The following is a 72,089-nucleotide window of genomic DNA, read 5'->3' as shown; positions in this document are numbered from 1 at the left end:
CCAGGTGTGGCGCCGGGCATCTTTGTACCCAGGTGTCGTTCTTTTAGCCGTGTATAACCGGCTAGGACCTGCCATCTTGGCTTTAGGCCCTGGTGGTATGACCGTTTCCATTCTTGTTCACCGCGCAGCGGGTGGATCAACCCCCTTCGCCGCGCGCGGTATTGTCGTAGGTCGTAGGATATGTGATTTGATAATATATTAATTTTAATTTATCAAACCACACATAGATGGCGCTTTTGTCATTATCTTGCAGTGTTGTACATAAAAATGTTAAAATATCTTGTACGATAGTACGGAAACATTCGTGTGCGAGTCCGACTCGCACTTAGCCGGTTTTTTTAGAAAGACGGATGTCTTTTAACATCGACTAACAGAATGCCTATTTGCAGATGATTGACGACCTCAGAAGACGTCTCCTAAATCGCCGCAGCTTCGTCACCCCCCTCGAAGGCACCGCCTTCGACTATGGCTTCAACCCGAACCAAGTAGACACCTGGGTGAACTATTGGGCGAACGAATACAACTTTGCAGAGAGAGAGGCTTTCATGAACCAGTTCCCGCAGTACAAGACGAATGTACAAGGCCTGGATATACACTTCATTAGGGTGAAACCTGAAGTAAGTTTTGCATTTCATGTGAATTTTAGGGTTCCGTAGTCAACAAGGAATCCTTACAGTTTCACCGGGTTCATCTGTCTGTCTGTCTGTCCGTCTGTCTGCGGCTCAGCTCAGATACTCTAAGTACCAGTGGTACTAGAAAGCTAATGTAATTTAGCATGGGTATGCTTAATATTATTTTCGCAAATAAGTGATAAAATAAAACCCTTATTTTTTTAGGGTAAGTACTTCCCTTACACATAAAGTGGGGCCAAATTATTTCCTCACCCCACATCAGGGATGTCATTAGAAAGGTCTTAAGCGATTCAGGGATAGTAAATCAATAGATTGCAAATGGTGTCTATGTCTAATTCATTTCATAGCCATTATGGGTAGAGTTTTTCGTACACGCTCCATCCTAAAATCTTTTCATATCTATTAAAAACCTCCAGTTTCTTGAACGTCATATTTCCAGGTGCCAGAAGGCATGACTTCCGTGCCTCTACTCCTGTTGCACGGCTGGCCAGGATCAGTGCGCGAGTTCTACGAAGCTATTCCTTTACTGACTACTCCGACTGATGGATATGATTTCGTTTTTGAGGTTTTCGTCCCAAGCTTGCCTGGATATGGATTTTCTGATGTAAGTGTTTGTATTGAAATCTTCTATAGCATAATAGTCTAAACTGTTGAAACAAACACACTTTCACATTTATAGGTAGTGATAATGAAATTGTACTGATTCGACTCGGAAGTGGAAAGGTCTGGGGGCCTGTCCAAATTGTCTCAACTCTTAAGAATAGCTATGTCATACTGTGCTTGAGATTTTTATTTACGCTAGGTAGACGACATCAGATATTGACATCTCTGGTTCAGTGGTGCAGACTCACCACTGCACCAGAGATGTCGCCAAAGTATGTACTTACCTAGTGCATGCAATTGGAGTCAATGCTGCATCGTAGGCGGGCATTGACCCGAGTTTTGCACGCCAAACATTGCGGGTTTGAAAATTACTAAATCAGTAAAACTACAAAATGGGCAAATGGTTATTGGTATTGGATTGTGTTTAGGTAGTATAACAGTAACGCTATGTTTTTGCTACCGTTCCAGTTACACTCTGTATCTCCCACGTAGTTAAATAATTTCTGTGGAGATTGACCGATAGCTGAAATTTCGTCGGGAGGATATTATTGTAATGTTCTAAAGCAAATTGGCAAACTGCAATCAATAATATGTATCCTAATAATTGCAACCAGCTACTGGTTTTCAGTGCTGAACAGCCAGGCTGATTCTGTGTTTACAAAAAGAGTTTTTCTTAGATAATATAAAAATTAATTTGTAAGGTTTTGTGATCAGGGAGCAGTTCGACCGGGCATGGGACCAGCACAAATAGCAGTCATCCTCAAGAACCTGATGAAGAAGCTCGGCCATAACAAGTTCTACATCGCGGGTGGTGACTGGGGCTCGGTCATCGGCCGGGCTATGGCCACTCTGTTCCAGGATGACGTGCTAGGCTACCACTCCACTGCACTGACTGTATTGGTAAGCATCTTGTACGGCTAGACATGGTACCAGCACAATAGCAGTCATCCTCAAGGACATCCAAATCCTTATCTTATCACTTAAGGATCAAATTAAGATACTTTAAAAAAAAGGGTAAAATACCCTATTCATTAGAGAGAAGTATAGAACGCTCCAGGTTTGCGAACTGGTTATATGGACAGTTTTTATTAAGGACGATTCTTACACTGTGCATGGGTTGAACCATACATGAGGCATAATCACAGAAGACGTTGGCATCCGATGTGGTTGATATCCAATCCACTCGCACGAAACGTTTTTAACGTTTCTAACGGAATGCCCTTCCAGTGTCCGTGTTTCCTAACACGTATAACCTAAATACCTTCAAAGCAAGAGTAAATAGACATCTTCTAGGCAAGCGCTCTCCAACCTAAACCGCATCATTGCATTTTTTATCATGATCATCGTCAAGCTCAAAGCCTATCATGCAATAAAAATGTCAAAAAAAGTTTGAAAATGTTAAAGAAGCACGAGATAATCGCCAGGTTTATACGAGAACAACAATCATCATAACGTTTTTTTAATACAGAACAGCTGCGCAGAGCTCAAAAACTTACTTGGAGGGTACATAGCCATGCTACAAGTGGAAATTCATCAATTCAACAGGACTGCCTTAACTAATATTGGAGAGGAAACTGGTTATGTACATCTGCAGGCTACTAAACCTGATTCTGTGGGTAAGTAGTAGGTAGGTAATAGTAGTTCAAGTCAATAAAGCTCTGAAGGCAGTGGAGAGGAAGTCTGCGCATACTTCTGTTCTTTCATGCCGCCCGGAAAAAGGTTGGCTGACGAACCGATAGTGGGGCAGACGCGACCGCACAGATAATTCAAAGGCGATAGAATTAGCGTGGATAGAATTGGTGGGGGACAGGGAAGAACGCTTTGTTGTGATTGGTAGATTACGTGACATTTCACGTAATCAAGATCTGTGCCCAATCTCAAAGATTGGGCACAGACTGAGAATGTACGGGTAAGGGCAGATAGGGACAGAAATATAAATATCACATACGAAAAATGCCGGGCTGATATCAGGTGAACGCTCTGAGGCGTCTACTAGATCATAGGTAGATTCTATATTTAAAATTTGCTAACCATGCCAACGGTTCAAAAAACTGCATTTAACATTATTTCTAATTCTTTAACAGGTATCAGTCTCTCAGATTCACCAGTTGGTCTTATGACCTGGATACTGGAGAAGTTCTCCACGTGGACTCGATCAGACAACCGCCTTCTGGCAGACGGTGGTCTCTTCAACACATTCACTCAAGACCAGCTGCTTGATAACATCATGGTGTACTGGACTACCAACTCTATGACGACTGCAATGAGACTGTATGCTGAGTACTTCAGTAATAAGCATCGAGCTTTGGATATAGACGAGTGCGTATTTTTTTAAATAGCTTTTTAGTGTTCCATACCTCAAAAAGAAAAAGGAACCCTTATAGAATTACTTTATTGTTTATCTGTTTGTCCGTCTGTCTGTTGTGTTGGTCAAGCAAATCTATAAGGTAATTACTTCCCGTTGACCTAGAGTCATGAAAGACAGGTAGGTAGGTCTTATAGCACAAGTAAAGGCAAAAATTCGGAAACCGTGAATTTGTGGTTACATCACAAAAAACGTTTAAATGTGTTCACATTTTTTTTTTACAAAATCACAGATAGACTGCGCAGTCCGTCATTAGCTTGCAGTATTCTGCATAAAAGTGCTAGGTAAGGTTAGTTATAACTTGTACGATGGTACGGAACCTTTCGTGTGCGAGTCCATTTAACATTTTTATGTGCAACACTGCGAAATAATGACAAAAGCGCCATCTATACGTGATTTGATAAATAAAAATTTATTTATCAAATCACATTTTAATTTTTATTTGTGTTGTAAGCACAAATTCACGGTTTCAGATTTATTCCTACCTATCTACCAAATTTCATGATTCTAGGCCAACGGGAAGTAACTACCCTATAGGTTGTCTTGACATAAACGGCGGACAGATGGACAGACAGACAAACAACAAAGTGATCCTATAAGGGTTCCTTTTTTCCTTTCGAGGTATGGAACCCTAAGAATGTAATCCGTTCAAACCGCGTGGAAGGATCACATATTGTTCACTCACAAATTTTCTTTGTCCAGATACCCCACCACAGTGCCAGTATGGAACGTCCAGGCGCCTTTCGACTTATTTCCTCAGCCTCTGAACAAGATGAAATTCCTCAACGTCCAAGGCATCACCGTGCTAACTGAGGGAGGACACTTCTTGGCCTTCGAGCTGCCAGAAGCTTACACCGCAGACGTCTACAAAGCTGTGGCAGCATTTAGAGATTTCCATGAAGCTAGAACGGATTTGTGATTTTGATTTGACATGGGCGGAAAAATACCTATAACTACCGACCCGCCCCGGCTTCGCATGGGTGCAATGTAGATACTAACTAATGTGGTGTCAATCCTATATTTTTCTTATAATATTTGTAATATTTCGATGGAAGCTTGATTTCTTCCGACATTTTGTTCAAATATCGTCATATTTCAACTAATTAACACAATCCAATATTAAACTATACCTATAAACCTTTCTCTTGAATCACTTTACCTATTGGTGAAAACCGCAATAAAATCTTTTCCGTATTTTAAAAGATCTACGTGTTCAAACATACAGACAGCGGGAAGCGACTTTATTTTATACTATGTAGAGAAAGATATTAAGGGTAGCAGGCATTACTTAGTAAAATGCCATGGATCTCACGGATCTCTGAATCAAAAAATAAAACCAAAAAATCCCGTGAAAATCGTTGTTTTTGATATTTTTGATATATCTATCCAACATCACACACCATGAAGTCGATAAAAATTCAGCCCCCTACAAAAACCCGATTTTTTTTTTTAATATTTATTTTATCACTTTGTCACCGTGAACCATGCCACGAGCGCCTTGTGAAATTATCAAATTAAGTAATTAATACTTTGGTATCTGTATCGGTCGGTATAGTAAGTACGTTTCCGCCTTAATGATTTTTTTTATTTCGTTAATAAAGAAAGCGCTTCTATACAATGTTATACTGTTTATTTCTCCCATTCGATTCCATGCCAGTGTGTAACCCCTCAACTTATATTTTCATCATCTTCGTGGATAAAAAAAAAAAATTAAGCCATATTGATATTGGAAAAAAACTATGCTAGCTAGAGCGTTGGTTTTATTTTTCCTGTAAAATATCCATAAACTTCTATTGACCCTAATTATTTCTGATTTTATTATTAAGTAGTTAACTTCGGAGATAATGGGTTGAGGGGTATTATTTTAGACATTTTGGATGATAAGTAAAAAAAAATATCATAATAATCTGTTTTAGAATGTGCAGGTAAGCCCTTTCATATGATATCCCACACGATATAGTTATCCTACTGTAATCAAACCCTCGAATTCCCCCCATTTTTAGTCGAACTAAAGTAATTTTCGATCTTTCCTAACCTAATGATGTTGGCCCACTATTTTATACAGTAACTTTAACAGTTACTGAAATAATCGACTGTAACAAACAGACAGACGGCTTCCATTTTGGTACGGAACCCTACTAAGCGTTATAGGGTTGCTTAAAGAAAAATCCAATAATAGAGAACATTTTTATTGAACTTTAAATTCACAATTCACATTTCATATTATTATGATACCCCATGAATGCCTTCACTGCCTTGAAGACATCTGCGGCAAAGACCTGGGGCAGCTGGAAGGCCACGAAGTGACCTCCTTCATCCAGCACCGTGGCTCCAATGATGTTGGGGAATTTGAGGTTATTCAACGGTTGTCTGAAAATCTCGTGCTTGGCATACAGAGCCCAGGTCGGTACAGGTGAGGAGGACCTGGGGAAAAACAAGGATTATGCGACTTCTATTCTTATATCAGTACCCTTATTTCATGGGATTTTTAGGGTTCCGTACCTCAAAAGGAAAAACGGAACCCTTATAGGATCACTTTGTTGTCTGTGTGTCGATCTGTCAAGAAACCTACAGGGTACTTCCCGTTGACTTAGAAGCATGAAATTTGGCAGGTAGGTGAGTTTCGTAGCTGGCATTATGGGAAAAATGTGAAAACCATGAATTTGTGGTTATATCACACAAAAAATTTAAATTGTGGTCATAAAATAATAATTAGTATTTTCAATTTTCGAAATAAGATAACTATATCAAGTGGGGTATCATATGAAAGGGCTTCACCTGTGCATTCTAAAACAGATTTTTATTTATTTTTATGCATCATAGTTTTTGAATGATCGTGTAAAATGTCGAAAAAATATGACTGTAGTACGGAATCCTCGTTGCGCGAGCCTGACTCGCACTTGGCCTAGTTGGCATCGGTTCCAAAAAATGTTATTATAGAACTACATTAACTCTTGTTTACATAATAAATTAAATTATTTTTTACTTTTTAGTGTTTGTGGTTTTTGAAGTCGGTTTTTTATTTTTATTTTTTTATTTAAAACCTAAATCCACATGGACGAAGTCGCGAGCATTAACTAGTAAATATTAAACAAGATAGCTTACTCGTCCATTTTTAGTCCTCTATATTTGTTGCTGAAACCTTCGGCGTACAGTCTCACAGAGCTGGTGATGGAGTTGGTGCTCCAGTACACCATGAGGTTGTCGATGAGCTGCTCCCGGGTGAAGTCCTCGTATAGACCTCCATCGGCTAGAGTCTTTTTATCGTAGCGGGTCATGACAGAGAACTTCTCCAGCATGTAGGCGAGGAAACTGACCGGCGACTCTGTGAGCATGAGACCTGCAAAAGAAACTCTTATCAAAACTTGCCTCAAATATCAAGATTCAGGAAGTGTTCATAGTGAATTGATATGGTAGATTGAATAGAGCAGCCGCCGAGTTTCTAGCTGTTTTTTCTCAGTAGGAATGGCATTCTGAGCCAGTGGTAAATTATTTTGACGGTTCAAAAGCACTTGTACAAGTTTACTTGAATTAAAAAAAAACTATTCTGTTGTATTCAACCTAAGAGTGGTAAAACAGTTTTGTGGACGATGTTACATGAATACGCAGGGAGCCGCTGGATTCAGGCGGCGCAAGATTGAGGCGGGTGAAAGTCAACAAGGACAAGAGACCTATGTTCAGCCGTGGACGTCTATCGGTTGATGATGATGATGTTACATGAATATGGCAGCTTACCAATAGTATCAGGTTTTGTAGCTTGCATGAAGAAAAATGCAGTCTCCTCTATAAGGGGCACTATGGGGTTGTTGCTGACAGCCCCCTGGGCGGCGGCGATCACTCCTGTGAGGGTTTTGACTTCTGTCCAAGTATTCTGTGGTTCAAATAATAATATATTTTTACGATATACCGGTTTGAGCAAATAAAGATTGATTTGATTTGATTTACGCGATATTGTACTTCATTGGCGGCAAGTCTTTGCCGGTAGTGGTTAGACCAGACCAGACCAGAGAAAATGTAGAAATTAATTGCTGTTGGTCAGGTCTGATATTAGGCTTCCCAGATTGTCTTTGCCGGGAATCGAATTCGCTATTACCCATTTATTAGAGCATATCTATAGGTATCTCAGCTGTGCTAGTGACGTCTAGCCCCCAAGAGGGAAGAGTGAGCATAAGGGACAAGGAGGAAACATAAATTAATATGTAGGGAGTCAATAAGGCGCTCCGGGAAAACGCCATGAGCAAGTATCGAACGGGTGTCCTCTCGCGATTCCGCCCGTATAACCGAGAGGTTGGTGGGGCCATGGAGATGGAAGGTTATCCCAGACCGTCAAAAATTTTTGTAATAATAATCTCGGCTACAAAAATACGATCAGCTTATAATACAGGGCAAGATAAAAGGCAGGCCGTAGACGAATATCCTGACTCAAGAACCTTCGCCAGTGGTTTAACATGAGTACAAGGTCACTGTTTAGGGCAGCAGTAAACAAGATCCAGTTAGCCTGCATGATTGCCAACCTCCGGTAGGAGATGGCACTTGAAGAAGAAGAAGAATCTCGGCTACGGCGGCCATGGAGATCCATGGAGAGTATCCAACTGCGCGGGAGATATGTATGTGCGCAAACACAGGAGCACTCTCTTCTTCACTCTCATAGCCCGATGGGACGGAAATCTGACACAACCGAAGAGAAATCAGGCACAGGACCGACGGCTTCATGTGTTTTCTGAAGCATGGGAGTGAAACACCGCCAACTCCGAGCTAGTAGGTATTGAGAATTTCTTAACAGAAAAATCCTATACCTAACATATTTTAAGAGCCGACCCGAGAATCGAACCCAGGACCTCATCATCTGCAGTCCATTAGTACCCATATTATTATAAATGTGAAAGTGTGTTTGTTTTGTTTGTTGGTTTGTCCTGCAATCACGTCGCAACAGAGCAACGGATTAATGTGATTTTTTGCATGGGTATAGTTAAAGACCTGGAGAGTGACATAGGCTACTTTTTATCCCGGGAAATCAAAGAGTTCCCACGGGATTTAAAAAAATCTAAATCCACGCGTACGAAGTCGCCGGCATCAGCTAGTAATGAATAAAAAAGACTAGACCAACGAAGCAGTTACATAAGTTGTTTGCAGTTCTTGCAAATTGGTACAATTTGCAAGATTCTTAGGGGTGTGATCGACTGCTCTGAACTACACAACAAGCTCTGCTGCGTTTATGCACCCTCTAATTACAGCTATCTCCGCCATCGCTCTAATTTTTTCGTGAGTCCGTTTAGTCGCACGGTAGCGCGCTCCGGTCAGTGGTCACCCATACCGCGCACTTTGGTTGCGCTTATAAGATAAATGGTTAGAGTTGCTATTTATTTCTTGAAATTGCTACTAAACTCTTTAGATTTTGCTTAAGAATTAATTCTAAACCATTGACATTTTATTTGTAAACAGAGGCACGTCAAAATGATAGACAAAATACTACAGACGTAACAGATAATATATAGCAGCTAATCCAAAGGTCTTACATGGTGAAATTGATTTTATTATATTTTAGAAGTAAAGTAATTGTAGATTTAAATAGAGTATAATGTGGAATTTTGAAGTGTATAAATTTAAAACTAAAGTTTAATCTCTATTGTCGACTCTATTGAATTTGAGTTTTATATGGTATCATTATATTTATGGAAAGGGTAGCCAAAGGGCTATAAATGGCTCTGCTTTGACGGTAGACATCATTAATTTTCCTATTTTTAATAAGAAGCTGTGAGATACCTACAGGTACGAATATTGTTGATTTTATATTTCTGTTGTTATACTATGTATGTTGTTTAATGTGTAATTTGTTATACATCTGGTATTCCTTTGTAATAGTTTATGCTTATACCCGATGTGGGTTGGATATGTTATGGTAATACCTACCATAGTTGTATCTATTTTTCAATAATTGTGAATAGACACCGCCGAGTTTTTTTCTTGCCAGTTCTTTCTCTCGGTAGATATGCTTTTTCGAACTGGCGGTAGATTTTTCTTAAAGAAAATAATAAATTATATAATGATAAAGCAATAATTAATGGTAAAGATAAACTTTGATTTGGAGGGACTTTTCCCTGAATAAAACAGTTTATTTCCTTATACAATCTTTTATTTTGTTTTCTACCTTCAACCACGCCCTAGCTTTTTGATAACGAACTAAGGTTTAGGCTCTCAGTAGGTGATTCCTGACTCTATTGTCTCTATACTTCTGAGGCTAATCTAGCATCAGAAGTGGGATACGATATGGCTGAATTGTGCCTTTTCTAATGCAGTTTGTACAAGTTTCAGAAATACCGGCCATTTCGGATGGCTTTGTGAAAAGCCATCAAAGATGTTCCAACAGGCGTTGTGATGACTGACGTCCACGAGAGGTACCACAATGGACATTGGATACCCTAAATCTGGAAATCTTAATATGAAAATATGGTATGAAAAAAAAAGTGAAAGTGAATTAAAACTTTTTTGCAAGACAATTTTTCAGGCAGGTAGGCCTTAGAAAGTTTTATTGCGTAATCATGGACCTATTAATACTCTGTGTAATGTAGTAATACAGTTTCATAGTACCTGTCGTCATTTTATTTGTTTTAAAACTAATTGTATTATAGAAATAAAGATGTAGGTACTAAATAAATAAAATTTTTGCGGGTAATTTTGTGTTCAGTATAGATGTTCTGTTTCAATGACTCAGATTAATGTTTGAAGGTGTTTAATCGCATGATGTCCCAGCTAGTAACACAAATCGATATTACGTAAATTAATGTTAAAAATTTGCAGGTAGTTAGTTGGTATGAAATTTTTATTAAATGATCATACGATAAAATGTGGTTAAATGTCAGACTGACCGAGCGGTGAAAAACTAAAGCAAGTTTGTCAGTAAATATTTACTGATGATTAATTTGTGTTCTATTTTAATTTACGTCTGACGTCTAGCCGTATATTCGTAATTTATATGATAGTGATGTTGACATTGAATCATTGAATATTGTTTTACGAGTGATGAGTCATCTTACTTTTTTTTTTTTAGTTATGTTCTTGAGGCATTTCCTATGTAAGTACTTCGAGAACGAAGTACTTTTCAGGTTGGCCGAATAGATGTATATAATTTATTTATGTGTTACATAATGACAGAGAGAAAAGAAGGAAAAAAAAGAACCAAAAAAAAAAAGAAAAAAAAATTTTTTTTTGTTGTATATTTGTTTCAAATTAAGAACAATACAGAAATACATATTGCATCATTCGTTAAATATTGATGATTCATTGATCAGAAACGCGATTAGCGTGGCCATTTTTGTAAATTTGCTATTGACTTTGCATCGGAGTTCTCACTCGCGAAACGTAGAGATGAAAGATTTGTGATACCTACCTACAATAATTAAGAAATTTTGTTGGAGTTTATTTTTGTAGTTTTTATATAAGGATAGGTTAGGCTGCTGATGTCTTATCCTGTTGCTATGCCGCTAAGTCTAGTAGCTACTGATTGTTTGATGTCATTGTTTTTTTATATATACCCACCGTTACGTAATGTGATGTAATGGAGCTGCCAATCCACACTTGGCCAGCGTGGTGGACTATCGTTAAACCTGAAACTTAAATTTAGAATATTGGAATTTAGAGATTATTGACTACCCACTTGTGTTTAATATTTTTTAATGCCGTATTTTGTTGTTTTGTTTGAATAATACTTTTGATTTTTTGACGTTTTTGATGTTTGAAGTGTTTAACTATTTTTGATATTGATTACTTCTTTGACGATCTTTTTAATGTAAATTATTTTTGTGGTATTTTTTGACATTTTAGTTTTTGATACCTACCTTTATGTTTTATTTACGATCTTTTTGGATTTTTATATTTTATTGTGGAAAAATGTTTTGGTATTTATTTAAAAAGGAAGGTTGTTGGCACATCATTGGATGTGGGAAGCAACAAATGTTTTTGTATAGTCCAAGGACTGATTGCAGATAGACAAAAAGAGATTGAATAGAAAATATTTTTGAAAGTAAATAACGATAATTAGATAAGTTTACTCTTTGATTATTTTTACTTCTTCTAACATAGTAGTTAGTTTTGTTTTGATATATCTTACATATAATTACTTTTTATATACCTACCCTTTGTTTTTGACTTTGGTACTTTAGGAGTAAGAGTCGATGGTATTTTATTATTTTTGCAAAATTATTAACTTGAAATTGAAAAAAAGTTCTTATGATTTAACTTATTTTGAAATATTAATATTTTTGTAACTTTTTCATTTTGATGGTTCTTTTTTATGAAACATATTATTTTAAATTCTGATAATTTACAATTTGTTCAGTTGCAATTTTTCTTTGTTTAATATTCATCTCTATATTTTATTGGAATTTATTTAAAACTTTGATCAAATGTTCGATCAATGGAAAAATTGTATAGTGATATATGGATCAAAACCAATGGTGTTAAGGGACAATTTTATGATGGTTTACGATGTTGCCTTAAAACCAATGGTGTTGAAGGATATTTTGTAGATGATACTTTAAAACGTTGGAACCAACGGTGCTGAAAACTATTTTTATAATATCGCTTTAATACCAGTGGTGTTAAAAATATTTTTTGATATTGGTTTAAAACCAATGGGGTTAAAGGATATCTTGTTTGGAAACATTTATGTGCTGTGGCGAGAAAAATATTTCTTGTATTTTTGAGAGTAAACTGTGTGGTAATTTTGTATGTCACACACATGTTTAAAATGTTTTTTTTAAATTTTGTTGGAAGCCACAGACATGTTGTTTGAAAAAAAAAAAAAAATGTTTTGATGTTGTTAAAAATTTACTTTACGAATTGTTTGTTTTTATTTTGTTGCTTCGAGAACGAAGCAATTGTCAGTTTGGCCGTATAAGATAAATGGTTAGAGTTGCTATTTATTTCTTGAAATTGCTACTAAACTCTTTAGATTTTGCTTAAGAATTAATTCTAAACCATTGACATTTTATTTGTAAACAGAGGCACGTCAAAATGATAGACAAAATACTACAGACGTAACAGATAATATATAGCAGCTAATCCAAAGGTCTTACATGGTGAAATTGATTTTATTATATTTTAGAAGTAAAGTAATTGTAGATTTAAATAGAGTATAATGTGGAATTTTGAAGTGTATAAATTTAAAACTAAAGTTTAATCTCTATTGTCGACTCTATTGAATTTGAGTTTTATATGGTATCATTATATTTATGGAAAGGGTAGCCAAAGGGCTATAAATGGCTCTGCTTTGACGGTAGACATCATTAATTTTCCTATTTTTAATAAGAAGCTGTGAGATACCTACAGGTACGAATATTGTTGATTTTATATTTCTGTTGTTATACTATGTATGTTGTTTAATGTGTAATTTGTTATACATCTGGTATTCCTTTGTAATAGTTTATGCTTATACCCGATGTGGGTTGGATATGTTATGGTAATACCTACCATAGTTGTATCTATTTTTCAATAATTGTGAATAGACACCGCCGAGTTTTTTTCTTGCCAGTTCTTTCTCTCGGTAGATATGCTTTTTCGAACTGGCGGTAGATTTTTCTTAAAGAAAATAATAAATTATATAATGATAAAGCAATAATTAATGGTAAAGATAAACTTTGATTTGGAGGGACTTTTCCCTGAATAAAACAGTTTATTTCCTTATACAATCTTTTATTTTGTTTTCTACCTTCAACCACGCCCTAGCTTTTTGATAACGAACTAAGGTTTAGGCTCTCAGTAGGTGATTCCTGACTCTATTGTCTCTATACTTCTGAGGCTAATCTAGCACGCTCAACGCGCTGCTGAAGGAGTCCCCTCGCTGTGACATATTTGCTGACAAATGGGCTGACCTCATGGGTCAGATCTTGCACTTTTGTGAAAATTTATAATTTTGCTTTTTAAAATTTATAATTTTAACAATTTTTGTAAGTATGTTTATGTTAGTTTGTACTCGTAGTTTAATTAGTGTAATTGGCTTTATGGCCGTTCTAATTAAATAATAAATAAATAATAATAATAATAATAAGAGTCTGCAGTTACATAAGAGGAAGAGAGGAAAGAAGAGAGGAAGGAAGAGAACTTAAGAGGTGTAATACATACCAAAGCAATCATCATGTTGGTGTGGTATCCCAACACTTCGTTCGGGAACATGGTAGCTATAGTATTAGCGGTGATGGCTCCCCAGTCGCCTCCCTGGAGGTAATACTTCTCATGGCCGAGCCTGTTCATCAGGTTTCTGAGAATGACTCCCATCTGTGCTGGCCCCATACCCGGACGTACTGCAGGCTGTTAACAATTTTTTTATTAATTTTTTTTTCAGAATGGGCTATACGGGCAGCGGCACGCGTGGCGCGCATAAGACTGCGCGCGCGCGACGCGTGCGCGAACTGACCCCCTTGATAAAGGACCCCGGATGATATCGAAACTAGTTGGGCTAACGTCGACTGCATACGTGAGTATACTCTGTAGAAATATATCATTTATATATTTTTTTAAATATACAGAGTGTAACCAAAACGCTAGCAAAAACTTAGCGTTATTGTTATACTACCTATACACAATCCAATACCAATAACCATTTGCTTCACTTTGTAGTTTTAGTGATTTAGTATTTTTCAAACCCGCAATGTATAGCGTGCAAAACTCGGGTCAACGCCCCACCTACAAACGTGGCAATGACTCCGAGTGACCTACGTACGGAACGTTCGTTGACCTCTAGCGTTCAGTCAGATGTTTTATTTGCAATACTAGCTTATGCTCGCGACTTCGTCCGCGTGGACTACAAAATTTCAAAACCCTATTTCACCCCCTTAGGAGTTGAATTTTCAAAAATCCTTTCTTAGCGGATGCCTACGTCATAATAGCTATCTGCATGCCAAATTTCAGCCCGATCCATCCAGTAGTTTGAGCAGTACGTTGATAGATCAGTCAGTCAGTCAGTCAGTCATTCAGTCAGTCAGTCAGTCAGTCACCTTTTCCTTTTATATATATATATAGAATAATTTAAACTGCACACTTTTGTATCCATCAAATGTACTTACATCATCATCATCATCAACATCATCATGATCAACCCGTCGTCAGCTCACTACAGAGCACGGGTCTACTCGCAGAGTAAGAAAGGTTTGGCCATAGTCTACCACGCTGGCCATGTGTTGATTGGTACTTACATCAGAGAATCCAAATCCAGGCAAGCTGGGGACAATGACTTCAAACACAAATCCATGTTCTTCAGATGGAGTGGTCAGTAACGGAATGACGTCATAGAACTCGCGGATGGAGCCTCCCCAGCCGTGCAAGAGGAGCAGAGGTACTCTTGTAACGCCAGCGGGCACCTGACAATGAAATGAAATGAAATTATTTATTTTCAAGAAACATCGTACATAAGATGTTAACATAATATTAATAATTATCCAATATGTCTCGAAAATTTTAAGATCTAAATCTAAATCTAAATCTATATATATAAAAGGAAAAGGTCACTGACTGACTGACTGACTGATCTATCAACGCACAGCTCAAACTACTGGACCGATCGGGCTGAAATTTGGCATGCAGATAGCTATTGTGACGTAGGCATCCGCTAAGAAAGGATTTTCGAAAATTCAACTCCTAAGGGGGTGAAGTAGGGGTTTGAAATTTGTGTAGTCCACGCGGACGAAGTCGCGAGCATAAGCTAGTTATTAGTAAAGTAATAACATTTTTAATAATTGTAATTTTAATTTAATTCAATTTTTTTTGTATGTTTATCATAATTAGTAATTTAATTAGTTTAATTTGGGCTATATTATGTCCGTTCTAATTAAATAATAAATAAATAAAATCACGGACTAAAAACATTTAATAATATTATACTGAACACTAGAATTTTCAAAAATCGACGAGTGAGTTGAATTTCTAAAAATCTTGAAATAAGTAAGTATACTATTTCATATTTGTCCGAAATTTCAAATACCAATTTTCATAGATATAACTTGAAAAGACGGACTTTAGAGCTCATTTCTGACTATGGGATATAAACTATAATAATTATATAGTCCGCTCAAAATATACCTACATTTAAGTTTACAATAATTCGCATAAAGCTAAAAACTGGTACGAATGTTGGGAACATTAATAATAATATATACCTCAATGAATTATGAAAAGTCCCCATCAATCCCACATTTCCAAATTTTTTCCAAAATTTCTTTCTTAGTGGGGTACCTACGTCATAAAATAACCCTACCTAGTGCCGAAATTTTAAGGTGACGCAGGACGCTCGACCAAAATTGGCAGCGCACGTGGGTAACATGTTTGCTTTTCACTTGACATTGTATGAGAAAGTTGAGAGGCACGATGATTTTCACTGAAATCAAGCGCGCGAAAAGGGTTTAGGAAAAGTATTTTTGAGAACAAACTGCTGAATTTATGTTTGCAAAGTAAAGTTATTTCAACTAATGAATAAATAAACAACGTCTAATGATAAATTGTTTTAGAATTTTCATATCCCTAATCTTATTTATTTACGCCCAAAGTTGTCATTAATTTAGTGTTAAAATAGGAATCTTTTGAGCCTCGTAACTTTTAAATCAATATTTTTTTCAATATTTTATATATCAATAAACCTAGATAATGACGAGATAAATCGATATAATTCTTAGTTTTGTGCGTACAATATCGAATATTGTTGTATTTTCCCTCCTACGTTTGTATGGAGAAAGCACCGAACTGAGCTGCCTTAAGTTTCTAACCACAGCAGCTGAGACTGTGCATAAATAGATCAGTCAGTCAGTCAGGTCAATTAAATTATCATCATGATGCGTTCATCGCTGGCTCACTACAGAGCACGGGTCTCCTCTCAGGGTGGGAAGGGTTTTGGCCATAGTCTACCACGCTGGCCACAGCTCAGGTATGCCGGTTTCCTCACGATGTTTCCCTTCACCGTTGAAGCAAGTGACATTTAATTACTTAGAACGCACCTAACTTCAAAAAGTTAAAGGTGCGTGTCCGGGATCGAACTCCTGACCTCCGAGAAGGCGGACGTCGTAACCACTAGGCTATCACAGCTTTTTAAATAATGTATTAGATTTATTATGTAAGCTGTAAATTTTGGTGCACTGACTTACATGTGGTTTCACTCTGATGAAGTGTATATCCAGACCCTGGATGTTCGTTTTGTAGTGGGGGAACTGGTTGAAGTAGTTTTCTCTTTCTTTGAAGTTGTATTCTTCGGCCCAGTACTTCGCCCAGGGGTCCACTTGGTTGGTGTTGAAGCCGTATTCGAAAGCAATTCCTTCCAGAGGCGGGGCGAATTTGCGATGATTTTTGAGACGAGATTTGAGGTCGTTGATCATCTGGAAATAATTATTAGTGATTTATGATAAAGATGATTTTTGTACTGCTCTCTTAGTATGAAAATTGCGTTATTACTTCGTCATAGCACGCGGCAGTACCGACCACAGTTCTTTTTTATTATCTTGATTTTATGGGACTTTTGTGCTACCACAGTTGTGGTTATTATAATAATATGGTGGGTACGCTGAGATATCATTACGTTAGTAAAGTCGTAAGTTAAAGTAAAACTTAGCGGCCTCAGGAAACTTTACACTTTAGATGTCAAATTACGGAGGTAATTTTTTGAACAAGATAGAATATGCTAATTTTTGAATAGTTTTTTTTTTTAATTTAAACCAAAAATGTACAAGGTAGTCAAAAATGGACGTGTCATGTATTTTCGATTAAAATCAAATAGAGAGAGAGCCAGTGGGTGCCAGACCTTCGTTATTTTATAAAAGCTGAAAGTTTATCTGCCTAGGTATAGGCACGCGCTGGCTCTTAGTCCAAAACAAAGTACAAGAAAGCCTCATTTGAGATTTTAAGGCACTATCACCAAGAATAGAATTAGCAATTTATAGAAATACTTAAATACTTATTTTTTTAAAAATATATAAAGGACCTACCGTAGAATGGAATCTAATTTTGAATTTCCTAATGGTAGAATTAGTTTTGCCCTGCGACTGTGCCGGGCCCCACCACTCGTCCAGGTCCAGTTGAGGCGGAGGCAACGCCTGTGTTCGAAGAAAGCATATTGCTGCGCCGATGAACAAAACCAAGCTCCCAGTGACGAACAACTTGACCATCTAAAAAAGGTTTAGTCAGTAAGTAATATACTTAATACTCATTCTGATCGCAACTAAATCTAAATATATAAAAGGAAAAGGTGACTGACTGACTGACTGACTGAGTGACAGACTGACTGACTGACTCACTGACTGACTGAGTGACTGATCTATCAACGCGCAGCTCAAACTACTAGACGGATCGGGCTGAAATCCGACATGCAGATAGCTATTATGACGTAGGCATCCGCTAAGAAAGGATTTTTGAAAATACAACCCCTAAGGGATATAAGGATAACAATGTAAACCAAACAAACCTAGCAATTTCTACGTTTTTAAATAGAAATTCGCAATAAAGGAATTTTACACTGTACCTATTATGTTATAGTCCAAAGCAGAAATGCTCTCAAATTCAAATATAAGCTACGTATATATATATATATATATATATATATATATATATATATATATATATATATATATATATATATAATATAAAGAATATAAGCTAAGTTGTACTAATTATTAAAAACAAAAAACTTACCTTGCGTTCGTGGATCAGACCAAACTGAATAGGAAATTGCGAGTGGAAACCATTTTAAATAGTAAGGTACCTACTTATAATTAGAAGTATTTGAACAGATGACTGAAGACAATAGATATATTAAGTAGTTCAAATAACCGGACAAGTGTAAATTGTTCTTTTACAAGCAGTGTTCCGTAATAAAAATCTTACGGTGAACCAAAATCTTATACTAAACAAGCAGAATGGTTGAACTACTACATTAACTAAAGATTTTGCAATTTAAACCAACTTATAACCGGATTATCTTGGTATTTCCACCGATCCCAGTACAATTAGGCTATCCTTGACAAAGACAGCCAAGGCTAAGAAAATAGGCCATTATCAAAATATTATAATTTACTTCATGGTTTATCACCGATCCAAGTGTCATCCGGCCATTATTGATCATTGAGCGACAAAAACTTGGATAAGGTCATCTGCGAGGCATCTTTTAAACAGTGAATTATTTTTACGTAAAAAAATATTAATTTGGCGTGGTACTTAAGTGTTTTGCCAATATTTGTTTGAAATGTTATTCGTTTAGCATCCTTGGATGTTTTCTATTTCTGTCGCATGTCAAAATTATTTTAGAATATGAACATGAAATCCCATCAGAAACATTTCATGTAAAGGTTGCCAAGACTCACAAGTTCATAATGCTTTCACTGTTAAAAAGTTTCGAGATCTCTAGTAAAGTCACGCCCCTACCTGCGCTTCGATTTGTGCTGCCCATGGGACCTATCCCAAGTCCAAAGTATATAGCTCTTAAGTACTCTCGATCGTATAACAATAAATAACAAATAGGTAACTTACAAACATCTTGGTAAAAAAAGTATGGCTTGGCCGTTTAATGTTCCTGAAATTTTTATCTAATATAAAGCCCATACAGAATAGTTTGTGCGGCAATCACGAAATGGTCCCACAATACAATTTAATGATTGTTGCACAAACTATTCCCTAATGACTTAAAATAATATGTTATGTCACGTAATAGACGGGCAAATGGACGAAACTGTGAGTGTTCATAATTGTTTTACTACGGAACCATGAAATATTTATTGTAAGTACATGGTCTCTATGTCACCTGTTGGGGATTAAACAATTTCAATTACACACTTGTTTCATTATCATCATCATTATCACCATCATCATCTCAACCCAACACTGACCCACTACAGAGCACGAGTCTCCACTCAAAATGAGGGCTTTAGCCATAGTCTATCACACTATTCTAGTACGGATTGGAGGACTTCACACACCTTTGAGAACATTATTGAGAACTCTCAGGCATGCAGGTTTCCACACGATGATTTCCTTCACCGTACACCGCATAATAACTCCGAAAAGTAAGGCTGAGATCTATAGAGCGCACTTTGACTTTGCTCAGACTTAAGATTGAGTTAAAACGAGACAGATTTATGTGAGATATATAGCTCTGTCTCGTTTTAACTCTGTCTTAAGTCTAAGCAAAGTCAGTGTGCGCTCTATTAGATTTCGCCCTAAGCTAAGACATAGGTGCGTGTCCGGGATCGTATCCTAGGTCCCCCGAATAGGCCGAGTAACGCACGTTTTTAATCACTAGGCTATCAGCGCTTACTAGACTTGTTTCATCTTCTAAATATATAAAAGGAAAAGGTGACTGACTGACTGATCTATTACCGCACAGCTCGAACTACTGGACGGATCGCGCTGAAATTTGATATGCAGATTATGACGTAGGCATCTGCTAAGAAAGAATATTTGAAAATTCAACCCCTAAGGGAAGTGAAATAGGGGTTTGAAATTTGTGTAGTCCACGCGGACGAAGTCGCTAGTGTATTAAATAAAACACTTTTCAATCTAGACTTCCGTATATTGAGGCAAATCAGCAGTACATTTACCATCTAGGAATATAATCGTTCAATCCATTCCGATATAGAAGAAGTTATTCAATTAATAGTGACAGCTAATTTAGATTATTGTCTGAAAACATTATGTTATTTTATTGTCATTATTATAATATATTTTGCATTCAAATATCATAAACTTGTGAAAATGAAAATTTGATCATTATAGTTCGAATATATAATATAGGTAACAAGTAGTTTTTAATAATTAAAATTGTACATATTAAAAATGGTAGGTATGTTTATTGCCTACCATAATACCTAACGGTTGACACAATTATATAATTAGGTATATTTAAATTTAAATATAAAATTTAAAAAAAAAATCAAGGCGTATACTTATAAATTAAATTAAGTTATTAATAAAGGTTCTATCAATGAGCCTATCAATGTGATTTTTTTTAAATGTCTCCAATTATTATCTAAGTATAGAAACAACAATTTTATTTATTATATTAATAATGACCAAATTCGCATTTTTACAGTTTGAATATTATAGATTTCATTCGCTAATAAGAAGAAAAATATTATCTATTTTAAAAAAATGGATACCATATTGACCTGAAGTCACTTATCATTTGTACAATCTAAAGTCTTTTAAGGAAACTCTAAGCTAGTTAAAGCCGTTACTATCTTAATTTTTACTTGCCTTATATTAAATTGTTCCTGATATTTTTATTACAATATTTCGTTACTTTCATAAAAAGATAACTAAGTACATAAATATAAAAAATTTCAAACAAAATATACTTTACAAATAAATAAAATTCAACTGAAGTTTTAGTAAGTACATAAATAATGTGTTATTAATATAATAATTGATAATAATAATGTGACAAATTCTATAAAATAAACTTAAATCTAAATAAAAAAGTAAATTAATATAACCAATAATAAAAAAACATAAAGTCCCATTTATTTTAATATGCTTGGACAGACTTCGGCAGTTTGCAGTTCTTTATTCATTTTAAAGTTCTGTCATATCTTAGGCTGAGATCCATAGGGCGCACTTTGACTTCGTCTCGTTTTAACTCAATCTAAGTCTCAGACTTAGATTGAGTTAAAACGAGACAGATTTATGTGAGTTATAGCTCTGTCTCGTTTTAACTCTGTCTTAAGTCTTTTTAATAAAAGTCAGAATGCGCTCTATAAATCTCGCCCTTACTACCACTACCGTCAACTTTATTGTTAGTAAATAAATAGGACTTAAGTTTAGAATCATAATATCAAAATTAATATTACCTAAATGAAAATACAGTAAGTATTAAATTATTAATTATTCAAATAACAATATTTTTTTTTGTAGAAGTAGCTATACTGTCATAAAAACAAAATGGCAGTACCATTCATAATATCCTGATTTATATTACAGTCACAATATCGTTCACAACTTATGCATAAGAATGTAAAATTTGTTCGTTTATTAGTACTAAAGCAAAGTACTTTCTAGATCTAAAAACTGGAATAAGATCTAAAACAGGCACGCTTCTAACACATTACGATGGCTAAAAGTCTAATGCCGAGGTCCATTAGAGCGAACTTTGATTTTGTTCAGACTTAGGTTTCAGTTCAGACTTAAGTGGTGAATGCTCGTGAGGCGTATAACATCTGACCCCAAAAACGTCACTTCGAGATGACCACGACCTCTCTGCCAAGAGTGTTACGTCGAAGAAGAAGAATTTTCAGTTAAAACAAGACAGATGTATGCCAGTGATATTGCGCTATCTCGTTTTAACAATCATTAAACTTAAGTCTGAGCAAAATCAAAGTACCCTCTATAAATCTCGAGCCCCGACCTAAGCGTTAGCGCTAATTTATCAATTAACAAGTAAAGCACTCCCGGGGAAATATGTATTATCCTATTTATTGTAATGAATTTTTCAGTAAAATTTGTTTGCATTGACACGTTTAGTGAATAACAAATAGTTGATAAAAATAAAAAGTTTTCTTAAAATTAATCACTAATTGAAAGAAAGTAGGTAGGAAAAAACTATTTTCACGTAAAAGTTTACATAAAAATATAACTCTTAATCGGCCGTTACGGGAATAAATGTCGAGAAATCACTTAAAAATTGACATAAAAATATAACTCTTAATCATCCCTTATAAAAATATAAATGATGACGACAAATATATTTAATTTATGGGGGTAAGTACTGAAAAAAATATTTTTCTTTTATTTCAAATCAGAATATAATTCAAATAATATGATTGCACCGATTTAACTAAAAATCTTTTGACCAACCAATAGGTATAAATATTGGTTTTTTTTACTTTGTGTTTATCAAGATTTTCAGAATTACAGTGAAATACAAAATACTCCTAATGGTACGGCTCCACTATCGGGATTCAGCAAATGATTCGAGTTCAGGCAAACACGATAGTTCGGCATTCAGCAAATCACCTGGCCACACTATTCGTCATACGGCGAATGCTTTGCGTTTGCCGAATTTTTAATTAAGTATGGCAAATCAGCCAGCTGGCAGGCATTACATTCTGTGACTGCAAATAGCTCTCTTTATAAGGAGTTCACGCGGGATTTACAAAAAAAATTATCTTACGAGTATATATTTGGGTTAGCGCGAATGTGCGGAACGATAGGATTGACGCCTGCCAAACAAATCAAGTGCCGAATCCCGATAGTGAAGCCGTACCATAAAGACTTGATTATAAAGCCTTACTGGCTAATAATAATAATATTTGGCTCTATGGATATTTCTATATTTGGAAAGGTAAATTTGGCGTTCGCTCTACGGAAAAAATGCAATGCGGACTAAGTATAACCTTAAATTCAGACCAGCCTTATTAATATTTTTAAGCAAACACAATGCTACGAAAAATCCTACTTATTAAGTTTTGTAATCAGTTGGAAAGGAACATAATAAAACAATCTTAGTTATTATAGTTTTTTTTGCATTTCACGAGGGCGAGTGGCTCATGCTTGTGTTAAGTCGTTTCGGTATAAGTAAGGTACACTGTACCCGTAGTACAAGATTTTACGTCTCGCCAAACCAAACCAAATTCGAGAGTCGAAATACTTCCGCGTTACAGTAAACTGGATCTTAAATACCTTGTTTTAAAGCTCAAGTTTGTCTACACTTCTACAGCCAGCGCTCCAAGCGGAAACATTGCGAAATTAAAATCAGTGGCATTGAATATTTGACTTCAATTCAAGGCTGTTTAGGTCCATTTTACTGTAACGCGAAAGTATTTCGACTCTCGAATTTGGTTTGGTTTGGTGAGACGTAATATCTTGTACTACGGGTACTGTACTTATGTGTGCGTTTGAGAGCGCTTGCTCGTGACTGATTGGTTCGTCATGCACGCACACTTACGCAATGCCCATGTAAACGACGTAACCGCAAGTAAAGTTCACTCGCTTTCGTGAATTGCAAGAACTGTACCTACTTTATGTTAGCAAATTGAACAAGGCTAAAAGATGTTCAAGCAAGTATTTTAATTTATCATACATTATTATTATATAAAAATCTAGAAAATGTATAAATTCACAACCTATTAATGTTTATATGTTACCGGTGATTGTGATTTTACTTGTCATACAAACATTTCTACTTTTTCTAATTTATTGTAAAAACTGCAGGGTTCTAGGCCTTCTTGATATATTTTCCTATTATTTACAATACAACCTAAATTACGTAATTTTTAATCTACGTTTTTCCATTTTTTCACACATCGTCCAAGCCCACACAATTAAAATTTGAAGTTCTGATTTTTTTTTCAAATATACTCTTAATATTAATTTTATAATATTATCATTGTTTTTAATAATATCAGTGTAATAATAGTGACAAAAAGTACAATAATTTTACATTTAAAAGTTAGAAATATCTGCAATTAATATCATAGGAATTATTATTAAACTGACAATGCAGATAAAAATTTAAATACATATAAAATCCTGCTAGTTCTGCAACTTTTAATATGTAAGTATTTAAATTTGTATCTGCATTGTCAGTTTTATAATAGTTCTTACAATAATAATTGCAGATTTTTTTGAACTTTTAAATGTAAAATTATTATGTATCTAAAATTATTTAGAAATTTTCTTGAAGTGTAGTAAAAAGTGTACCCTTATCATAAAAATTATAAATAATGTAGAGTAAAGCTTATAACTACAATTCTAAGACAAACCTAATCAGCATCGAATTTGTTTTTTTGTTTGATATGAAGATGTACTGTTCGACTTTTATTCGTGTTCTCTTCGTGGTTTTTCATTTCTTCTCGTTAACAATAGTTATTTACAATAACACATAATATTATACTTAATACAATTATAGGTCCGCAGTGGCAGGCGCAAGCTAATAAAGGCAACTTTCTAATTGGACATTTATAATTTGTAAGACGATTACATTAACACCACCACCATTTTGGTTATTGATAAATTACCTCTTACCTCCTTATTAATTTAGCTCCTCGTAAAAAATATTATTTTCAAAAGAAGTTATTTAGCATTCTATACCAGATTAGCTATAAATTATTATAAATCAAATATTAATTTCATTTATATCAGATTTTTGTACCAATATTCTACAAAACCTTTTATAATTTTATTTTTTGTACGCAAATCAATGTATTTTTGCTTTTGTCCCGACACAACCAATTTAACATATTGCATATATTTTATGCATTTGTTTAAATTATTTCATTTAAATTAATATTTATCTCATCTCCAGGACATAAAGTAATCATTCAATATAAAATTTGCCTAAAGTATTAATATAATCGTCTTATTTTTGAATAATATTCTAAACTTTTATATAGGTACATTTACACACACGACTCGATGTTAAAAATAGATAAAGTAATTAAAAATTACAGTTATAAAATAAAATTGATACCTTATTTCTATTACAAAGCATTTTAATAGAAATATAACATAGAAATATTGCAATACTCATATCTTAGCATTCAAAATTATTAAAACATAAAATATCAATCTACACGCAAAATTGATGAAATCGTTGTTTATGAATAGGATATTATAATATTTCAAAATTGTTCTTGAAACAATTGTTTGATACTCTCAATATATAAAAATAATGCATGAAATAATTTGTATCTTAGTAAAGTATTTAGTTTGGTTAAAATAAATATCATTATCATAATATAATATGTGAACACACCACGTTAGAAACACAGAATATAATATTAACGAAGAAAAACATAATATTTTTGATATAAATTTACCAAATACTAACAATAAAATTAGACTACATATTTTGATACAAGTATAACAGTTCATAGAAGGTAACATTATTCGTTTGATAACAGTTAACAGACTGTATAAATAAAGATGAAGACTTTTAGATATTAGCTAGAAGTGAATACATTTACATTTGAATCTTGTCTGCAATAAGAAGAATATTAAAGACTGTTCTTTCTCCAAAATGCATAATATAATTATTCATACATTCCGCATCTTTGGAAATATAAGTCGTTGTGGTAAACTTTAAGTCGTTGAAAGCAAATTAGAAAAGAAACCTCACAACAAAAAAGCACGAAGTCATTTGCCATGAAGATTCATTTCCACTTAATAAATGTATTAAGAATAATTATATTTTCTTAGATGTCATAAATCATAATAATAGTATTCGTAGGTAACAGAGTTGTAGGTTTAGTCAAAAATATTTTATACAAGGCTTTACAGGATCTTTACAAGCATTTAAGATTCAAATTTACAATGACTTATTTGAAGGCGCTTGAACTTTGGCCATTTTATCACGTCACGAATAAGGTTTATAGTAAATGTATGTATGTATAATGGCACTTTAAAAAAACTTAACGCTTACAAGATTCTAAATATTTCTTGGAAAAGTAGCATCAATCTAATCTAAATTAGAGTTATAGTAGAGTACAATATTAATTATTGTCTATGTGTCTATAATTTAGATTATTGTCTTAACATTATTGTCGTATAGTAAGTTATAGGTAGGAAAGCTCGTTAAAATGTTTTTTGCGACCGAATACTGAATATGCTAAAGAGCGTGTAGTTACGCGATAACAGCAGCAAAAGCTGTTGAAACTTTAGTGTAGTTGTATCGTTTTGATCGAAATCACGAACTTTGCACTCAATTTCAACACCGTTTTAGACCATTTTGTTTGGAAGTGAATTCACATTTAGTGTTCAGTGGTTGAAATTACGAACTTCGGACTCAATATTGGCACAATTATATGCCGTTATGCTTGGAAATGTATTCAAGTTTGTATTCACTGGGCAAAATCACGAAATCGGAACTTAATTAAGTACAAAAAAAGTGTTTTGATCAGAAGTGTAAGTAATTACAACGTTTTGTTAACCAGTTTTTCAGTTTTAAGAGTCTGATTTTTGAAATTTTATCCATACAAAATGTCAAAAAAAGTCGCGTAGTGAAGAGCGCTCTTAATTGTTTCAGTATTCGGTCATTAGTTAAATAAAACTTACACGGTAAAATTATCTGTCGAGTCATTCAATGACTTTCAAAATATATTATATTATGTTTTATTTGTAAACAATATTTTACTTATTTAATTAATTATTTTATATAAAATGTACTGTGTCGAGCTATATCAAATAAAGATTATACCTACACTTGAACAAATAAACATGAATGTTCACTATATTCATTTACTTTCTGACACCCTCTTATGGTGGGGCTTCTATACGTAGGTACTTGACAGGTCGAGATGGCACTCGGAGAGGGAACGCCCCGCACACCCACACAACCATTTTTTTAAATTCATTATAGACAAATGCTTGACCGCAATCACACCTGATGGAAAGTGATGATGAGGCCTGAGATGGGACGCGTTTACCTAGAAAATGCCTATTAACTCTTGTTTTAAAGATACCCGGGTTGTAATTATGTAGTAGGAAATACCTCCATGCTAACCCGGTGCGGGATAGCGCGGGTGACGTGCGGGTGTGCGGGGCGTCCCCCCACTTCATACCCCGATTGCCATCTCGACCTGTTCCGGACTATAGGAATATTTTGGAGCTTACTATGAATAAACCCACATACCATTTGGTTAACTCCTCGCTGAATAAACCCCTCTTGAAAATAATGCCAATGCTATGAATCATCTTCAGCTCTTATCAAAATACAGGGTGTAACCAAAACGCTGGCAAAAACGAAGACATAATATGATAGTAGGTACTGATGATTACTGATAAGTGATATGATACCACAAAAATAGACGAAAAAAATATCCTGTATTTAGTAAAAGTTCACGATATATTGCAAATAAAACATCTGACTGACGCTAGAGAACAACGAACGTTGCGTATGTAGGCCATTCCGAGTCGTAGGTGGGGCATTGACACCAGTTTTGAACGCTATACATTGCGGGATTGAAAAATCCTAAATCACTAAAACTATATTACAAAAAGAGGCAAATGGTTTTTGGTATTGGATTGTGTTCAGATAGTATAACAATAACACTAAGTTTTTGCTAGCGTTCTGGTTACACCCTGTATAATAATCTGAGAATATGAAGACTAGGCATAGGATAGGAATAGAAAAGAAAGCTACACCGACACTACCATCAGTATTTATCGTTTCTTTATTTCCATAGAAATCACAACCAAAAACATTAATTTTACCGTGATTAATTTCAGTTGTCATAATATTGTTACATTTTTGATTTCGAAAATAAGAAATTCTAATTTTACTAGTTATTAATATGAAGACTGAATTGAGGTAATGGGCCATAAATACGAGGAACCATGTCATTTGAGAATCGAAACACAATAACATCAAAGTAAAATGGACCTAAAGAGCCTTGAATTGAAGTCAAAAATTCAATGCCCCTGATTTTAATTTCGCAACGTTTCCGCTTGGAGCGCTGGCTGTAGATATGTAGACAAACTTGAGCTTTAAAACAAGGCATTTAAGATCCAGTTTATTATAACGCCGAAGTGTTTCGACTCTCGAATTCTAGCAACGTTTGGTGAGACGTAAAATCTTATACTACGGGTACTCGTCAGAATAAACTTGAAATTTTCCTTCTTTATTTTCGTTAATAATAAACAAGTTTTTAATTTTAATTTCTATTGAAATGGATTAATTAGAAGTCAGGAGATGGTCATAATGATTACGAAAATGTCAAAGTTCAGTGATAAAAATAATGATTCAAGATATGGTTTTTAGGATATGCAAAGAGGTATTATTTATTGATTATGATAGGTACTTAAACAACTAAGGTAAAGAGGGCCCACTTAATATTTGTGGTTATTTTTCGTCCGTTAAATTTAATAAGCACAGCCAATGTTTTACGGTGGATTCGATAGTACTTTGTTCCTCCCAACGCTTATATACGTTATGACGATGTTCTACTTGGAAATACAATATGAAACAATAAATATAGTAATCTATATAGGTACCTTAATGAAAGAAAATAATATAACACTATCAGTTTTGGGATTTGTATTCGATTTTTTATATCGGCATATTTTTTCTATTAGTTAAAATTGCCGACATATTTTTAAAAACATCGACACTTACCAGTACCCGTAGTACAAGATTTTACGTCTCACCAAACGAAACCAAATTCGAGAGTCGAAATACTTCCGCGTTACAGTAAAATGGACCTAAGCAGCCTTGAATTGAAGTCAAATATTCAATGCCACTGATTTTAATTTCGCAATGTTTCCGCTTGGAGCGCTGGCTGTAGAAGTGTAGACAAACTTGAGCTTTAAAACAAGGCATTTAAGATCCAGTTTACTGTAACGCGGAAGTATTTCGACTCTCGAATTTGGTTTGGTTTGGTGAGACGTAAAATCTTGTACTACGGGTACTGGTGTCTTGCGTGAGCGACGAATACTACGCGACGCGACGCGACACGACGACGCGACGTAATGCGTAGCACGGTATGCCGTTGAGTTGATCGCGTTCGTCGCGTTCGCAGCGTCGCGTCGCGTAGTATTTGTCACTCACGCAGGACACCGCGTTACGGCCGACCTCAGAGTCGCCTAATCGTTACTTAAGAGGGCTCAGGACGGAGCTTTCTTCATACAAACGTAGGAGGGTAATTACTACATTATTTGATATTGCACGCTCAAAACTAAGTATTAAGTCGATTTATCTCGTCATTATCTAGGTTTATTGATATATCAAACATTGAAAATAATATTGATTTTAAAGTTACGAGCCTCAAGAGATTCATATTTTAACACTAAATTTATGACAACTTTGGGCGTAAATAAGTAAGATTAGGAGTATGAAAATTCTAAAGAAATTTAACATTAGACATAGTTTATTTATTCATTAGTTGAAATAACTATACTTTGCAAACATAAACTCAGTAGTTTTTTCTCAAAAATACTTTTCTTAAACCCTTGATTTCGCTGAAAATCATCGTGCCTCTCACCTTTCTCATACAATGTCAAGTGAAAAGCAAATAGGTTTGGTCGAGCGTCCTGCGTCACCTTAAGGCATGAATTAGTATTAGTATGGATAAGGAATGCCTTAAGTAACGATTAAGCGACTCTGAGTGCGGCTGTAAATAATGTTATTTTTTAAAGGTTTTTTAAATGTATGGTAAATTTCCAAGTACATACAACGTCCGTCTAAATTGATTTACCTCTTGGGCGACAGACTTTGAACATAGTTTGGGTCCATTTCATCCAAATCCCTTCCTTTCGTCTCCGGGACACAACACACGACGAAACACAATCCCCCCACACTTATAGAAGCGTACAGCCAAAACGCTCCGTGCAACCCTAGCGCTTGTTGGAAATCCACAAATGTCTTGACACCTACAAACGCGCACAGGTAGCTAAAGGCAGTTGCCATTGCACTCCCAAACGCCCTGTACTCCAGTGGAAACAGTTCCCCAATAAGCAGCCAAGAAATCGGACTCATACCCAAAGAAAACGCAATCGTAAAAACTAGGACGCAGAGTAAAGGAATCCAGTCATTCTGTCCGACCGTTTGATGGAACATAACGTTTTGTATCCTCTGATTCCTATGCACTTCCTCGTAGTATGCGTAGCTTCCAAACCCAGCTAACGCCATCGACATCAGGACAGAGCTCACAATGAGCAATGGAAGACGACCGACCGTATCAATCAGCAAACCTGACAAACAGGATGCGAGCAATTGAACAAAAGACACAGCTATAGCTGCTCCGTGAGGATTCATTCCACCGAAAGTTTTCCTAAAAATTGGTACAGCGTAGAAGGAAAACGCGTGAGCACCTGAAAACCGCTGAAACATCATCAAACCACAAGTCACCAAAATCGGACCCAAAAGACGATTAGCCGTTCTCACATCAAACGAGTTTATAAGTTGACTGCTAGACATTTGACTCTGTCGTTGACTAAAGTTTTTGCTCGCTAAAACATTGGTTCTTATCGTAGCTAGTTCTTGAGCAACATCTGAGTTTGGTCCACGAAGCCAGAGGAGGCTTTTATACGCTTCTTCGTCTTTTCCTATCAGCACGAGATAGCTCGGCGTTTCTGGTATGTACAGGACTGTGCAGAAGAGAAGGAGAGGAGCGGCGGATATGCAGAGCGCTAGTTGCTGCCAGTCGAGGTAGGCGCCGATGGTGAAGCTGAACAGGACGCCGAGATGGCCCACGATCTTCAACACGGCACTCAGGCAGCCGCGGATGTCCGGCACTGAGATTTCGCTGATGTAAACCTGGAATTTAAAAACAATGTTGATGCTTGATATTATTATCATACAATTATTATGAACCTTGAATGGGAAGCTAGAAGAAATCTCTGTTTAGAGATAAGCATTTCCAATGTAACTTAATTTATTATTACTTTGTAAGTACAATTTTGGTACATGAAAAATAAAAATAAATAAATAAATAAATATTATTCTGTTTTCCTATATACTTACCTGTACAGTTTATGTGCATCATTGATCCATCAAAATCTATTTATTAAATGTGTAGACTGTGGAGGACTAACTGACTGTACCCGGTTTCGCTAAAGTGAAGTTTTCGAAAATTGGTATAGGGGTGGAATTTTGAAAAATCTTGAAATACGTATTTCTTCATTTTAACCGAAAACCTAAATAAAATATTAATTTTCCTGAATAAGTATATTGTTACAAATACCAAGTCGAAGCTTCAAGTACCTACGTGCTTGGGTTCTTTGAGACAAATATCTACCTTCGAGTACATTCATTTATTTCTGCACATTAAATTAAAAATTTAACAGTTACAGTTTTATTGTAAGTAGGTATAGACAAAATTTTATAAATATTATAATATGAGACTTATATATGCAGTATTTCTATATTTTTTTAACATTTCAGCTCCTATCCACGGTACTCTGCTTATCAAACTTTTAGAGCCTCAATAGCTCAACCGGTAAAGGAGTGGACTGAAAACCGAAAGGTCGACGGTTCAAACCCCGCCCATTGCACTATTGTCGTACCTACTCCTAGCACAAGCTTGACGCTTAGTTGGAGAGGAAAGGGGAATATTAGTCATTTAACATGGCTAATATTCTTTATTAAAAAAAATAAAAACTACTTAATAAAGCCAACTTCATACCTAATATTACGTGCCTACCAAACTTTCTCATTTTCGCCTCTAAAAGTTTATTATCACGGAAGGTAGACAAAGTAGGTATAACTTCCTCTAATCAGATTAGCAACTTTGTGCCGAGGCCTGAGCGCAACACAAGAAAACTCATCAGACTCAACAAGCCTCTTAAATTACTTTGAACCAGTGAGGCTGCCTTGCCTGTATACAATAAATAATCTTTGGATTACCATAAAAAGTTTTTACTGGCAATTAATATTTTAGGCAAATCCATTGACTAATATATTAGTTCGTATAGACAGGGCCATTGAACAAACAAAATGGCACCGACTCATTGGTGCTTTAGCACTCAATGCAACCTCAGTGACGTCTGGATTTCAAACGGCGCCGATTTATTTGGTTCCAAAACCGTGAAAAATTTTGTTCGCTTGGGCATATCTTGTCATTTATATCGATGGTTGCCACGGAAATTTTTAAAAACCTAAATCCATGCGGACGTATTCGCGGGCATTAGCTAGTAGGTGTATAAATGAGGCAGAGATGAAACTCTGAAAAAACTATGAGTGAATTCTGTATTTTACGGCCGAGCACAATAAGCCGTGTGGAACAAGGGCCTTTATTCGCTCCGAGCTGTCCACTAACAGCTTTTTAGAACATTCCACTGAATTCTAGGGAATATAAAATAAAATGCATTGTGTGATGTAGGGATACTGAAAACATTGTTAGGGGTACATAACTACGGCGAAATTCTAAATTCGAGTTAATTTTTTCTTGGTTACGATACCGAGTAATAAAGAGAGAGATAGATCAGCTCATACCTTTTTGACGACCTCCCTGGCGCAGTGGTGAGCGCTGTGGTCTTAATAGTGGGAGGTCCCGGGTTCGATTCCTGGCAGGGGTTTGGAATTTTATAATTTCTAAATTTCTGGTCTGGTCTGGTGGGAGGCTTCGGCCGTGGCTAGTTACCACCGTACCGGCAAAGCCGTGCCGCCAAGCGATTTAGCGTTCCGGTACGATGCCGTGTAGAAACCAAAGGGGTATGGGTTTAATAAAAACTGCCATACCCCTTCCAGGTAAGCCCGCTGTCATCTTAGACTGCATCATCACTTACCACCAGGTGAGATTGCAGTCAAGGGCTAACTTGTATCTGAAAAAAAAAAAAAAAAAAATACCTGAGACAGCATGGTGAGGATGGAGCAGCAGAACCCTCCCAGGAAAGCAGTGATGCACATCATTCGTACTGACGTCGCCAGTACTGTTAGCAGCCATGACAGACTACACGGCGCCGCGGCGAGGGACAGGACCCGGCGTCTGCCGTGCCTCATAGCAGCACCGCCTGCCATTCCACCGAAGAGAGCACCTTTAACGAGAAATAAGGCATTTAATCTACCATAATCTATTAGTACACAACACTGTAATAAACGTGACAATGGATCGTCAACTTTTGAACCGCAAAAACAAGTCGACTACTCAAGACCAGGAAAAGTGGGAGGGGGGGGGGGGGGTTCTTGAGGTAGTGGTTGATAATAATGACGATGGTGGGAAGCGGTTAGGACTAGATGCGTTTTAAATAAATTAATATCACTTGCTTTAACGGTGAAAGGAAAACATCGTGACGAAACCTGCATGCCTGAGAGTTCTCCATAATGTTCTCAAAGGTGTGTGAAGTCTACTAAACCGCACATGGCCAGCGTGGTAGACTATGGCCAAAACCCTTCTCATTCTGAGAGATGGGTTGATCATGATGATGAATGATGATGATGAAGCCATTTCCCACCAGGTGAGATTGCAGCCTAGGGCTAACTTTTAATCGAATAAAAAAAAAGGAAATATTTGGGTCTTACCAAGAAAAGATAAAGAGGCAAGCCACGAAGCCTGTTGGTCGGTCAGCTGAAAGTCCCTGCGCGTCGCGTTACCAGGTCCTTGGAGGGACGCTATGGCAGGTGAGCTGTACCCCTTGCCGAGCCCCGCCGAGAAGGGGGCTAGGGAGACAGCGAGGGCTGCTATCACCTGGAGAAGAAACATTGAATCTTTGTTATACTACCTAAACACAATCCAATAACAAGAACCATTTGCCTCATTTTGTAGTTTTAGTGATTTAGTATATTTCAAACCCGCAATGTATAGCGTGCAAAACTCGAGTCAACGAACCTCGCAAGACACGGCATTGACTCCGATTGGCCTATTATGCTACGTTAGTTGACCTTTATCGTCAGTCAGATGTTTTATTTGCAATTTATCGTAAATTTTTACAAAATTATAGGATTTTTTAATATTTTTTTTGTGGTATTATAATACCTGTAATCATCATTACTATCACCTGTCTTCGTTTTTGCCAGCGTTCTGGTTACACTATGTATAGGCGTAAAGAACGTTTAGAATAGAATAGAATACAATATTTTTAGGCAAGTAAACTTTTTCAAGTGCTTTTGAATCGTCAGATAGTTTAATTTACCACAGTTTGTATAGAGAAGCGACAAAAATATTATTATACGCTTTCAAATAGTCGTCCCTATCCCTAGGTATATTCCATATAAGTACATTTCACTTCATTCCCGTCTACATAAATATCTTCCGAGACCGCAAATGTACCTAAGTGTTATCTTGGGAGCGGGTAAACAGACAATTTTCTCAAGTGTCGAAATAAAACATTCCTTGTCACGTCCTGCTATAAGTATCTAATGTAGGCGCGTGCCCCCCGTTCCTAAGTGACGCGAACTTAATGTGGTTTTGAAGACGAATTTCCGATTACATTTTTTACACTACCATGCGTAAACGGTGCACATCCCTGGTGCGCAGGGTACGGGCTAGCCCCAATGGCATCCTGCCCCCCTAGCATGGGCAGGAGACAAAAATTTTATCCCCCAATTATATCCACTGACGAGGGATAAAATTTACTTGTCCACCTCTCAAAGCACGGCAACAGGGGAGAGGAGAAGTTTATCCCTAAATCGGGGACAATTTTATCCTCGACATTAGACGTGGGTTTAAGTTTATTCTCATAGAACTTAAAAAATCAAAACATGTCTCGCGGTACCTGTTGGGTTTAGGTTATGTTTGGGTTTGTGTTTGGGTTATGTTTGGGTTGTGTTTGTGTTATGTTTGGGTTGTGTTTGGGTTATGTTTGGGTTGTGTTTGTGTTATGTTTGGGTTGTGTTTGGGTTATGTTTGGGTTGTGTTTGTGTTATGTTTGGGTTGTGTTTGGGTTATGTTTGGAATATGGTTGGGAACCCCAACATAAACCCAACATAGGTCCCAAATACCAATTACCATTAACCCAATAAAGGTAAAGGAAAAGATCCAAAAACCAAAAAGTCCCCCGTTTTATTCACTGTGGATAATTATATCCACCCGTGAGCCCATGCTCGGAGAGTGGATAAAGCTGTCGGAGGGGATAAAGATTTTATCCTTTCCCCGGGGAGAAAATTATATCCCCGCCCATGCTAACCCTGCTGAGGGCATTTGCTGACAGGTTTGATTGTCAGTACCTGAACCATTGTCATATGGTGCACGTGCTGACTAATCAAGCCTGTCTTAGATATAGTATTAGGATTAGGTAATTAGTTAAGATTACTAACATTAGTTTTTAAGGCGTGTGTTATTACTAACAAATTATGATCGTGTTTTATCGTCGAATTAAAGGATTTTTATTTTTTTCATTTTTATTTTATTTTATTTATTACTTTAGGTCCTACCCAAAATTGACGCTGAGCAGCGCACGCCTCCGATCCGAGCCCGTGAGAATAGGTACGGATTCTAGACGTTGGGCTGGTGATGATTATAGACGTTGGGTTGGGTAAGGTGCTTTTTTTTTAAATTAATTTATAACTAGCTTATGCTCGCGACTTCGTCCGCGTGGACTACACAAAATTTAAACCACTATTTTACACCCTTAGGGTTGATATTTTAACATATTATTATGAGCTGAATAAAATATGTCATACTGCTAATTGCAAAAATATTAACTACAAAACTTCTTTATAGACACTTCAAAACTGACAGACTTTCATACAAACTTCAAACCCCTATTTTACCCCTTTAGGGGTTGAATTTTCAAAAATCCTTTCTTAGCGGATGCCTACGTCATAATAGCTATCTGCAAGCCAAATTTCAGCCCGATCCGTCCAGTAGTTTGAGCTGTGCGTTGATAGATCAGTCAGTCATTCAGTCAGTCAGTCAGTCAGTCAGTCAGTCAGTCAGTCAGTCACCTTTTCATTTTATATATTTAGACAAGCGTACACCAATTAATACATTGTTTTTCTCTCGTCAAACTAGTGAGCCAGTTTGTTGGCGAGCTGGCGCTCTTTAAAAATAATTAGTATCTACGTATTATTTATCATTATCTGGAATGGCGACCTCACACCGGAAGACGCAGCGTTGGAAGACCCCCCCCCCCAGGTGGATGGACGACATCAGACGAGTCGCAGGGAGCCGCTGGATGCAGGCGGCGCAAGACCGTGGCGTGTGGAAGTCCCTACAAGAGACCTATGTCCAGCAGTGGACGTCTATCGGCTGAGTTTGTTGTGGGTTCTTCTCAGACCTGGGCGCGTTTGGAACCCTCGTAGCTTTAGTTTTAAGTTTGCGTAATAATTATCACCACTATATCTTACAAATGTAACACCATACCAGACTATCAATACGAGTAATTTATTACCTATTTTGAATAAATCATTTGACTTTGACTTTGATGATGATGATGATGATCATAATTATTTAAGTAATAAAAATTCCATAGTATTTTGAAAAGTTTCGGCAATTATTTTCCCTCGCTTAAAATAAAGCATTCCGCGGCACGTAGTGTACCTACGTGCCCGTGCCGTAGTTCACTGAACGAGAAACGACGTTAGAAAAGGCTCTGCTATTGGACCAAGAGCCCGGGAGGGCCAGACCTTCGTTATTTTTCGGGTTCCGTACCTCTGAAAGAAAAAAGGAACCCTTATAGGATTACTTTGTTGTCTGTGTGTCAAGAAACCCATAGGGTAATTCCCGTTGACCTAGAATCATGTAATTTCTACAAGAAAAATGTAGGTCTTATAGCATAAGTAAAAGAATAAATCTGAAAACCGTAAATTTGTGGTTACATCACAAGAAAAAAAATTAATTGTGGTCATGAACTAATTAATTAGTATTTTCAATTTTCAAAGTAAGATGTCTATATCAAGTGGGGTACCTATCATATGAAAGGGCTTCACCTGTGCATTCTAAAACAGATTTTTATTTATTTTTATGCATCATAGTTTTTGAATGATCGTGTAAAATGTCGAAAAAATACGACTGTAGTAACGGAACCCTCGATGCACGAGCCTGACTGGCACTTGGCCTGTTTTTATATTTTTCTTTTGTTCAGATACAAGTTAGCCCTTGACTGCAATCTCACCTGGTGGTAGACGATGCAGTCTAAAATGGAAGTGGGCTAACCCGGGAGGGTTATGGCAGTTTTTATTAAACCCTTTGGTTTCTACACGGGATCGTACCGTAACGCTAAATCGCTTGGCGGCATGGCTTTGCCGGTGGGGTGGTAACTAGCCACGATCGAAGCCTCCCACCAGACCAGAAATTTAGAAATTATAAAATTCCAAACCCCTGCCAGGAATCGAACCCGGGACCTTCCACTAATAAGACCACAGTGCTTACCACTACGCCAAGGAGGTTTTCAAATTGAAAGTTTTTATAACAGCTGAAAATTTCTCTGTGTAGGTGTTGTCCCCAACACAGTGAGGAACGATCAGCGACTATGAAGTTTGGATCATGCAAAGATAACAGATAACAGATAACAGATAACAAAGGTGTATGGTTTTAGGAATCACGCCATGTAGGCAATACCTTTTTAGAGCCTCGATAGCTCAACGGTTAAAGGAGAGGACTGAAAACCGAAAGGTCACCGGTTCGAATCCCACCCGTTGCACTATTGTCGTACCTACTCCTAGCATAAGCTTTACGCTTAATTGGAAGGGAAAGGGGAATATTAGTCAGGAATTAACTTGGCTAATATTTAAAAAAAAAACCTACGCGGAGAAACTTTCGGCGTTTATAAAATAACGAAGATCTGGCCTTCCCGGGCTCTCTCTTTATTACTGTATGGCAAGATTCTTTTCTAATCGAGAGATAAAAGAAAACTTAAAGGCTTTGTTTTGAGAGTGGAAGCTTGGCCGTGACGAAGAAATTAAAAACCCCAATAAAAATATTAAAACGTTGGCAAGGCCTAGTTTAGCCCAGCTTTCTATTCGGGCGGTCCGGAACTCTGGAGTTCAATAATCTGTAACTTTTCGGAGTTATAGCAATTAAATATCATGTTATAAGGGAAAATTTTAAATTTTTAAATAATATGTTGTGAAGGAAGAAGTCGTGAGGAAACGTGCATGCCTGAGAGTTTTCCACCATGATCATCATGATCATCATGATCAACCCATCGCTGGCTCACTACAGAGCACAGGTCTCCTCTCAGAGTGAGAAGGGTTTTGGCCATAGTCTACCACGCTGGCCACGTGCAGATTGGCAGACTTCACACACCTTTGAGAACATTCCAACAACAAACCTAGTTTCGCCATCACGCCTTCTCAGGCATGCAGGTTTCCTCACGATGTTTTCCGTCACCGTTAAAGCAAGTGATATTTAATTACTTAAACGCACAAAGATAACTCTGAAAAGTTAGAGGTGCGTGCCCGGGATCGAACCCTCAACCTCTGATCAGAAGACGGACGTCCTAACCACTAGGCTATCACAGCTTTTAAATTTTTATAATGAGTTTTCCATAATGTTTTTAAAATTGGCAATGTGAACTTGGCCTTAGTACCTGGAAAAGTAGGTACTCACAATATCCCTTTAGGATTTTACTTGTAAAGTCGTTAACCCAATATATTCTATTTGTAGACAATCTAAATCGCTCAAAAACACTTTCGCATTTATAATATGGGTATATTATAAATGCGAAAGTGTTTTTGTTTGTTGGTTTATTGGTTTGTTGGTTTGTCCTTCAATCACGTCGCAACGGTGCAACGGATTGACCTGATTTTTTGCACGGGTATAGATAAAGACCTCGAGAGTGACATAGGCTACTTTTTACCCCGGAAAATCAAAGAGTTCCCACGGGATTTTTAAAAACCTAATTCCACGCGTACGAAGTCGCGGCCATCAGCTAGTTATAATTATTATGTAGTGTATAAAAAATCCTTAATGGAAGGCTCTAAATATAAATAGAAAACGCAAAAAGTTTCCTAATTGCCAAGAAAATATTAATACTCCATCAATTCAAAAGTTTCCGCTCGGCCAAGTTTTCAATATTAATTCGTTCCCAACAGCTTGAGCAACTGTTAAATTATTAAAGTTAACTAAAAACCCGATTGGACCGTTTTAATCTTAATTTGGGTCTGTTTGGCCCTTCAAAAAAACTTTTTACATGTCATGACGAAGATAAATCGTTTCTAATGGAATCGTGTCGCAGAGTTAAGTGTCACTAGCCAAATGAATCCCGATTTCAGTAGGTAAATGAAGGACGGCTTTTGAAAGTAATTTCGATAACTGCAAAAGTGTCGCTACTAGATGGCATTTACAGTCGCTTCAGTAAGTACTGAGTGAACATACATATCACAAATTTCGTCACTGGCAGGAAGCGTTCCGTAGTTTAGTGGTCAAAGCGTCGGGCGCGATCCCAGGAGATGCGGGTTCGATTCCTGCCAGTCCGAAAATTTTGATATGTACTTATTTAAAATTTCCTTGAAGTGTGAAACACTAAAAATTGTAAAAAAATATGGTATATGAATCGTTTCAAAATTATTCAGTCGCACGTTAAATTAATCATTTAACCAAGTTCAACCTTTGAGAAAGTTTGGTGCAGACATAGCTTGCATCCATGTTGCTATACCATAAATTCTGACAATCACGACAAATAAAAATGTACCATAGTGATTATCACAGTATTCTTACTCAAGGCAGAGCTTTAAATATACCACTAAAAATGCCGTTCATATCCCATATGATGTAAAAAACTAAGCTAAGACAGTAGGTAAACTTTTATTAAGTAGTGGGACATAACTGTAACTTTTATGGAATAAGAATGTCAAACGAAAATGTCGTAGTCGTATCAATATCGTCTGCTTTAAAAGCCTATTGTGTAAATGGGTCACGACCCTTAAAAAAGGGTTGGCAAAAAGTCGAGCTTCTTTTTTCGATGTTGCTTTTTGCGGCGGGCGGGCGGCGTATCGAGCGGTGTTTTCGCTTTAATCTGCAGGATTGGGGTCGTAATTAGTACGGATATGGTAAAGCATGTGATGGCCTAGTGGTTAGGACGTCCGCCTCCTAATCAGAGGTCGGGGGTTGCTTTTTAATCGACAAGTGAATCTACTCTTCTTATCAAAAATAACCAGCAAGAAATTAACTTTATTCTGATGTTGGGATCTAGGAAAAAAACCGGCCAAGTGCGAGTCAGGCTCGCGCACCGAGGGTTCTGTAGTACAGTCGTATCTTTGCAACATTTTGCACGATACATCAAAAACTATGATGTACCTATAAAAATAAATAAAAATCTGTTTTAGAATCCACAGGTGAATAGCCCTGTCATATGATACCTCACTTGATATAAGTAGTTATCTTACATTGATAATTGAAAATACTAATTATTACTTCATGACCACAATTTAGTTATAGCGATAGTGTAGTGTTAGTGCAAATCAAAGATCACACGAACAAAGTGAAAGACTAGTGCTAGTGCAATTTTAAGAACAAAGTGTCTTCCAATAAGGTATCTTAACTATAAACTAAGCTAAGTCAAATGGACTGATTCTTAGGTATAAGTACGTTTATAAGTTAAGGTTAATATAATATTGCTTATTAGCCTCTTTCATAGGCTAGATTGTAATGGTAGTAAAGTACTAGTGTCATGACCACAATTTTTTTTTTGTGTGATGTAACCACAAATTCACGGTTTTCAGATTTTTCCCCCAATGTCCGCTATAAGACCTACCTACCTACCAAATCAACGGGAAGTACCCTGTAGGATTCTTGACAGACAGACAACAAAGTCATCCTATAAGGGATCCGTTTTTCCTTTTGAGGTACGGAACCCTAAAAATCCATGGCTTTATATCTGTTATGCTTCATTAGCCTATCATATACATATACCTAGACATAACAATATAGGTACTATCAACTATGTGAGATGAATACAAGCGGGATATAATGTATTAACCTTGTAACCCACGGATCAACATTAATCCGTACCGTGGGTAAGCGCCAGAAGCCCTGGTTTTAATGCCAGTGCCAGTTTATAGGGTTATCGTTAAGCCAGGGTTGTCTGCCCATACATCCGGCATTCTGTTTAACGATATAGGAACATAAATCTATATATATAAAAGGAAAAGGTGACTGACTGATTGACTGACTGATCTATCAACGCATAGCTCAAACTACTGGACGGATCGGGCTGAAATTTAGCACGCAGATAGCTATTATGACGTAGGCATCCGCTAAGAAAGGATTTTTGAAAAGTCAGCCCCTAAGGGGGTGAAATAGGGGTATGAAAATGTGTAGTCCACGCGCACGAAGACGCGAGCACAAGCTAGTAGCTAGTATAAGTCCCGCAAAGTGCTAATGCGCTTGGCCGCCATTTTAGTGACGTCAGCACGAGACTAAAGTTTCGGTTGATGGTATAATTTTATTTAGGCTGGCGTCAATATGACGTCATTTCAATGTCAATGAGACATGGTTTCTATTCTCAGTATGAGAAGGATTTCGCCATAGTCTACAACGCTGGCCATGTGCGGATTGGCAGACTTCCCACGCCTTTGAGAAGATTTGTAGAACTCTCAGGCATGCAGGCACGTAGGTTTCCTTACGATGTTTTCCTTCACTGTTAAAGCGAATGATATTTAATTTCTCCGAAAAGTTAGACGTGCGTGCCCGGGATCGAACCCCCGATCTCCTGAATAGGAGGTGGACGTCCTAATCACTAGGCTATAGCTATCACATCCCTAGCTAGATTACCCCGTAGCAATTCATTAGCCTTGGTTTTCCATAACTATGGGCCTCATAAGAAAGCTCAGAGTCACTCAGCGGGCGATGGAGAAAGCTACCCTCGCAGTTTCTCTTCGAGATCAAATCCGATATCAGGAAATCCGTAGGAGAACCAGAGTAACCGACATAGCTCAACGGGTTGCGAAGCTGAAGTGGCAATGGGCAGCTAGCACATAGTTCGAACAACCGATAGACATTGGGGTCCTAATGTGCTAGAATGACAACCTCGCTCCGGAAAGCGCAGCGTTGGAAGACCCCCCACTAGGTGGACAGATGACAAATACAAATACAAATACAAATACAAATACAAATACAAATACAAAGGAGATCGCCCGTGAACAGGCCCTCTTTTGTGGCGTCGGTCGTGTCAAAACTTAATTTTTTTTTTAAATGTATTATTTTTTTACGATTATGTTTTATAACGACTTTTTTTCACTCTATTATTGAAAATATCCACAATTACAGTTAGAATCGTAAACATGCATTTATTTTGAAGAAGTATTAATTAAATATAACCTCAATATCAGCAATATAAAAAATAAGATTTCTTTATAACCAGGGTGAATAAATAGAAATCGTTTGCAGAATATAAAGAGTTAATTATTTGTCTACAAAATAAAATTAAAACCATGGTGACATAACAATTATATTAGGGGGGGCCCAAAGCTCCTAAGAAAATGGGCAATCTCTTTTCTTTATTGCGAATCTGGGTAAACAGTGGAGATGTTACAAAACAAAAAGGTACAGCCAAATTCTGCCTATTAGCATGCAATATGATATTCCTAACAAACGTGTACATAGTGTTGATAAAATTTGCCAAATTTAATACTTAGTCACAAAAGAATAAAAAAACAAGATAGTACTTAATACAAAATATGTCAAAAGGTAACCAAATACACACTAAAGGAAAAAATGTCATCTTAGATATACGTCAACACTATAAAAAATGTTTTTAATTAAATATTCGAATAACTTCTTTTTAAGGCTTTCTATTTTATTTATATTTATGACATATATATATGACATCAACCGAGTCGCAGGGAGCCGCTGGATTCAGGCGACGCAAGACCATGGTGTTTGGAAGTCCCTACAAGAGACCTATGTCCAGCAGTGGACGTCGAATGATGAATCCCTATAGCTTAAAGATAGGTATAGTCAGGTCGAGATGGCAATAGGGGAGGGAAGGCCCCGCACAGCCGCTGCGCTAACCCGATGCGGGCGAGCGTGGGTGACGTGTGGGTGTGCGGGCGTCCCACCGAGTCATACCCCAATTGCCATCTCGACCTGTCGCGGACTATAGGTATGTTGTTTATTTAGATTTGTATCTGACGTATAGTGAACATGTTGCAAATATTGAGTAAACAGATTAGCATCTATAGGTCTTATCTGGTTACCTAATAGTAATCCTGTTTGCATATCAAACTGAATAGAATAGAATAGAATAGAATAATTTTTATTCGAGGTATATAGGTGGTACATGGTGTAGGCAATATGGTCCTGTACAGCAGTGCAACACCTCGAACAGGTAGGCCACTCAGCTTGTGTTGAGACGTCGGGCCCCTCAGACACAAACCTCTAGAGCAAATATCTGAGGTACCAGACGCCCCAACGCTGATTTTCAGTGACCGCCTTTTAAATATTACCTAAACGTCAGTGGCATAGAATATATAAAGTTGGCGAGTAAATGGATAAATAAAATGAAATAAAGTGTTAAAAGTTTTTAAATTTAAAGTGATATAGGACATAAAAGAAGAAATAAGAAATAATACATTGAAATAGATGTTGTAAATTGTAAGAATAGGAAAATTGTACGATAGTTTTTTTTTTTTTGTATAATAAAGAAAAAATAAAATAAAATAAAATAGCTCGCAAGGTGTGGATGAGAAAGTAAAGTTTGGTAAGATAACTGGCAAAAACGAAGATAGCTGATAGTACTGATGATTACTGATATGATACCACAAAAAAATTGTCCAAGTGCGAGTCAGACTCGCGCTCTGGGGTACCGTACTACAGTCGTATTTTTTCGACATTTTGCAAGTTAAATCAATAACTATTAAGATTAAAAAAAAAAGTGTACAGTACAGTGAACAGGCTGATGATACCCCACTTGGTATCAGTGGCGTGCACAGGAGTTCAGGCCAGGGTATGCATTTAGGTATGATCTTGTTTTACGGCAGGTTATAATGAAAAAGTAAGCATTGATTTTTTACAATGAGGGTAAGCAGTGCGTTTATGCTTCTATGAGCTGCACGCCACTGCTTGGTATAGTAGTCTTACTTTGAAAGCTGAAAATACTATTATTTGTTCATGAACACATTTTAATTTTTTTTGTAATGTAACAAGTCCACGGTTTTTGGATTTTTCTTGAAGCAACTTTAATTCCCCAGTAGTGTTAGGTGGATCGTTGATAGTGTGCTAGATGAATTGTTGATAGTCTGCACACGGCCTAGCACCCTCTGACATTCTCCGAGAGTATATGGTTTGGATAGACTCTCTACACTATATGGTGACGCTTATAGAATAGGAATAGTTCATTGTACTGACTTGTAAATTAAATTAATAAGGAACTGCGATTAAAAGTATGTTAAAGTATATCAAAGTGGTGTTCATTCTAACAGTAGGTAAGACTGGTAAGTATGAAAATTCCGCATTCCGACAGTTTCTTGGTTTCGTCGTCGACCGCAACGCTGTGGCAGCTCGCAGCCTAGATTAGCGGCTTAGACGTCAACACACGATTCCCCTGTTTGTCTTTCGCAGCTTCATAATGTCATAACTAGATGACGACCTCCCTGGCGCAGTGGTGAGAGTGGTCTTATTAGAATTTTATAATTTCTAAATTTCTGGTCTGGTCTGCTGGGAGGCTTCGGCCGTGGCTAGTTACCACCCTACCGGCAAAGCCGTGCCGCCAAGCGATTTAGCGTTCCGGTACGATGCCGTGTAGAAACCAAAGGGGTATGGGTTTAATAAAAACTGCCATACCCCTTCCAGGTTAGCCCGCTATCATCTTAGACTGCATCATCACTTACCATCAGGTGAGATTGCAGTCAAGGGCTAACTTGTATCTGAATAAAAATAAATAAATAAAAAATGCCTGCGACTTCGACCGCGTGCATTTCATCATCATCATCCACGTCCACTGCTGGACATAGGTCTCTTGTAAGGACTTCCACACACCACAGCCTTGCGCCGCCGCGCCGCCTGAATCCAGCGGCTCCCTGCGACTCGTCTGATGTCGTCCGTCCACCTAGTGGGGGGTCTTTCAACATTGCGTCTTCCGGTGTGAGGTCGCCATTTACGTTTTTTTTTCTTAACCAAAAGCCTGTATACCAGTTTTCATCGATGCAACTTTAAAAATGATAAACTTTCATACAAACTTCCATCCCATATTTACCCCCCCTTAGGGATGGATTTTCAAAAATTGCTTTCTTAGTGGATACCTCCTACAAAGAACACACCCTCCAAATTTCATGTCTCTAGACCAGAGGTTTAGGCTGTGCGTTGATTTATTTATTTATTTATTTTATTTATTTTATATCTTATTAGAACGGCAGTGCCACTTACACTAACTAGATGATTAATAATAAATTTAAATACAAATAAAGGTATAAGAAAAAAGACATAAAATACAAAACGATAAAAGATCAAAGGATTTTGAATATGTACGCTGAGAACATTGATATATAAGTCAGTCAGTCAGTCGCAGGACTTTGAGTTTTATAATATGCTAGCTTATGCCCGCGACTTCGTCCGCGTGGTCTACATAAATGTCAAACCTATATTCCATGATTCAGCCCCTTAGGGGTTGAATTTTCAAAAATCCTTTCTTAGCGGATGCGTACATGTCGGACCAATCAGTCGCGAGCAAGCGCTGTCAAACGCACACATTTAGTGTATCTATACGACTTTAACACAAGCATGAGCAGTGGCGTGCACAGTGTTTGAAGCCAGGGTAGGCATTAGTTAGGTAGGAACCTGTTTACTGGCAGGTCATAATGAAAAATATGCATTGAGCTATTACAACTGGGGTAAGCAGTGCATTTATGCCTCTATGACCTGCACGCCACTGAGCATGAGTCACTAGCCTTCATGAATTGCAAGAACTGTAATATTTTGTAATTTGGCTGAACTTTAGGTCTGGGTCCTTTTTCACTTATCTGGCATTCACGATTCAAGTCATATCGGCTATCAACTTCTATAATACAGAGACCCTTCTAAATCAATCCGACGTACCCCTTCCTACCCCTTCCTCCTCAAACTTGGCATAAAACGAGTCTACGAAAGAAATACGGAACAAAGTTGTGTCCGATACGACAGCGAGTTACTAAACTCTTTTAACAATGTAAGCCCCAGACTTTGTATTCCAAAGTTTAGGAAATACCTAAATCTACTTCTTGCCGCTAACGGTCATCTTCTTGTATCTTCTAAATATATAAAATGAAAAGGTGACTGACTGATCTATCAACGCACAGCTCATAAACTACTGGACGGATAGGGCTGAAAGGCATGCAGATAGCTATTATGACGTAGGCAACCGCTAAGAAAGGATTTTTGAAAATTAAACCACTAAGGGGGTGAAAAAGGGGTTTGAAGTTAGTGTAGTCCACGCGGATGAAGCCACGAGCATCAGCTAGTGGTTCATCCATACTAATATTATAAATGCGAAAGTGTGTCAGTCTGTCTGTCTGCTAGCCTTTCACGGCCCATCTGTTCAACCGATTTGGACGGGAATAGACATAGCTTGCATCCCGGGGAACATTGGCTACTTTTTAGCCCAAAAAATTATAGAGTTCCCACGGGATTTTCAAAACATAAATCCAGGCGTGCGAAGTCGCGGGCATCAGCTAGTTAATCGTAGAGAGTTGTCATCACCAGTGGCGTGGGAGTCATAGAGGCATAAATGCACTGCTTACCCCAGTTGTAATAGCTTAATGCATATTTTTCATTATGAACTGCCAGTAAACAGGTTCCTACCTAACTAATGCCTACCCTGGCTTCAAACCCTGTGCACGCCACTGGTCATCACATAACAAATTAAAGTGATATTTTTCTTGTTCGACATGGCACGGAACCCTTGAAGTGCGAGTCCGACTCGCGCTTGGCTGGTTTTGTTACTTACCCATCTCGTAATACTAAAGCCCTCCCTAACCGCACGTCAGAGCTGACCGCGCGCGGCCCTTTAGAATAGGATCTTTTGTTTATCTCCCGCTCGCAGAAACCTGCGCCAGTGAGTTGGTCCGCTAATCACTCTATCACAGTTAACCACTCTACTAATCGTACGCCGGGGTGGGGACGCCCCGCACACCCACACAGCCCCCGTGTTAACCCCGTGCGGGTGACGTACTAGGTCTCTTGTAGGGACTTCCACACACCACGGTCTTGCGCCGCCTGAATCCAGCGGCTCCGTGAGACTCGTTTGATGTCGTCTGTCTACCTAGTAGGGGGTCTTCCAACGCCGCGCTTTCCGGCGCGAGGTCGCTATTATAGCACCTTGGAACCCCAACGTCTATCAGTTTTTAAAATCATTTGCCCTGGTTATTGCCATTTTAGCTTCGCAACCCGTTGAGCTATATCTAGTTCTAATACGGATCTCCTCATTTCCTCATTGATCACGTAGAGAAACTCCGCACATAGCTCTCTCCATCGCCCGCTGAGTGACTCTGAGCTTTCTTATGTGGCCCATAGTTAGCGACAATGTCTCGGATCCATATGACGTCACATGATAATGTTGATGATGATGAATACTATTTGCGGCGCATTTTCTCATTGTTCTTGGCCGATTTATCAAGAAGAGCACTCGGTGGCAAGTGATCGAGATCGGGTTAATCTTAACCCAATTTAAGCACCGCTTATGCTGGGATAATATTGTTTGGCCTTGGGCCTTTATTGAAACTAGGCTAAGTGTCATTGTAACACTTTTGTACTGAGTTTCAGCAAAAGGGACAAAATTCTAGCTACTTAGGAGTAGGTATACACTTTAAGGGCCATCGCAGAGAAACGGCAAGGTCGCGAGCACTTTAACATTCTTTATTCTTTACTAAGTGATGCACGCGACTTCGTACGCGTGGATTAAGGTTTTAATCGATCCTGCAACCTCGTAGCTAAACGCTACGCCACATATTTTATGTATCTACAATTCGTAGCGCCATCTCATCTTTGATTTTCAATATCGCCACAACGTAGCAAACGGATAGTCATATTTTTTTGTATTTATACAGGGTGTAACCAAAACGCTGGAAAAAACGAAGACAGATATAAGTACTGATGTTGAAAATTTCACTGGAATGTGCATTAAAGTATTCAATAAATTGCCAAATCACATCAAGTCCTTACCACTGGGACCATTTAAAAAAAAACTGTATGAATGGCTGACCGCAAAAACATTTTATTCCGTTAAAGAATTTTTTGAATACAAGGAATAAAATATTATACAATTTATAATTATGTAGTAATAACAATAGTAATCTTAAGGTAATTTAATTAGAGTTGACTTGATGTGATTATATTATATTGACTATTTTTTTTTAAATTATTTCTTGGTTAATATATTACAGGTAGATAATTATTATGTGACATGTGATATTATATTATATTATGTGATATGTGACTGTTGAACATTATAATTCTAAAAAAAAAAGTTAAAAAAATAGCTTATTAATAATAGATAATAAGAAAATAAATTTTGCATGCCCACTGTATGGCGGATTGTAGCTGTAAATAAACCACTGTAACACCATCATTGTACCTGCAATCGTGCAAATAAATGATTTGATTTGATTTGATTTGATTTGATGATTATTTATAATAATATTATGATACCACAAAAAAAAACGCAAAAAAAAAAATATTAAAACATTCTATAATTTTGTATAAGTTTTCAACCTATTGCAAATAAAACATCTGACTGACGCTAGAGGTCAACGAATGTTGCGTAAGTAGGCCACTCGGAGTCAATGCCGCGTCGTAGGCGCGGCATTAACCCGGGTTTTGCACGCTATACATTGCGGGTTTGAGAAATACTGAAACTACAAAATGAGGCAAATGGTTATTGGTATTGGATTGTGTTTAGGTAGTATAACAAAGGGACCGATTCTCTTGTACACAATCTCTAAACTAAACTAAATTAACAGGTCTAAATCTAGTGCTATCCTTTTCCGCAAGCAACATTATGACAGGGATAGCAGTAGTAGAGTTTAGAGGTGTCATTTTAGTCTAGTTTAGAGATTGTGTACAAGAGAATTGGCCCCATTAACGCTAAGTTTTTGCTAGCGTTCTGGTAGGTCCCTGTATGTCATTAAGAAGTAGTAAGAATGCGTATAAAATACATCATTACCAAGTTTTACATAACATAGAATATTAAACCAGTACGTCAGGGCAAGGGACGGCTCATTACTCACATCTGAGGGCCTCTCACGACGCTAACGGGCCTGTAATGACCATAATTATGCCCTTCGACCCCCTTCTACCCCCCCACTAACAGCTAACAGTGTTTACAGGCTGTATCGCAAATCTTTATGGGAAAATTAAATGAAAAACTAACCCGTTAAGTTACGGGATATTATGGTTAAAAGATCATTTAAACCCTCAGTAAAAATGCTAAAATTCTTTATTCCTCATTAAAAAAATATTTATTTACTAGATGACGCTCGCGACTTCGTCCGCGTGGATTTGGGTTTCGTAAAAAATCCCGTGCGAGCTCTATGATTTTCCGGGATAAAAAGCCTCCTATGTCAATTTCCGGGACGCAAGCTACCTCTGTACCAAATTTCATGTAAATCGGTATAACTGGTAAGCCTTTATAAGAATCCCGTTTTTCAAAAACCAAATTCCACGCGAACGAAGTCGCGAGCATCAGCTAGTTTTGAAATATTTATCATTTGCTGTTACAGTGGCAATAGAAATACATATTCTGTGAAAATTTCGACTCTCTTCGGACGGCGTACATAACTTATGAAGGAGAGACGAAAACGGACGGCCAGAGATGGTTTAGTAATAGAGGCCCATTGGCACCCTTTATGTACGGAACCCTACAAAAGTAAACAACTAACCTGCGGCAAATGTCTGGACTTGCGCGGCGCCGGCGCCTCGCTCCCCGCTCCCGATAAGCACTTTCCGTTGGGGACGCTCGTCTTTATCTCTTCCCGTTTCTCTGGCACACTGATAGGTATGTTGTGCTTCTCGAAATACCCGTTCTGGATCATTTGGTCCAGCGAAACCTCTAACTCTCTAACCGCAACCACTTTGCGCCCGCAAATCGGGTCGTCGATAACCATTTTGCGACAACCAGACACTTCGGAGAATGTAACTATCTTTTTCGCTTCGTCTTTCTTTGGTTTCTTCGTTAAGTTCGTTTGGTTCGTTTGATTCACTTGGTTCGCTTGATGCTTCTCAGGCGGATCCGTCGTCCAATATTTAACATTCTTCTCCGACAAACGGAGAGGTTTACAAACAGCCACATTCTTAGGCTTCTGAGTGGGATAGGTAATCCTGGAATTACTAGAAATAGGTCTTCGTTCGTTTCGATCTGTTAACCTAATTTCGTTTCGTTTTATATCAGTTCGTTCTTTTTGTTTGTATTCATAAGATTGCCGCGGCCTCCGTCTCTCTGCTTCGATTCTAAAGTCGTAGTAGTCTTTTTTGTAGCGACGACGATCGTCATCATAATAATGGTTTCTAGGCAAGGAATTGTACTTGGTCACGTAGCTCGTCTGTAAGTTCAAATACTCTGGTCTGATCGGTCTAAACAATGACAATCGCCCTTGCGCCTCATCGAAGTCAGAATAGATGTCTTCGAACACGTAACCATTTTTTCGCTTCGGTCGTTCTATTTCGAAGCGTTCGGTTCGAACACGGTTTGGCTCGGAACGCTGCGCTTCGAACCGACTTATCTCGTGTCGGCGCCTTCGTTCGTATTCGTAATCAAAGTCAAAGTCTAAATGTCGGTCGTAGAGCAACCTTTCGCGTGATCCGGCCATCCTTTTATTAGCTTTCCTGTAAAAGAAAGATTGAATTTTAATGAGGGCTTTGTAGGATCCGACGATTCGAGGAAATTTGCTGACTGCGAAATTGGGGGCTGTTTTTCCCGAGCCCCGGTATTAAGAAGTTTGGTTACCACAGTGCGGGGTTTTCATGCATAACATTTAAAGGAAACTTTTTATATGAATATTCACCGAGTTTTACGTGGATTTCAGCTTCAGTGATGTAAGAGTGGTGACAGCCTAGTGGTAAAGACATTAGCTTCCTGTTCAGGAGGTCAGGGCTTCGATCTCGGGTATGCATCTCTAATATAATATCGAAGTTTTTAGCAATTAAAGTGTGACATATGTAAACCTCTTTTCTTAGTTTTATAAAAAAGAGAACCATTGTCATTGTCATAAAATAACAAATAAATGATTCCTACATATTTTACAGTGGCGACGAGGATGGAAAATAAAGGGAAGATGGTTTCACCCAGGAAATTAGGGGAATTCGATGTCGTGAGTGGGAACTGGGCATCATACTGCGAGCGGATGGAAATGTATTTCATAGTGGGCGAGGTGAAAGAGACCTTAAGGGTACCTACTATGATATCGATGGTCGGGGACAGGGCGTACGAGCTGATGGTAAATCTCTGTAGCCCGGATAGACCAGGTGATAAAACTTTTGCCGAGTTAGTGAAGATAGTGGGAGAACATTTACAACCAAAACCATCAATATTGGCTGAGCGTTTTCGATTTAGGCAGTATCGTCAGCAAGAATCAACTTCGGTCTCACAATACGTCGCAGAACTGAAGGAACTATCACGTTTTTGTGAGTTTGGAAATAATCTTAGCGAAAATTTGCGAGATCAGTTAGTGTGCGGCTTACAGAGTGAAGTCATTCGTCAAAGACTCTTTGCCGAAGAGACTTTAGATTTTAATCGCGCAGTCAGGTTGGCTACGACATTCGAAGCCGCGGAGAAAAACGCACTTGCAGTGGAAGTCGGAATAGGTATCAGCAGACCAAAATCGGAACCAGGGAAGACGGGAGAGACGCTACGAGGAGCAGCTGCGAGTGTCAGCGAAACTTCATCAAAATCATTACATCGTTTTCGAATTAGTGCATGCGATCGATGCGGGGATCAGCGGCATGGTAAAGATGACTGTCCTTATAAGTTTTTTGAGTGCAGCCGATGCCGACGGATCGGGCATTTGCGACGACGATGTCCTGATGACCCAGGAGCAGGATCTGCAGGGCAAAATGCTGCCAGTGGCTATAACCGATCGCGGCGCGGCGGTCGCAGCTACGGAATGCGTTGGGGAGCAGGAGCACAGCGTAGAAATCAGGGTGCGGGCATTGCATCGAGGGGCCCGAACACGGCGGGCACGAACCACTGGCGGGACGAAGACCCGGCTTGGATGGAGTCGGTCGGTTCGGACGACGTCAACGAAGAAGAACCTGTTTATCAGATATCGCTAAGGGACTATAAGCCGGTTAGCATAATAGTGTTATTAGACGAGAAGCCTTTGGTTATGGAAATTGATACTGGTTCTGCGTTGTCATGTATAAGCAAGCAGACGTATATTGAAAGGTACAAATACCTACCGTTAAGATCCTGTCGGTTAACGTTAACTTTTTATGATGGCACAAAAATTAAACCTCTAGGGTATATTTCAATTAAAGTGAGGTATAAAGATCGCATGAAGGTATTAGATTTATATGTCATTGATAATGGGACGACGTCATTATTAGGGCGTCAATGGTTAGCGGAGTTAAACATTGACGTGCCTAAGTGCAAAATTAATAATTTGCGAGTACAGGAGTCTGTTAAGAATAGATACGTGGAGGAAATATTTTCCAGGTTTAGTGAATTAATCGACGGCGGGCTCGGGCGCTATACGGGCGGGCGCGCCACGCTGCACGTGCGGGAGGGCGCCGTGCCCGTGTTCTGTCGTGCGCGCCCCCTCGCGTATGCGCTTCGGGAGCGCGTGGACGCCGAGCTGGACGCGATGCTGCGTGCCGGTGTCATCGAGCCGGTTGACACGTCGGACTGGGCCACCCCGCTTGTAATTGTGAACAAACCTAACGGTGCCATTAGGGTTTGTGCCGATTATAAGGCTACGTTGAATCGTTTTTTATCGGTTGATAAATATCCAGTTCCTAAAATAGAAGATCTACTGGCCAATTTGAACGGTTGTCAGTATTTCAGTAAAATCGATCTTTCACAAGCGTATAACCAGATCGAGTTAGATAATAAGTCAAAAGAATTTACGGTGATAAATACTCACCGGGGTCTGTTCCGTTACAATAGATTAGTGTTTGGGTTAGCTTCAAGTCCGGGCATATTTCAAAGGATAATGATAAATTTGTTTAAAGATATTCCGAATGTGGTAACTTTCTTAGATGACATATTAATCGCAAACTCTTCACTTGATGAGCATAAGGATACATTAAAGAAAGTACTTACTAGGCTGAAGGAATGCGGTTTTAAGATTAAAAAAGAAAAATGTGCATTTTTCGAGAGTCAAATAACCTATTTAGGGTATGTAATAGAGGATAGAGGTATTCGGGTTGACCCAGATAAAGTCAAGCCTATTTTAAATTTAACGGAGCCAAAAGATGTTTCCGAATTAAGATCATTTTTAGGGATGGTCAATTTTTACGGTCGTTTTGTCAGGAATTTAAGTAGTAATTTATCACCATTATATAATTTACTAAAGAAAAATCATAGTTGGTTTTGGGGGATAGAAGAAAGGAATTCATTCAATAAGGTTAAAAGATTACTGGCGAGCTCTGCGGTTTTAGCGCATTACGATGTAAATAAGCCGGTTATATTGACATGTGATGCGAGTGCGCTTGGGATAGGCGCGGTGTTAGCGCAGCGAGGCGCAGACATCGGCGGGGTCGAGCGACCGGTCGCATATGCATCCCGATCGCTGTCGGCGGCGGAAATAAATTATAGTCAGATACAAAAGGAGGCTCTTGCAATTATTTTTGCCGTTAAAAAGTTTCACCAATACTTGTATGGGCGCCGATTTATATTACGAACGGATCACAAGCCTTTAGTGAGCATTTTTGGGGCTGAGTCAGGTATTCCAAACATGACAGCTAGCAGGCTTCAGAGATGGGCGTTAATTTTGTCGGCATACGATTTTTCAATTGAATATGTAAGTACTGATAAAAATACAGCTGATTGTTTGTCAAGGATGATACAAGCTCATAGAGAAAATAGTGAATCTCAAATGAGCGAATGTCCCGAGCAAACGTATTTACATTTTGCTTCAGAAGCTTTATTACTTGATTATAAAGAATTAAAAAAATTTACTTGCCGAGATCCCATCATGGGACGAGTATTAAGTTACATTAGGGACGGTTGGCCTACGGAGGTAGAAATAAAAGAATTACGGCCATTTTTCAATCGTAGGAAGGAGTTATATAGCGAACTAGGATGTCTCATGTGGGGTCATAGGGTCATAATACCCGTTGAGTGCCGAGATAAAGTGTTGAAGGAACTTCATGACTCGCACATGGGGATAGTTAAAACTAAGGCATTAGCGAGGAGTTACGTATGGTTTCCGGGAATTGATGAAGCGTTGGAGGCGATGTGCCGCGCGTGCGAGGTTTGCGCCGCAGTGGCCGACGCGCCGCCGGCGCACGCACCGCACATGTGGCCGTGGCCGAGTCGCCCGTGGACAAGACTGCATATCGATTGCTTGGGACCTATAGCGGGGGTTACTTATATGGTGGTAGTCGATTCTAGTTCCAAATGGATTGAGGTAGTAAAGATGGGTTCGATCACAGCGAAGACTGTAATTAATAAATTAAGAGATATTTTTGCTAGGTTTGGTCTTCCAAAGCAGTTAGTTAGTGATAATTTTGCTTCGTTTCAAAGCGTGGAGTTTGGAACTTTTCTAAGTCAGAACGGGATTGAACAAATTTTTTCAGCGCCGTATCATCCTTCGTCTAATGGTGCTGCGGAAAATGCGGTTAAGATTTGTAAAAGAGTAATAAAGAAAGCTCTTATACAGGGTGTAGACGTAGACACAGCGTTATGTCGTTTTCTATTATTATATCGGAATACCGAGCATAGCACGACAGGAGAAAGCCCAGCCAAACTGTTACAAGGCAGGTCATTACGCACGCGTTTGGATAAGTTAAAGCCGGAACGGGAGGATATAGTTCGGTCTGCCCAGGCACGTCAAGAGTTGGCGGCGGGAGGAGTTGAGAGATCGTTCGAGGTCGGAAGTAGGGTGTGGTACCGAAACTACGGAACAGGCAATAAATGGTTAAAAGGGGATGTCATAGGAAGAAGCGGGAGTACAAATTATAAGCTGCGTACTGGAGAGGGAACTGAGATATTTAGACACGTCGATCAGATTAAAAAATGTTCGGAAATTAATTCAAATATCGGTAATTCAATTAACATTGGAACTGGTGATAGACCATCAGCAGCGGGACGGTCCAGGGGCGCGATGGTGGCAGTGGCGTTGAGCTCAGCACCCGAGGAAGGGCCGCAGGAGAGCGGCGGGGAGACGAGCTCCGGGTCGCCCGGTCGCGCGGCGCCTGAGCCCAGCACTAGCCAGCAGCCCGAGGTAGCTGTAGTGGACAGGGCGCCTCGCGAGTCTGTTCGTAAACGAGGGCCGCCAAGACGTTTTGGCATCGATGATTTATATAGTTAAGATAGTAAGGGAAGTTATTGTTTAAGAAGGGAGGTGTGACATATGTAAACCTCTTTTCTTAGTTTTATAAAAAAGAGAACCATTGTCATTGTCATAAAATAACAAATAAATGATTCCTACATATTTTACATAAAGATCACTTGATTTAAGGGTGAAAGGCAACATCGTGAGGAAACCTGCATGCCTGAGACTTGAGAGGTCTCCATAATGATCTCAAAAGTGAAGTCTGTCAATAAAGAAATGTCTGAAAAGTGCGCACTGAGTCAACGTGGACGGATGGCCTAATAAACCATTCTTATTCTAAGAGGATACCCGTGCTAAGTGGTGAGCCGACGATGGCTTGATCATGATGATGAATTAACAGTAAGCTGCCGAAAGTGTACATTTCGGCTTTGTAGAGCGTAGTGTCTGTCACTCATACCTATGTGACGTTTTGTCGGTCTCAACGACAGGGACAACGCTTTACAAATTTGCTATCTCCTTCTAAAGGTCGATGTACATTACTTTCGGCTGCGTACTGTAACATTATTATGAAAATGGTAGGAGGTATAATATTAAAATGTTTGTCAATAAACTTCGAGGTTTACAATTGAACCATTTAATGTGAAAGCGGAACACAATCTCCCAATATTCATACCACAATTCAATATTCAAATGGGCTGAACGCGAAATTAATATGATCTTGTTAGCTTTGAACGAGTTCCAGCTCATTAGCATGCGGGAACCAATTAATGGGACCGGTGGAGGCTGCACATTCACAACACATATGAATTATACATACCACAAAATTAAATGAATATTTATTAATCAAAGCTTTATTAATCAAATGAAATGAATATTTATTAATCAAAATGAATTATTATTTATTGGTATTTTACAGGATATTATTTCGGAGAGTGTGCCGAAAAAAATTCGACGTGGTTCCTGCTTCACTTTTATATCTACTCGTGTGTTTGTACTATCTAAGGTACTATCGTACCCCGCAAGGCATCGCGAAGAAAAATTGTCTGTCAAGAAAAAAAGAAAAAAAAAGAAAAAAAAAGAAAGAAAGCCTATAGGGTACTTCCCGTTGACCTTAGATCATGAAAATTGGTAGATAGGTAGGTCTTATAGCACAAGTAAAGGAATATATCCGCTAACCGTGAATTTGTGGTTACATCACAAAAAAATTTAAAATGTGATTTTTCATGAACACATTTTAATTACAGCGCCATTTATATAAAAACTAGCTTATGCTCGCGACTTCGTCCGCGTGGACTACACAAATTTCAAACCCCTATTTCACCCCCTTAGGGGTTGAATTTTCAAAAATCCTTTCTTAGCGGACGCCTACGTCATAATAGCTATCTGCATGCCAAATTTCATCCCGATCCGTCCAGCAGTTTAAGCTGTGCGTTGATAGATCAGTCAGTCAGTCAGTCAGTCATTCAGTCAGTCAGTCAGTCAGTCACCTTTTCCTTTTATATATTTAGATTAATCTATCAAATCACATAAAGATGGCGCTGTTGTCAATAATTACAATTATCTTGCAATTTCGCACATAAAAATGTTAAAATATCCTGTACGATAGTACGGAACCCTTCGTGTGCGAATCCGACTCGCACTTGGCCGGTTTCTTGTGTAGAGTAACCAGGGCACATGCAAATATAACGAGGGCTCAATAACGTGAAACTTCCGAGCGTTTACGAGGGGACGTTATATGACAAAATTCATGCGAATAAGTTCTCTGTATACGAAAATTCTTCAGAGCACAAACGTCGTAAAAAGTTGACGAGCTCAAAATATACCAAGTGACGGATGGAACGGCGCCCGGGTGCCAGATTATGGTCTAGACACTTCTCATGCTCTGAGAGGTGAGCCGTGCTCAGTAATGTACCGGTGATGTCTTCATAAATTAGCTTTTTAATATTTTATCCATACTAATATTATAAATGCGAAATTATGCCCTTCTGTCTGTTTGCTAGCTTTTCACGGCCCAACAGTTTAACCGATTTTGATGAAATTTGATGAAATATTTGAAAAAATTGGACATAGGCTACTTTTTGTGCCGGAAAATCAATTAAGAGTTCCCGCGGAATTTTCAAAAACCTAAATCTACGCGGACGACATCGCGGGCATCCTCTAGTTTACAATAATTTTTATCCAATTATAACAATTTTTACTATACTAGCTCATGCCCGAGACTTCGTCCGCGTGGACTACGAATAATGGAGATTGAATTCGATGCTATAGGTATGTCAAAAACGGCAACATATTGAAACTTGTGTATAATTTCAAAATACGATAAATATTAAAAAGAAAATTATTTCATTTTTTAATAGGCACTAGCTTATGCTCGCGACTTTGTCCGCGTGGACTACATAAATTTCAAACCCCTATTTCACCCCCTTAGGGGTTGAATTTTCTAAAATCCTTTCTTAGCGGATGCTTACGTCTTAATAACTATCTGCATGCCAAATTTCAGCCCGATCCGTCCAGTAGTTTGAGCTGTGCATTGATAGATCAGTCAGTCAGTCAGTCCTTTTATATATTTAGAAGAGATAAGTATTTGTATCATAATTGCATAGTAAATAATATTGAGATGAACTTCTTGCGTTCAAAATTTTCAAAATATGTATACAGAAATGTACAGAATTGGACCTGTTATAGTTTTATTATAAGTATAGATAAGAATATTATCCGCAGAAACGGAACGGTGAGCGGCGCGGGTGTACACAGATTGTCGTTTATAACAAATGTTTGAATATAATGTAAATTATTGTAGGGGCTGTCGCAATGCGGGCCCGCCGCCCGCCGCCCGGCCACTGCCAACTTTATTTTATTAATTGACGGGCCTTTAGCGCGGACGCACACGGCCCGGCGCCGAACGCCCGGGTCACTCTGCATCTAAACCAAGGACGTTACAGACAAATTGAGCCTCAATAGCTCAACGGTTAATGTTATGTTTATTATTATGTATTATTTCTTATTTCTTCTTTTATGTCCTAAATCACTTGAAATTTAAAAACTTTAAACACTTTATTTCATTTTATTTATCCATTTCCTCGCCAACTTTATAATATATTCTATGCCACTGACGTTTAGGTAATATTTAAAAGGCGGTCACTGAAAATCAGCGTTGGGGCGTCTGGTTACTGGTACCTCAGATGTTTGCTCTAGAGGTTTGTGTCTGAGGGGCCCGACGTCTCAACACAAGCTGAGTGACCTACCTGTTCGAGGTGTTGCACTGCTGTACAGGACGATATTGCCTACACCATGTACCACCTATATACCTCGAATAAACATTATTCTATTCTATTCTATTCTATTCTAATGAGCGGACTGAATCCCGAAAGGCCACCCGGTTGTCTGTCTGTCAAGAAACCTACAGGGTACTTCCCGTTGACCTAGAATCATGAAATTTGACAGGTAGGTAGGTCTTATAGCAGACATTTGGGGAAGATTTTGAAAACCGTGAATTTGTGGTTACATCACAAGAAAAAAATTAAAATGTGTTCATGAACAAATATTGCTATTTTCGACTTTCAAAGTAAGAATGCTATATCAAGTGGGGTATCATATGAAAGGGTTTTACTTGTACATTCTCAAACAGATTTTTATTTATTTTTAAGCATATTAGTTTTTGGTTTATCGTGCAAAATGACGATAAAATACGATTGTAGTACGGAACCCTCAGTGCGCGAGTCTGACTCGCACTTGGCTGGTTTTTAAATAATATTATGCAAAAAAAAGAAGTAAAGTAAAGTAAAAGTAAAATATGCTTTATTGTACACCAAAACAAAAACAATAGACATATAACAAATACAGCATGTACAATAGGCGGCCTTATCGCTAAAATAGCGATCTCTTCCAGGCAACCTTAGGGTAGAGGATATTATAAAAATTAAAGAAAGCGGAAGGGGTGTACTAATTAAATAAAGTAAATACACATAATATACGTATGTATATATATATATAAATGAAAATACAACAGTAAATAAGAGAGGAATAGACGACAGATAAGTGGAATAAAAGTAAAAATAAATAAACACATCAAATGGAGGATAAATAAAATAGCTTCAATTTTGTTTTAAAAATAGATAGTGATTGAGACTGTTTGATATCCAAGGGGAGAGAATTCCATAGCAGTATAGCGGTAACAGTAAATGATTTAGCATAATAAGAAGAGGAGTGTGTAGGAATTTTCAGGCGTAGATTATTTTGAGAACGAAGAGAAAAAGAGTGTGTATCACATCGGTACTCAAAACGTTCTTTAAGATAAAGAGGAATGGAGGGATTGAACAGTATACAGTAAAGAAGATGAAGAATATGAGTATTCCTGCGAAGACGAATCGGGAGCCACTTGAGCTTACGGCGGTACTCGGAGACATGGTCATACTTTCGCAGCCCAAATACGAACCTTATACAAAGATTTTGAAGCCGCTCAAGTTTGTTCAGTTGGTCCTCAGTTAGGTTAAGATAGCAAGTATCAGCGTAATCGAGGATTGGTAGAAGTAGAGACTGAGCCAGCGCAACCTTAGCAGGAATAGGAAGAACATTACGCAATCTTCGGAGAGAGCCGACTGCACCAAACATCTTTCTGCTCAGCTCACTCATTTGTGGTATCCAAGTCAGAGATTGGTCAAAAGTAATGCCTAGATTTTTTACTTTGCTGCTGTATGGAATATGAACCCCATCGAACATTATAGGCGGCAGCTGTGCTAATGTTACCCGAGACATTAATTTTGGACTCCCGATAATAATGACCTGAGTCTTCTTTGGATTCACTGTTAGGCCAAATGAGTTACTCCATTTTGAAATTTGTAAAAGATTTTCATTTACCAAATTAATAGTGTCGGGCAAATCTTCTATTTTACACTGTGAATAGATCTGTAAATCGTCTGCATACAGGTGGTAGAGAGAAGTAATATGGGAGCAAATAGAATTGATGAAAATGGAAAACAAGAGAGGAGACAACACGCCACCTTGCGGGACGCCGGCCCTGACAACAGACCAATCAGAAGATGAGTCTTGTACTCGTACACGTTGTCGGCGTCCATGCAAGTAACTTTGAAACCAGCTAATTACCTCAGGAGATATGTTAAGAGAACTTAATACAGCGAGTATAATATCAAAGTCCACAGTATTGAAGGCATTACTAAAATCAAGTAATGTCAGTACCGTAACCTGTCGATTATCCATACCACGCCGTATGTCATCCGTAATTTTAATTAATGCAGTAGTTGTACTATGACCGGGACGGAAACCAGATTGAAAAGGATTTAGAAGATTATGTTTAGAAAGGAACGCACTCAGCTGTTGGTGTATAAGGCGCTCAAGTGCTTTGGACAGAAAAGGAAGGATGGATATGGGACGATAGTCAGCATAAGTTGGATTAGGTTTCTTAGGGAGTGGGATTATTTGAGCGTCTTTCCAGGATGAAGGGAACTCTTTGGAATCAATGGAATGGTTAAAGACGTATGTGATAATAGGAGCTAAGATATCAAGGATTGGGATGATCATCTTACGACTAATGCAATCAGATCCAACTGCGTCGGAAGAGATGGCTAAGATGTTCTTCTTAACATCACTGATAGTAAATTGGCTAAAGAAAAGAGGAGGGAAGTCAGGAGTTGATGTAGCAGAAAGTTGGTTAATAGTGCTTAATTTAGCGGTACTGTTTATAGTAGCGGAAGAGGAGAAATGCTGATTTAGCTGATTTAAGTCTAAATTAAGGGAATTCAAATTTTGTTTTGCCTTTCCAACCCCTAAAGATCTGAGAAAATTCCACACTTTTGTCGAGTTTTCTTCCTCAACAACCGATTTATAGATATGGCGTCGTTGGCTATCTCTACACGCCCTGTTGCAGCGATTACGTGCCCTGTGATATTTATCACGATTGGAATCACTCGGGTTCAAACGGTATTTAGATTTAGCTATATTCCTTCTTTCTTGGAGTTTTTTGATATCCGCAGTGAGCCAGGGTGCAGGAAGATGTTTCATTCGAACCGGACGAATTGGAGCGTGTAAGTCGTACAGCTGCGTGATTAAGGAGTTAAGGACAGATACCATTTCGTCAACGGTATCGACTTTCGTGACTCCTGACCAGTCAATTTTAGCAGCATCCTCGCGCAATCGATCCACGTCCATTCTACTAAAATTGCGCTGGAGAACGATCCTCGGTTTAAATTTAGGAGGTTTTAATTTGTAAGACAAAAAGAGTAAGTCGTGGTACGAAAAGGCAGAAGCTTCGCACTGGCCATGCTTTTCAACATGACCAATGGATGATACAAGAATTAAATCGAGGAGAGAAGGTGAATATTTTAAGAAAATATTCTTTATACAACAAAAACCGGACCGGCGCGTTTGTGTCAACCTTTATAAATATGTAGGTTATTTTCCCTCATTTTGCCCAAACGCTTCGGATTCTTAGGGCAAATTGGGAAATTCTAGATGAGGGCCGAACTCAGGCATAAGACATTAAGTACGACAATTCACTCGTAGTTATTAATTTTATTAGTTTGTTTTCATTAACATTGTAAACTAATAGTTATAATAAGTTTAGTGATTTTGTAAACTGGTGATAATAAAAAGAATACCCAGCTGATTTTGTAGTGGGCTCTCCGCAGACTTGGGCGCGTTTGGAGCCCTCGTAGTTTTAGTTTTAAGTTAGTTTTAACAATTTCTTAACACGTAACAAATCACCATATTGTCTATCATTCTGTTTGTCTGTCTTCCATATATCTTTCAGTCTTCGCAATTTCATATTTTTTGAATTTATATTTCTGAAATTTGGAATTTTTCTCTCTCAGTGGTAGTTTACGTTACAAAACAAATCTTTAATGCAGAAATTCTCTAAACTCAATGGTTTGAACTTTAAAAACAATTAGTATTATTCCTATTTGAGCTGTACATTGACATTATGTTAGTCATCAGTTTGTCCTTTTCTATATATTTTGTTTTTGTTGTCTCATTTATCAGTGTCTGTTAAAATGAAAAGGCACAAGAAAAGCTCCAAAGTGTGAAACCTTTGTCTCTGTTCACACGCCAGTGTTTGTGACGCCTAGCATTGTGGGTCACGGTCAGACTGGCAGACTGGCTTGCCAATATCACCTACGATTTACGAAGCCTACCAAAGACGCTTTGTTACTCCACTATCGGGAGTTGGGACTCGGCAAATGGTTCGAATTCGGGCTACGAGTAATTCGCATTAATAATTCAGACATCTGCAACTAGCCTGCTCCTTATTCTAAGAGGAGACCGTGCTCAGTGATAACTGAGCATCCTATACTATCAGATTGGAATTGTTTAGGCCGTGGTCAACCACGCTGTCCAAGTGCGGTTTACATTATTTATTGTAGAACTCTCGGGCATGCAGGTTTTCTCACGATGTTCCTTTACCATTAAAGCAAGTTTCAAAATACGGAATATTGCCCTCCAATTCCTTTATAAGACATCGGAAATACAATGAACCAAAAGCATAATTTGTTGTAATCCGCTGAAACAGGTCAAATCTGTATGATGCAACATGCAGCATGCGAAATGCACCGCCCGCCCTCCCACTGCTAAACATGCAGGTTCCGCAAAGTAACGCCTGCTTCTATACAACATATACAAGATCGGAAATAAATAAATACTGGGGCCGATTCTCTTGTACACAATCTCTAAACTAAACTAAAATGACACGTCTAAATCTATTGCTATCCCTTTTATAATGTTGCTTGCGGAAAAGGATAGCACTAGATTTAGACTTGTTAATTTAGTTTAGTTTAGAGGTTGTGTACAAGAGAATCGGCCCGATTGACTTGTTTAATCCCCACAAGCTGCAGTGTCAACGGATAGAATCTAAAAACGCTTCATTGTCCCTGAAAGCTGAGCAAATAACAAGTTTGCCAACTGTCGGCTCGGATGTTTTACTTCTCGCGAGCTTACTCCGTGTGCTTACTAGGAGGTTAAAATTAACTGGAGAGTAAAAAACCGAACAAGTGCGAGTTGAAGTCGCGGTGAAAGGGTTCCGTACGATGAATATGTAAGTTTGCACGCAAAATATTGAGGGATTTACATACATATAGATTTCTTATAGGTTTTAATTTAAGTAAAGAACTATTTTCTGTATTTTTAGGGTTCCGTACCTCAAAAGAAAAAACGGAACCCTTATAGGATCACTTTGTTGTCTGTCTGCCTGTCTGTCTATCAGTCAAGAAACCTACAGGGTATTTCCCGTTGACCTAGAATCATGAAATGTGGCAGATAGGTAGGTCTTGTAGCAGACATTTGGGAAAAAATCTCGAAAACGTGAATTTGTGGGTATATCACACAAAAAAAATTAAATTGTGGTCATGAACTAATAATTAGTATTTTCAATTTTCGAAGTAAGATAACTTATACCTATCAAGTGGGGTATCATATGAAATGTCTTCACATGTGCATTCTAAAACAGATTTTTATTTATTTTTATGTATCATAGTTTTTGAATTATCGTGCAAAATGTCGAAAAAATACGACTGTAATACGGAACCCTCGTTGCGCGAGCCCGACTCGCACTTGGCCGGTTTTTTATTCAAATTTTTAGTTTTTGACGTAATTTACTTAACTAGGTATGTCTTATATACTTAATATGAAGCTCGCGGCAAAACCATGGCTTTTTGCACATAATTATTTATGTAAAAGACAAGAGACTCTCGTCAAAGAAAGAAGGAGTTTGAAGTTGCTTATGCGGGCAAAAGATAAGGGGAGCCTTTGGATTTGACGTAGTTAGCTTCTACAAGTTTCCCGTTCTGCTCTTTGATGATATCTCTACAGAGATGACGTGCGGATTATTTGATTCCCGACGGCGGCGTTAGAGAAATAGAACTGAGCCATCAAAATGACAATTGAGCATATTTTTACTGATATAAATTTACACACGGCAATATTAATAGGCTAGCATCATCATCATCATCATCATCATCATCAGCCTGTGGACGTCCACTGTTGGACATAGGCCTTCCCTAAAGAGCGCCACCACACCCGGTCCGCAGCCTTCCTCATCCAGCCACTTCCCGCCAGCCTCTTTATATCGTCGGTCCATCGTGCTGGAGGGCGTCCCACACTACGCTTGCTTAAACGCGGTCTCCACACAAGGACTTTCCGGCTCCAACGGACATCGCCTCTACGACAGGCATGACCTGCCCACTGCCACTTCAGCTTGCTAATAGTTTGGGCTATGTCAGTGACCTTGGTTCTCCTGCGGATCTCCTCATTTCGGATCTTGTCCCTCAAGGAAACTCCTAACATAGCCCTCTCCATAGCTCGCTGAGCGACTTTGAGTTTGTGGACAAGGCCGTTTGTTAGTGTCCACGTTTCAGCACCATAGGTGAGGACGGGAAGAACACACTGGTTAAAGACTTTCGTCTTGAGGCACTGAGGAATTGACGATGAGAAGACTTGACTCAATAGCATGGTATGGGCATATAATGCGGAGGGAAGAAAGACATGTAACTTGGAAAATGTGGAAGGAATAAGGAGAAGAGGACGACCAAAGAAAAGGTGGATGGATTGCGTGAAAGAGGATATGCGTGTAAAAGGAGTGGATAATTCGTTGACGGATGACAGAAGCGAGTGGAAGAAGAAGACATGTTGTGCCGACCCCACGTAGCGTGGGACAAGGTAAGGAGGAAAGATTTACACACGGGTTGACTTGTACCTAATAATATGCTAGGCTTCTCGTTACCATATTATACCTACTTTCTTTGTTGGTTTATTGGTTTGTCCTTCAATCACGTCGCACGGACCAACGAATCGACGTGATTTTTTTCATGGGTACTAATTTTTAGTTCACGACCACAATTTAATTTTTTTCACGGTTTTCAGATTTTTCCCCTAATGTCTACTATAAGACCTACCTACCTGCCAAATTTCATGATTCTAGGTCAACGGGAAGTACCCTGTAGGTTTCTTGACAGACCGACAGACAGACAGACAACAAAGTGATGTTATAAGGGTTTCGTTTTTCCTTTTGGGGTACGGAACCCTAATAAATATAATTTACTGAGAGTGATTGATTCATGTATCTTATATGATAAATGTATACTTATACTGATAAATCCGTAAAAGATTGATATCCAAGAAATGTATATTTTTCTCAGATATGTTTATAAATCTCGTTAGACGTCTCGATCCGTCAGAGTACCCACGTATCGGCTCCAGTAATTGAATTTGTTTTGATTTACTGGCCAATCTAAATATATAAAAGGAAAAGATGACTGACTGACTGACTGATCTATCAACGCACAGCTCAAACTACTGGACGGATCGGGCTGAAATTTGGCATGCAGATAGCTATTATGACGTAGGCATCCGCTAAGAAAGTATTTTGGAAAATTCAACCCCTAAGGGCGTGAAATAGGGGTTTGAAATTTTGTAGTCCACGCGGACGAAGTCGCGAGCATATAGTATTAAATAATGATGATTTATTTATTAATTAATTTTCCATATTAAAGGTCTGTAGACGACTCCTTTGTTGCCGTCCTGAAGGTACAGAATCAGGGCAAACTCTTTGTTGTAATGGATGGTGTTACACGTAACGACTCGGTGGTGTTGCGTTACCCAACCCCGGGGATCAGTTTGATAAATGATTTTCATTATAAATGGCGATGCTTGTATTACAGGTATTTCATGTAAATAATAGGAGATTGCCCATTTTCTTAGGAGCTTTGGGCCCCTCCTAATATAATTGTTATGTCATCATGGTTTTAATTTTATTTTGTAGACAAATAATTACCTTTTTATATTCTGCAAACGATTTCCATTTATTCACCCTGGTTATAAAGAAATCTTATTTTTTATATTGCTGATATTGAAGTTATATTTAATTAATACTTCTTCAAAATAAATGGATGTTTACGATTTTCACTGTAATTGTTGATATTTTCAATAATAGAGTGAAAGAAAAGTCGTAACGAAACATATAATCGTAAAAAATAACACATTTTTAAAAATTAAGTAAGTAAGTAAGTAAAGTAAGTAAGTAAGTAAAATATGCTTTATATTAAATTAGTATAAGTATATAATATTAGTATAAGTATTTAATTTAGTATTAGTATTAGTATATTTTAAATTAGTATAAGTTTTGACCCGGCGCGCCACAAAGGAGGACCCGTTCACGGGCGATCTCCTTTCAAACCCCTATTTCAGCCCCTTAGGGCTGGAATTTTCAAAAATCCTTTCTTAGCGGATGCCTACGTGACAATAGTCAATAGCTATCTGCATGTCGAAATTCAGCTCGATCCGTCCCGTAGTTTCAGCTGTGCGTTGGTAGATCAATCAGTCAACTTTTCCTTTTATTAATACTAGCTTATGCTCGCGACTTCGTCCGCGTGGACTACACAAATTTCGAACCCCTATTTAATTTTAATTTTCAAAAATCCTTTCTTAGCGGATGCCTACGTCACAATAGCTATCTGCATACCAACTTTCAACCCGATCTCTCTAGTAGTTTGAGCTGTGCGTTGATAGATCAATCAGTCAGTCAGTCATCTTTTCCTTTTATAATTATTTAGATAATTTAATATTGATAGAAATTTGTTATTTTTGTCCATAAAGAAAATATGAAGATTGATTCATTACAATTTCGTTATAAAAGGAAGAAAATTCTTCACAAAAATGTTTGAATGGGCGTTGTTTTTCCTGAGTAAAGAATAGGAATGTCTTCGCAAAAAACGTAAAATAAACTTCTTTTCTCAATTAATCTTTAAGAAAAAATAAGCCGCATGTTACTGTGGCAAAATTTGTCGAAAATCCTCCCTTTAAAGACGACTTTATGAAAGAAACCTTTTGTAGTAAAGTTAGCGGACGGGTTTGATAAATGGTTTTAGGTTTTAGCACTACAAAAGGTGTCGGTTATTTGAGGTATTTGCGTGTTTACCGAATACATTAATTTGGAATTGTTTTACTTTTACTTTGTGTTTATTTTGCGTATAATTAAATTTCACAGGGGAATAACCAAATCATAATCATCTCTATCTCTATATTATTATATTATTATTATAAATAATAAATAAATAAATAATATTTATTTTGTCAGACAACAAAGGCCGACAATATTATGTTAGTAACCACCTTAGCCTTTTTTTAAAAATAGATATAGCGAGCAAACGAGCAGGCGGGTCACCTGATGTTAAGTGATTACCGCCGCCCATGAACATTTGCAGCACCAGAGGAGCCGCCGATGCGTTGCCGGCCTTTTAGGATGTTGTTGGTCCGCCCCTTGAATAACCCCATGTTATAAAAAATATGTTAGTAACTATATTATAATATAATGTATATTAGTAAGAAACTTATTATATCAGCCAAGTGCGAGTCTAACTTTTTATTTTTTTTATTTAGATACAAGTTAGCTCTTAACTGCAATCTTACCTGGTGGTAAGTGGCGATGCAGTCTAAGATTGAAGCGGACTAACCTGGAAGGCGTATATGGCAGTTTTTAATTAACCCGTACGTGCTCCTTGGGTTTCTACTTTCTACACGGCATCGTACCGGAATGCTAAATCGCTTGGCGGCACGGCTTTGCCGATAGGGTGGTAACTAGCCACGGCCGAAGCCTCCCATCGGACCAGACGAGAAATTTAGAAATTATAAAATTACAAATCCCTGCCAGGAATCGATCCCGGGACGTTCGACGACGAATAACGTTCTTATCCAAATACCCTCTAAGACGTATTAAGGGATTAGAAGCACATTGGGGCGCATTAATCAATCGGCCAAACCTCTAGCTATTAATACAGGCTTATTGACGTACTAATTGCTCCTGACAGCCACCATGTAAGATTGATAGTAGCAATCGTTACCAGACGTAAATACCTACGTGCAAGAAATCAAATGTTAGTCCTTTTATATAGGACCCAAGTGTAACCAAGACCCTAGCAAAAACTTAGACTACCTAAACATAGTCAAAAGCCAATAACCATTTGCCTTATCTTGTAGTTTTAGTGAATTAGTATTTTTCGAACCCGCAATGTATAGCGTGCAAAACTCGGGGTCAATACCCCACCTACGATTCGGCATTGACTCGAGTGGTCTATTTACGCAAAGTTTGTTGACCTCTAGCGTCAGTCGGAATTTGTGTAAGTACTCCACGCGGACGAAGTCGCGAGCATAAGCTAGTCTTTTATAATTCTATAATACGTTTTTTTCAGTAACAAACTTTTCAAAATGGAACAGTAATTTTAAAATTGTTGTTTGATTGAGTTAGGTTATGAAATAGTTTTCCATCCTAGTCAGAAGATTGTTCACCGATAGGTATAGACTCCATTCAATTGTATGAATGGGAGCGATTTGTTCATCAACACAGCTCTTTCATGCAACGATTGATGGTCCGGTCTGTTTGTTATATTCAGCCTTTGTTTGTTCATTTTTCAATATGAAACAACAATCAGGATGTTTATCATTTTCTTGCTTTGTCGTTATAAATTAATGTTTTTAATCTCGGTAGGAAAGTCATTCCGATAAAGGGGTAGATGTATTTGACGATTCAATTACGAGCAGGCGGGTCACCTGATGTTAAGTGATTACCGCCGCCCATGAACATTTGCAGCACCAGAGGAACCGACGATGCGTTGCCGGCCTTTTAGGAATTTGTTGGTCCGCCTTTTGAATAACCCCATTTTGTAATCTAATCTAGGTATACATTATAGCTTAGGCCTAGTATTTTTTACACTTTCAAGATGTCTATGTTAGCAAGGTTCCAGTAAAACCTGGTCAAGTGCGAGTCGCACATGAAGGGTTCCGTACCATCATACAAGAAAAAACACTTAAATATACAGGATTTAATGAAAACGCTGGCAAAAACGAAGACAGCTTAGTATTGATAATTAGGTATTATACCACAAAAAAAAAACGCGAAAAAAACCTTATAATTTTGTAAAAATTTACGATATATTCCAAATAAAACATCTGTCTGATGCTAGAGGTCAACTAACGTTGCGTAAGTAGGCCACACACACTTGAAAAAGTTTACTTGCATAAAAATATTATATTCTATTCTATTCTAAACGTTCTTTACGCCTATACATAGTGTAACCAGAAAGCTGGCAAAAAGGAAGACAGGTGATAGTAATGATGATCACAGGTATTATAATACCAAAAAATTCAAAAAATATTGAAAAATCCTATAATTTTGTAAATATTTACGATAAATTGCAAATGTTTTATTTGCAATTTATCGTAAATAATATAATCTGACTGACGATAAAGGTCAACTAACGTAGCATAAGTAGGCCAATCGGATTCAATGCCGTGTCGTGCGAGGTTCGATGACTCGAGTTTTGCACGCTATACATTGCGGGTTTGAAAAATACTAAATCACTAAATCTACAAAATGAGACAAATGGTTATTGGTATTGGATTGTGTTTAGGTAGTATAACAATTAACGCTAAGTTTTTGCTAACGTTCTGGTTACACGTGGATTACACCTTATATTTTTATTTTTTAAATAAGTAAGTATTATTTATGTTGTTATAGTAGGTAGCAATAGAAATACATATTCTGTGACAATTACAACTCCCTACCTATTACGGACCGGTTCACGAGATACACCACGCCGACAGACAGACGGATGGACAGCGGAGGCTTAGGAACATCAGGGTCTCGTTGGCGCCCGTTTTTTTCAAAGAATATTAGTCTTGTTAAATGACTAATATTCCCCTTTCCTCTGCAACTAAGCGTCAAGCTTGTGCTAGGAGTAGGTACGACAATAGTGCAACGGGCGGGGTTTGAACCGTCGACCTATTGAGCTATTGAGGCTCAAAGCAGGTTGGTACGGAACCCTAAAAGCGGTGGCTCAAAGCGATTTGGTGTTCCGCTACAACGCCATGTGGATATCGGAAATCGATTATGGATAAGGGTCCCACAATTTCGATGGCTCCCCCAGGTTTGCGCGTTTCATCTCAAAAACCTCATCTTCCTACGTAAATATAATAAAGCAAATACCTTAGAGCGCTTAACATTATTAGGTAGGTACACTAGCTGAAGCCCGCGACTTCGTCCGCGTGGAATTAGGTTTTTAAAAATCCTGTGGGAACTCTTCATTTTTCCGGGATGAAAAGTAGCCTTTGTCCTTTCCCGAGATGCAAGCTATAATATTTGTACCAAATTTCGTCAAAATCGGTTGAACGGTTAAGCCGTGAAAAGCTAGCAGACAGACAGACAGACAAACACACTATCGCATTTATAATATTAGTATATGGATATCACTAGCTGATGCCCGTGACTTAGGCTGAGATCTATAGAGGGTACTTTGACTTTGCTCAGACTTAAGTTTCAGTTAAAACGAGACAGATTTATGCCAGCGATATAGTCTGTCTCGTTTTAATAGTGTCTTAAGTCTGAGCAAAGTCTAATGCGCTCTATATAATAGATCTCAGCCTTTGTCCTCGTGGATTTAGGTAGAATTAACGAATTATTAATTCTACGTAGTTATGTAATTTTTCGAAATTCAGATAGATATGCTAAAAATATCAGTACCTATAGTAAGAGTTAACAGGACAATTTACCAAAATACTGCATTGAGGTTGCAGTATTTTACTTACTAAATGCATGAAAGGTTGTTTTTTTTTATTAAATAAGAACATTGTTGTATTTTCTAGTCACGTGCTATTACAATTTGTCTACAATCTTATCTAGTCTTTGATGCAAAATTTCAGCCACAGCCTCCAAAAATCTAGATATAATAAGTGGGACCTATAACAAACGCAATCAATAACTCTGAAAAACTGACTGACTTACTTGTTCCTCACTCATCCAAGGCAACACAAATTGACTATGATTTCAACGTTCAAAAACACATTTTTACGCCACCAATTTATTTCGAAAAAAATATTTGAAAATTCACGAAATAATTTAGGGTAACTTAAAAACATGGAACCACAGAGTAATTACGATTTTTTAAATAGAACTTTTTTATTTCTTCCAATAAGATTATTTTTTGAAAATAATAATCAGGGGTGTGAAAATAAATGTGAAAATATTTATTTATTTTTGGTTTCTAGGCGTAGTCACCCCCCTCGCGACCGTCTGGCGGCGATGCGCCGCGGCGACTGGATTTAGCCACCCCTGCAAGGGAGGCTGACTCTATACTTATATGTTTACATCTTAAATGGGGTGGGCATAGAGTATGCTATGTTATAAAATTCTCTTTTAATACGGGATAAAAATAATTTATATTATACCTTTTAGCTCATAAGAAAGCTCAGAGTCACTCTGTGGGAGCTGTCTTCGATGTTTGTACGATCAAATCAGAAATGGGAGATCCGCAGAAGTAGAACATTGAAAAGCTGAAGTGGCAATGGGTAATGCACATACCTAGTTTGAAGAACTGATAAACATTGGGATCTCAAGGTGCTAGCATTGCGGTCTCACAGTGCCAAAAAGATATCGCTGTTTTAGCCTACTTCACAAACAGATAAAGGTTGACGTTATGTCAAAATTGGTTTAGTATAGTTATTGAAATTCATTATTATTAATTTAAATGCGCAGTGATATCCGATAAGTTCCGTTAAGAAATTGTTAAAACGTCCGCCTCCTATTCGCAAGGTCAGAAGCTCGATCCTGGGCACGAACATCTAAACTTCTTGGAGCTATGTGCGTTTTAAGATTTCTACTCGGTGGTTTTAAGGAATTAGGTGAACATCGTGTGGAAACCTGCACGCCTGAGAGTTCTCCATAGTGTTCCTAAAGGTGCGTAAAATCTCCCAATTAGCGTGGTGGGCTATCGCCTAAACCCGAGAGAAGCCCCGTGCTCAGTAGTATGGTGGCGATGGA

The 72,089-nt window shown here is 37.9% G+C and overlaps 3 protein-coding genes across 4 annotated transcripts in view; 1 reads left to right on the top strand and 2 right to left on the bottom strand.

Annotated features, from left to right (window-relative positions):
* LOC117983621 (uncharacterized) overlaps nucleotides 1-4,519 on the top strand; it is a 19,728-nt gene extending 15,209 nt beyond the window's left edge. Inside the window, exons 10-15 of the mRNA XM_034970235.2 lie at nucleotides 390-617; nucleotides 1,072-1,236; nucleotides 1,950-2,135; nucleotides 2,704-2,851; nucleotides 3,320-3,554; nucleotides 4,303-4,519. Coding sequence (XP_034826126.2) covers nucleotides 390-617; nucleotides 1,072-1,236; nucleotides 1,950-2,135; nucleotides 2,704-2,851; nucleotides 3,320-3,554; nucleotides 4,303-4,519 — 1,179 coding nt within the window. The remainder of the gene's footprint in view (nucleotides 1-389; nucleotides 618-1,071; nucleotides 1,237-1,949; nucleotides 2,136-2,703; nucleotides 2,852-3,319; nucleotides 3,555-4,302) is intronic.
* Nucleotides 4,520-5,804: 1,285 nt separating this feature from the next.
* Nucleotides 5,805-17,716, bottom strand: LOC117983805 (juvenile hormone epoxide hydrolase-like). Its single transcript, XM_034970427.2, has 7 exons — nucleotides 17,562-17,716; nucleotides 16,728-16,955; nucleotides 14,790-14,954; nucleotides 13,720-13,905; nucleotides 7,336-7,471; nucleotides 6,706-6,940; nucleotides 5,805-6,024 (listed from the first exon to the last, which is right to left on the bottom strand). Exons 2-7 carry the CDS (start codon nucleotides 16,953-16,955, stop codon nucleotides 5,805-5,807), a joined length of 1,170 nt encoding a protein of 389 aa, XP_034826318.1. The 5' UTR covers nucleotides 17,562-17,716.
* A 2,415-nt stretch (nucleotides 17,717-20,131) lies between these two features.
* On the bottom strand, nucleotides 20,132-71,349 carry LOC117983734 (facilitated trehalose transporter Tret1-like). Of its 2 annotated transcripts, none has more exons than XM_069499966.1 (5): nucleotides 71,047-71,349; nucleotides 49,724-50,666; nucleotides 33,515-33,680; nucleotides 32,843-33,030; nucleotides 20,132-30,811 (listed from the first exon to the last, which is right to left on the bottom strand). In XM_069499966.1, the coding sequence occupies exons 1-5, from the start codon at nucleotides 71,067-71,069 to the stop codon at nucleotides 29,747-29,749; spliced, it is 2,385 nt and encodes a 794-aa protein (XP_069356067.1). In that variant the 5' UTR covers nucleotides 71,070-71,349; the 3' UTR covers nucleotides 20,132-29,746. The 2 variants fall into 2 exon arrangements, with proteins under 2 accessions (XP_069356067.1, XP_034826236.1); XM_034970345.2 differs by having other exon boundaries at nucleotides 71,055-71,349.
* Nucleotides 71,350-72,089: the final 740 nt, after the last annotated feature.

The sequence above is a fragment of the Maniola hyperantus genome, chromosome 7 (genome assembly GCF_902806685.2).
Source record: "Maniola hyperantus chromosome 7, iAphHyp1.2, whole genome shotgun sequence".
NCBI lineage: Eukaryota > Metazoa > Arthropoda > Insecta > Lepidoptera > Nymphalidae > Maniola > Maniola hyperantus.
The sequence above is the reverse complement of the archived record's forward strand: the minus strand, read 5'-3'. Positions and strand labels throughout refer to the sequence as shown.

What these genes read in the sequence shown, in the direction of transcription:
- LOC117983805 (XM_034970427.2), bottom strand. Translation starts at nt 16,955, where the DNA reads ATGATCAACGACCTCAAATCTCGTCTCAAAAATCATCGCAAATTCGCC. An exon ending in CCAACATGATGATTGCTTTG is followed by an intron (nt 7,472 to 13,719) that starts GTATGTATTACA and finishes TTTGAACCACAG; the next exon opens with AATACTTGGACAGAAGTCAA. An exon ending in TACAAAACCTGATACTATTG is followed by an intron (nt 6,941 to 7,335) that starts GTAAGCTGCCAT and finishes TTTCTTTTGCAG; the next exon opens with GTCTCATGCTCACAGAGTCG.
- LOC117983734 (XM_069499966.1), bottom strand. Translation starts at nt 71,069, where the DNA reads ATGAGTGAGGAACAAGTAAGTCA. An exon ending in AGTCCAGACATTTGCCGCAG is followed by an intron (nt 33,681 to 49,723) that starts GTTAGTTGTTTA and finishes TTTCTTCTCCAG; the next exon opens with GTGATAGCAGCCCTCGCTGT. An exon ending in TCCTCACCATGCTGTCTCAG is followed by an intron (nt 30,812 to 32,842) that starts GTATTTTTTTTT and finishes TTTAAATTCCAG; the next exon opens with GTTTACATCAGCGAAATCTC.